Source organism: Hemiscyllium ocellatum, chromosome Y (genome assembly GCF_020745735.1).
Source record: "Hemiscyllium ocellatum isolate sHemOce1 chromosome Y, sHemOce1.pat.X.cur, whole genome shotgun sequence".
In the NCBI taxonomy this organism is placed as follows: Eukaryota; Metazoa; Chordata; class Chondrichthyes; order Orectolobiformes; family Hemiscylliidae; genus Hemiscyllium; species Hemiscyllium ocellatum.
In genome coordinates, this window is record NC_083454.1 from 1,943,624 (window position 1) to 2,015,712 (window position 72,089).

Consider the following 72,089-nt stretch of genomic DNA (forward strand, 5'->3'; position numbering starts at 1 on the left):
GACTACAGATAATAGCGATTAAAGATGTTCATAGTTAATTTCGATCTTGCACTTGTTTAACAAAACAAAATGTTTTGTTTAGCTCAGTAATGGTAATGTGATTAAAATAAATCCACACCGAGCTGAAAGCTGCCCCTTAAAATGTGACCCAAAATCTGGGTATAGTAGTATAGTGGGCAGTGTCCGTGCCTCTGAGTCATGGCTCTGGGTTTGATTCCAATTCCTGAAATTGTTTGGTAGTGTTCCTAGCTCTGGACCAGAAGGCGTGGATTCATGTCCTGCCTGTTGCAAAGGTATGTCACAGCATGTCAGGACAGGCTGATGAACAAACACACAGGAGAATAATGTTACAGATTTATGGGTATTGCCGAGTAGTGCTCGTGTCCCTACCTCCGGGCACAAAGGTCTCGGTGTAAATCCCACAGAAGTGTCTCCTAATATATCTGAACAAACTGCTTAAACTGGTTTAGAATTGTGACTTGATGGAGAAAGAACAGGTGTCAGTGTTGAATTTCGGCATTTAGGCCCAGGATTATTGAACGTACAGCCATTCGTGTTGATTGAAGTCACGTTTCGCAGCAGGAAAGGTTTATAAAATCAGAACGGTCATGGATAGGGTTTGTAGTCAAGGTTTTTCCCCAGGTTAGGGGCGTTCAAAACTAGAGGACATTGGTGGGAAAGTGAGAGGGGAAAGGTTTTGATGAGGCCTAAGGGGCACCTTTTCACACAGAGGGTAGTGTGTGTATGGAATGAGCTGCCAGAGGAAGTGGTGGAGGCTGGTACAACTACATCATGTAAAAGGCATCTGAATGCTGACAGAGCTGCCGAGCTTTTCCAGCAATTTCTGTATTTGTTAAAACAAAACATTCATTTTAATTCAGGCATCTGTGTTAGCTGTTTGGATACAGAATTGGCTGGCCAACAGAAGACAGCGAATGGTGGTGGAAGGAAAATATTCTGCCTGGAAGTCTGTGGTGAGTGGTGCTCCACAGGAATCTGTCATTGGGCCTCTACTGTTCGCAATTTTTATTAATGACTTGGATGACGAGATTAAAGGATGGGTCAGCAAGTTTGCAGATGACACGAATGTTGGAGGTGCCGTTGAAGTATAGAGAGCTGTTGTATGCTGTAGCAGGACATTGACAGGATGCAGACATGGGCTGAGAGGTGGCAGATGGAGTTCAATCTGTTTAAATCCGAGGTGGTGCATTTTGGAAGGTCGGAGTAAGGATAGGATTCTTGGCAGTATGAAGGAACAGAGAGATCTTGGTGTGCAGGTACAAAGATCCCTTAAAATGGCCACCCAAGTGGACAGGATTGTTAAGAAAGCATATGGTGTTTTGGCTTTCATAAACAGGGTGATTGAGTTTAAGAACCGTGAGATCTTGTTGCAGCTCTATAAAACTTTAGTTCAACACACTTCGAATACTGTGTCCAGTTCTGGTTGCCCTATTATAGGAAAGATGTGGATGCTTTGGAGAAGGTTCAGAGGAGGTTTACTAGGATGCTGCCTGGATTGGAGGGCTTATCTTATGAAGAGAGGTTGACTGATCTGGGACTTTTTTCATTGGAAAAAAGAAGGAGGACAGGGGACCTATTTGACGTATTCAAGATTATGAGAGGCATAGAGAGAGTTGATAGCCAGAGACTATTTCCCAGGGCAGAAATGGCTAACACGAGGGGTCATAGTTTTAAGCTGGTTGGAGGAAAGTATAGAGAGGATGTCAGAGGCGGGATCTTTACAAAAAGAGTTGTGAGAGCATGGAATGCATTGCCAGCAACAGTTGTGGAAGCAAGGTCATTGGGGACATTTAAGAGACTGCTGGATATGCATATGGGTCACAGAAATGTAAGGGTGCATACATGAGGATCAATGGTCGGCACAACATGGTGGGGCTGAAGGGCCTGTTCTGTGCTGTACTGTTCTATGTTCTATGTATTCTGAATACGTTAAACATTTTTTTAATGATGCAGGGCCTTATAAACATATCTTCAAATCAATCGACACCATTTTCTGCTCAGGGTATGGCTCTGTGTATAACAGCAGCAATGATGCACCGACATGGAACAGGGAATGTGATGGAGACATAGTTTGGATGATGTACAAGGAGACCTCACATGGTCCAGTTTGGGAGAGAATGACATTATTGTGTGATCCAACTCAGAGAGGGAGAAAATGTCATCTGCCCGAGAAGAAACGGCCTATTGCACTCTCTCTCCTTCATTATTCCCCATCACAGTAACATGTACGAGCTAAAACAAAACTCTACTGTTATTGTTACCATTCTTATTTTTATAGAATCCCAGCAGTGTGGAAACAAGCCGTTCGGCTCAACAAGTCCATACCAACTTTCCAAAGTGTAACCTTCCCATGCCATTACAGTTACCACTTGTGCACCTAAAGTAGAAATCGCTGAACACTATGGACTATTTGACCAATCCATTTGAATTATACAGCTTTGGGCTGTGGCAGGAAACGGGAAGACCTATCAGAAGCTCGCGGAGACAAGGGGAGAAGATGCAAACTCCACGCAGATAGTCGCCCCAGGCTGGAATTTAACTCATGCCCCTGATGCTGTGATGTAACAGTGCGAACTACTGAGCCACTGTGCTAACCTGGAACCTACTGACTGCCTAATGCAAAGGGAATTCAGCCAAATCCAACTCTCCCAGGATAAAATCCTATTGCTTACAGTTTGTGTGAGTAGAATATCTTCAGAAGCAGAATAACATTTTGGACAATCTCTCAATTTTTCCTTTTGTCATAAGTTACCCTGATATTTGGGCAAGGTTCTTTCAACATGAAATTGCACAGATGTGTATGTGTGTGTGAGTGTTTGTGTGGGTGCGTGTGTGTGTGTGTGTGTGTGTGTGTGTGTGTGTGTCAGTGTTTTTAGAACGGGAAATATCGAGTCTTTATTTGCAATACCCAAACAGTTTGCCATTCATCATTCCATCATAGTTGGAGTAACATTGCTCTGGATCATAAACGTGCTATTTGAGCAGATTAAAGAAACTAGCCTGACTTGTTCCTAAAACTGACCCTGACCGAGTCTGAGACCCATATCACCGACCTGGTTACATTTAACATTTGTTGTGAGCAATGGAGGAGTGGGACTAGAAAAGGAGACAGTGACCCAAAAAGCTGGGGAACTATGGACCGGTGAACCTGATGTCAGTGGTGGGTAACTTGTTGGAGGGGATTCTGGGGGATAGCATTTACATACATTTGGGAATGTAAGGGCTGATCGGGGTAGACAACATGGCTTTCTGCATGGGAGATCATGTCTCATTAATTTGGATGAGTTTTATGAAGAGGTGAAAAAGAAGATTGATGAAGGCAGTTTGGGAGACATTGTCTATATGGATCTTAGCAAGGTGTTCATAACATTCTGATTGGTAGCCAGATTAGTAAGTTTCAGTCACATATGGTACAGAAGAAGCTCATCACAATTGGCTTGAAGGAAGAGGGGTATTTTACAGACTGGATGTTTGTGAGCAGAAATTATACACTTAATGGTGAGGGCCTGGGGAGTGTTGTGAAACAAATGGACATAGGGCTGCAGGTACATTGTTCCTCGAAAGTGGAGTCGAATGCAGACAGTGCGGTACAGAACACATTTTACACATTTGCCTTAATCAGTCAGAGCATTGTGTACAGGAGTTGTGGTGGAGGGAAATGGGGTGAGCGTGGATGGACACTTACAAGGTGGAGTCGAACCCCTCTGTTAATTAAAACCAAATACCCAGAAAAGCTCGGCTCAGCTCGTAATCTGTTAAAATATGAGTGACACAGATCTCCTACATTCCACTATTTACACAAAGATTAACAAGTTTATTTCTTAACTTTATTAATGAAAACTAAACAACAGCTATTCACACATACAAGCCCCTCTTTTCTTAGCTACTTACTATCTGACTCCAACTCTGTAAAAAGTATGTTGTTCCAACAACCTACATATTAAACATTACAATCTCAAGACCATACAGTCTCTATCTTCCCCACTGTCTTCACTCTTTCAGCTGCTGATCTCCCTGGGTCATTTTTTTATTGCAAAGAGGTTTGCATGAACATGTGTCTTCGATAGAGAGTGTTTGAGATGGTCAGTTAGCACTCCTGCTCTACAGCAGTTGCTCTACTGTTGGATGGCAGTCGCTCTCTCTAGTGTTCAAAATGCTGGGTTTATATACTCTCCATGATATAATAATTCTCATAATTTGATTGCTTTCCAGGTGTCCAAACAATAATATTCAAATTCTGTTGGCTTCTGGTATCCTGAGCGTTATTTAAACTCTTTGGTTATATTTGTATGGCTGTCAAAACAGCAACCAAAACTCAGGAATCCATTTCTCAGCTAATGGTGACATGTGGAACAGTGTGACCTTAAGCTGGCATCTGTGGCTTTTATTTCTACTCAGTAAAACCCGATCTGTTTTAAAGTGTCTATACATGTTTTTGTCTTCATAACATCTCCCCGCTTCAGAAAATAAAATGAACTAGCAGAATGAAAAGATGGCTGCATTTGTTTTCCTCTAACTCTTAATCCCAATTTTATGAAATACCAAAGCGTTAATCTTAGTTATATCATTCATATTAATTCTGCACACCAATACAAGACTGGAATAAGTCAAATCTTATTTACACTTTCTCATTTAAATCCACGAAAACACTTCTGCTATCACATTATAGAAGACACAGGATGTACATTTTGTAAGTTTAAAGTTGGTGAGGTAAGACTCCAATGAAATAGTCTCATATTCTGGTCTTTAAATAGTCCAAAAAATGCGAGAGACTTGCCGTTGTCCACAACCATTTACGACAATTTGTTTGTCATATACACATTAAAATATTGTCAGGCCAGTGTGGAACTTAATCCTTCTTTCAATAATGGAGATTTTCTGTTTTTTTTTTCTGTTGGAATTGACAAGTAGCCAATTAGCCATTCAATTCCATCACCTTTTTTCCGTATCAATACATCTCTGACCCCTATATCCCGAGCATCAAACACAATTTTCAAAGGGTTTCAGAATATTTGGTGCAGCTAAAACTGGTGTAGTGATTAAACCTGCTTTAAAATGCTCAAATACCTCCTGGCATTGTTCTGTCCACCACAATTCTGTGTTCGTCTCCAGTAAATCCATCAGTGTTGCCAAGACGCTGCTGAAGTTTTGAACAAACTTCCGATAGAATCTACTCAGTTCCAAAAACCGAAGCACCTCTTTCTTCGAGGATGGTCGTGGAAATTCCTCAAAGCCCTTCGTTTTTGTGTTCCATGGGGTCAACCTTCCATGTCCAATGTAATGTCCCAAGAACGTCACCTCTGCCTTCGCGAATTCTGTTTTCTTTAAGTTTATTACCAAGTTTGCTTCTTGTAATCGTTCAACATGCTCTGCCAACTGTAACATGTGAGCTTTCAATCACTTGCTGAAGATCACTACATCATACAGATAAACTACACAATTTGTTCATTTGATCACTCCTCTATTCTTGATTATTAAATGTGGCTGTGCATTATTCATCCAGATGAAATACTCGATAAAGTTTTTATCGTCATCTCCAGTATCTTTTTCAGGTAGTTTAACTGACTTCACACTTTTTTTTAATTTGAAAGGGGCCTGGCTTTGAAAGGATTTCTTACCACTGGTGTCGAAACTAATATGTCATCCCCATGGGAAATCGTCAAAGTTTCAGAGTTTTTATCTGCCACTTGCATCACTCTATACTGTGCCCTCTTCAGGTGCTGTTTAACTAATTCACCTACCTCCATCCAATCTCTCCCTCACCTCTGATACATAATCCAAGTGTGAGATCTCCGACTTTGGTCCTGTCAATTTATATTTAATTAATTTCTAAGGACCTCTCACTTCATGTACGAATATTAAATCAAAGCAAGTAAAGTGAGTAGATTTATTTGGGGCATCTCTAATGGCAAACAATTTAATGGGGCACCTTTATCCCAACCATTCGGGTAATCCTGACAGTACGCTGTTAACATGATCCTCAGTGTCTGATGCTAACTTTCCAAGGCTACCTGGGATTCAGGATGTGACGCACTTGCTTTGAAGTGCTGTATGCCTAAGATATCCATGACTTCCTAAAACAGCTGAGCAGTAAAATGAGACCCTTGGTCTGACTAAATCTCTCTGAGCAGTCCACAGCGAGTAAAGAAAGCTACCAATCCCTCCACCTTCATTTTTGCCTTAACACTCCAATAATGGAATTGCCTCTGGAAATCTGGTAGACGCATCCATTATGGTCAGCAAATATTGGTTTCCACTTTTACTTTAGAAAGGGGAGCTACACAACTAATCATAACCCACATGAAGGGTTTTTTCGAATGCAAGAATTGGCAACAAAGGTGCTGGTTTTATTACTGCCTGTGACTTACCTACCATTTGGTATGTATGTCACGTACAACAAAAATGAAACGCGTCCTTGTGCAATCCAGGCCATTAGAAATGCTTCTGTACCTTAGCCTGAGTCTTCTGTACACCTAGGTGACGGCCTGCAGAGAGTTTATGTGCGACCCGTAACACTGTACATTACTGCTAACACAATCTGGTGCACTTCGGCCCATTTCCCTTCTGCAGTAACCTATCGGGGTCTCCATTATAATTTTATGATTCTATGTTTAAGTTAATAAAGTTCAACAATATATTCTGATTCCTTTTCTGTGTGTGTGAATGTGTGTGTATATATCTGTTGTAAGTCCATTAGACTTTCTGGACTAAACACTTCTGCCTGATCCTCTGCTTGTTCAGGTTTTTCCTGCACCGTTACATTAAACAGAGTGTCAGTTCACTGAGCATCAACTCATTTGTCTTTTTACTTCATTTCTTCTTCCTGCTGTAACTTATGACAGTGGGATCTTGTTATGACACAGTCTGGAAAATATCCTGGGTAATTTTCTTTTAACTCACCAATTCCCTCATCTTCCTTTGGCTTCTCCACCACAAGGGGTGCCTCTCCCAACTTGCTTCCTGCTAAATCGTTCCCAAGAACAAACTCTATTCCTAGAACAGATACTCTGTTACTCACTGTCACTGTTACTTCCCTAATCTTGATTTGGCATTCCATCCTGATGTTACATAAGGGAATGCTTAATTTCTGTTCACATTCCACAAGTGATCACGTTCTTGATTATAATGCCAGAAAGAATGAAAAAAACTTTCAACTCTTACTATTAGAGGGTGAAAGAAAGTGAGGGCTGCAGATGCTGGAGATCAGAGTTGAAAAGTGTGGGGCTGGAAAAGCCCATCATGTCGGCAGCATCCGAGGGGCAGGAGCATTGACGTTTCAGGCATACGTCCTTCATCAGGAAAGTGGGGCGTAAGGGAGGGGGAAGGAGCTTGAGAAATAAATGGGAGAGTGGGGGTGGAGCTGGGTGAAAGGGAGCTTGGGAGGCAATTAGTAGATGCAGGTGGGGTGTGATGGTGATAGGGCGGAGAGGAGGGTGACAGGGCACCTATCGGTGGTAGGACAGTTGGAACCCTCAAACTGTACAGCATCAACGTTGACTTCACCAAATTCCAAATCTCCACTCGACCAACCACTCCCAGATCCACCGGTCAACCTAGCACTGCCCTCTTGAACTGACCTAACTGGCCATCTTCCTTTCCACCTATCGACTCCACCCTCCCCTCTGAAAAATCACTATCACTCCCACCTACATCTTCTTATTGCCTTCCCAGTGACCCTCCCAACAGCTCAGGTACTACTCTCATATTTATCTTCCAGCCCCCTTGTCCCCCCACCACGTTCCGGACGATGGGTTTCTGCCTGATATGCGATTGTCCTGCTGTTCGGAAACTGCCTGATCTGTTGTGCTTTTCTGCACCCTCACTTCTCAACTATTAGAGACTGAGCAAAGCCTGTATCTCACAAAATTATAATTTCTTATCCTTGTCCCCATGTTCTTTCTGAGTAAACTTTACCTACAGAGGCGAATTCTTTACAGAGATCAGGCACTGCCTCCGTACCCAGCTCTTGTCTAGGCTGTGCAATGTCCTGCAGCTCCTCGGCTGCACTTGGGGTTTCCTTTACTAGTTTCACTAATGTCACTGGCTTAGCCTCTTCTACCGCATCTTTCTCCAAAGTGTCTTCTTTAACGCCCAGCACGGTGTGTCCCAGCTAACTGCAGTGAAAACAACTTTTTCCACGTGCCCTTCTTAAACCATCGGCACTGTAATATTATGTGTTCCGCTCCCTTACAGTGAGAGCACCTGAGGCCTTTCACCACCTTTCAACCCCCTTGGGCTTCTTTCTTCACCTGTGGTAAACTATTGTGAGCTACTGTTCACTTTGTAATGTGTGATCTTCCCTTCTCCAAATTTCTATCCCCCAAAGGATGAAATTCCTGCCAGAACTAAATTTCATCACATGACACAATGCATATTTACCTGCCATTTCTGCCGCGGTTTTCACTTCTTGAACTTTCTATTCATTTACATGAATTCTTACTATCTCTGGAAGTGAGTCTTTTAACTTCTCCAGCTGATTAATCTTTCTTCAAGCCTCACAAGTCTTATCCATTTTTAAGGCCATAACCCACCTATCAAAATGACTGTGGTTAATTCTTTCAAACTCAATCTAAGTCTGACCTGGTTCCGTCTCTATTTTTCCAAATTTCTGTCTATATGCTTCTAATACCAATTCATAACGAATCAAAATAGCCAATTTGACATCTTGATAATGTCTGGATCCCTCGTCTGACAGCGCTGCACATACCTCACTAGCTGTGCCCACCAGATTAGTCTGAACTAGCAATACCCACAAGTTCACTGGACACATCATCATGTGAGTCATTTTTTTCAAATGAAATTAAAAAAAGATTTTGACATTTTTCTCACCGAAATATGGCAAGTTACTAACCTAGTTGAATACATCCCTACGTTCTCCCTTCATCTCCATCCTGTTAATTTAACTTTCTTACCTAATTCCCAACTTCTGAATTTCAATTTCCCTCTCTCTTTCTTTCTCTTCTCTTTCTCTTTTTTCTCTCTGTTTCCTTCCCTTTACTTATCTTCTAATTCCAGTTGCCACATTTGCAATTTAAGTTTTTATAACTCTACTGCAGTTGCCTATTTCTCTGATACATCAAAGTGCTTGACCAACTCCATTACAATTTCAGCTTCCTTTTTCTCCCTGGTTAAACCCAATTCCAACCTATTTGCTAATTCTAAAAAATGTCCTCCTTCTGTCTTTCTAAATTTCCTTGGAAAATTTGGGAACCTCTTCAGTAATTTTAAAAGCCATTTCCCTCACTTTTCATTTAACCAACCACAAGTAACAAAATTAAACGAATTTTCCCAATGGTTTCATTTGAAGCTCAAAGTCACTAATTGCAATGAGTTGGAATTTGCTGGGACCTGTTGTATCACAGATCTGTTCAAGTCTGTCCAAGTGCCATATCCAACTGTATAACATCAATGTCAAACCCCTCTGTTAATTAAAACCACATACCCATAAAAGCACACCTCACATCATAATCTGTCAAAACGTGAGCGACAGAGAACTCCTAAATTCAACTAATAAACAAAACAATTTATATGTATGCAAGTTAGCTCACTGAGCTTGAAGGTATGTTTTCAGAAGTTTCATCACCATGGCCATGTTTCTTAAAGTGGGAGATGTCATTTCCGGTTATTTTAACAATAGAATGTAGACAGAATCTAAATTGATGAGTTTATTGATGGACTTCTGGTTAGAATGCCATTCCTCTAAGAAGGTCCTTGTGTGTCTTAGTATGTGTGTGTGCTTTGTCCCAGTCAAAGTGGTGCCCTTCTTTGTCTGTATGTATGGAACATAGTGATAGTGTGTCATGTCTTTTGGTGACTACTTGGTGTTCATGTATCCTCGTAACATGACAACAGGACAGTTTCAATGGTGGAAAAAAGATTGAATATATACTGTTTAATCAATGTGTGTGTGTGCAGATAAGTCACAAATGATGTATAAAATTGATAAAATATTAAAACATTATTTGATCCTCTCAACGTTCCCTCTTTTTCTGGCATTCCCAACTCTAATTTCTCATTCTTACCAGGATGTGTGCTCCAAATTCTTGATTCTGGTGTCCCAACTTATTTCAATATGTTGGCCTGCTAGGTTCTTTCCAAAGCTAGTGTCAGTCACATTATTGGAGATAAATATTCTGGCGTCAGACTCAGCATTTGAATATATGACTCTGTTGTACGTACACTGTACAAAGGACCACAGCACACAGGCATTGCCAAAATATTCGGGGATGTTCATCTACTTCTTTCGAGAATGTGGTTTTCTCATTTTCCATATCTCCATATCTGTATACTCTCTCTCTCATTCTTCCTTTGTAGTTGGTTTAGAATTCCACCAATTATTCTTCGTGTCCCATCTCTCAAAGCTCCTTCTTTTAGTTTACATCTCTTCAAGATGTAATGTAGTTATAATTGAGCAATGTAACTACAAAGGCATGGGGGAGGAGCTGGCCAGAGTTAATTGGAAGGGGGGCTGAGCAGGAAAGACCAGGGAGCAGCAATGGGAGGAGGTTCTGGGGATAATTTGGAAGACAATACAAGAAATGCAACCCCAAGAACATGAAACATACTCATGGGAGGACAAGGCAGCCATGAGTGATAAGGCATCAAATCAAAAGAGAAAATATACAATGTGGTGAAGATGATTGGGAATCCAGAGAATTCATTGGCTCTGAAATTACATAACTCTGGTATCACTGACACTACAGAGATCTTAATCACGGTCAGGGAGAGAAACAGAGGAAAAATAATCACTTTAAACACAGAAGATTGTATTTCTCAAGAAAAAAGATTCAGGTGAATTAAACATTTGAATTAAGATAAGTTAAGTACTTTTGCGGAATGTGTCAGATTGGAGGCAAGACCCGGGAGACAGACCCTCAGCAGAATGAGAGTTTGAAAATTGAAGTATTTCCACATCAGAAACCAGGTTAGGTCACTGAGTGCAGGGCTGATGGGTGAATGGGTCTCAGTGAGAATTGGGGAACAGACAGCAGAATTGCATTGCAGATATTGCAGCTGGAAACTGCGTATTCATGTAGTGCTGTAGACCACAGCCGCGGGAGAAGCAGAACAGCATCCAACCACAACCTGTAACTTTTTGCCAGGATAACACCTCAGTCTGTCATTACCGAGTGCGGGTGAACATGTCAGAGTCAGAATCACATGAACTTTAACCTGATGCTAACACATTAAAGCTACCAGACTTGACCAACAGATCTGAACAAAGCCCTGCAGTCCTGCCACATTCAGTTATAAATGGTGATGGACGATTAAACAAATAGCTGGAGGAGAGAGGGCTCCACAAACATCCCCATCCTAAATAATGGAACAGCCCTGCACATCAGTGTAAAAGAGAAGGATGTTTTATCTGCACCAACTTCTGCCAGAAGTGTTGAGTGGATGATAATCAACACCCTCGCCATGATGCCCACAAAATCACAGATGCCAGTCCTCAACTAATGTAATTCGCTGCACGTGACATGAAGAAACAGCTGTACACAGTAGATATGACACAGGCAATGGGCCAGGACACCATTCCTGCAATAGGACTGAAGACGTGTGCTGCACAACAAGCCGTGTCCCTGGAGTAGCTTTTTCGTTCCAGCTCCAACTCTGACATCTCCCTGGCAATGTGAAAAATTACTCAGCTAAGTCCTGTTCCCTAAAACGGGAATAATTACAATCTGATCATTTACCACCCCCTCAGTCCCATCACGACAGTCAAGTTGGTGGGAGTTCTTTTTGACAGAGCTGTCAAGCAGCACAGAAATACCCTGCTCAGTGTTGTCTCTGACAGGTCCCCATGTGGAGATGGTGCTGTTATGGAAATGTCACTGGATTACTAATCCAAACCAGGCTAATGCGCTGGCAGCAGGTGGAAGTTAAAGACAATTAATAAAATATCGAGATCTAAATTCTGGGGTCAGTAACAGTGACTTGGAAGCCAATATCGATTGTAAACAGAATTTCCTTCTCCAATGTACTTTTAGGAAGTGAATCTCCTGTGATTTCCTGGACTGGCCTAAAACTGACTCCAAAGACCCTGACATGTGACAAACATTTCAATGGTCTCTGAAACGGCCAATCAAGGCACTCACTTGTATCAAACTGCTCCGAGGACAGAAAAGATGAAACCGGACAGAACATCCGGCCTCAGCCTCAGTGTCGGAAAAGGGAATGGGAACACAGTCCTGTCGACCCTGCAGAGACCTCCTTCTTAACATCTGAGAACTTGTGATAACATTTACCGAGCTTTCCCACAGACTGCACAGAAACAGCGGGAAAGGAGTACGTCATACAACACATTGAGCCTCCCCCATTCTAGTTCATGGAAAAAAATCTCCTCAATGCAATTACCCCACATGATATACATATCCGTTAATGTGAGTAACCTTGGGAAGTTATAAAATAGGAAATGCAGTTTTACGTTTGGTCCATTGAGTTTTCTAACCATTTCCATGTAATGATGGCTGGCCCTTTATTTCCACACCGTACTCCTGCTCTCCCACCATCCTTTTACTGTCTCTAAATTCTTATTTATAATCAGTGTCTTGGTTTCCAGGTGCGAGCCAATTCCTCATGTTCACCAGTCAGTCAGTGCAGACATTTATTCTCATCTCATTGCAGAGTGACCTGCCTTACCTAATACTGTGGTTCCTTGTTTTAGTGATCCCAGCCAGGGGAATATCATCCCTGCTTTTAATCTGTCTCACCCTGTCAGAGTTTTGTGTATTTCACTGCGATCTCCATTCATTTTCCTAAATCCCGTTGAATACTGGCCCAGACACCACAAACTCGGTTCCCACAACAAGCCTGTCATCCCAGAGATCAGTCTGGTCATCCTTCACTGCACAGCCTCAATGTCAGGTTTATCCTTTATTAAGAGAGGAGCCCAAAACTGCACATAATGCTGCACAATGTTCGAATTGATGTCTCACCAGGGCCCTGTTCAGCTGCAGTAAGATACCCTTACTCCGAGACTCAAATCCCCCTGAAGTGCAGGTCAACACAACATTTATCTTCCTCACTGCTTTCTGTTTCTGCAATATTGCTTTCAGCAATTGGTGTACAAGGAGATGCAGATCCTTTTCCGTGTTATAGCTCTCCACTTGCTGGTTGTATATACACTGGTCAGCGTGCCAATGCCATTCCGAGTATTGACATCTGGTTACAGAACTCACTGCGCTGCAGGGACTTAGAGGTTTATGCAGAAGGAAACAACAAAAAGGAGCATAAGTCCCTTTCTAGATCAACATGTTTCAACCAATCCATTTCAAATTGTAGACTTCCATTTTATCGTTTCCACCAAAAAGCACATTGTCACCTCTATCCACATTGTTCTCCATCTGTCACGTATTTACCCATTCACTCTACTTGTCTTTGTCTTCTTGGTGCATTTTTACAACCTCCTCACCCACTCACAATCCCACATCCGTTAGTTCTGTCAGCAGGCTGGAATATATTGTTTCTGATTCCAGCAACCAAATGTTTAAAGGACATTGTGAACAGCTGGGCCCCATGCTCCGATCTCTGTGACACCTCAGCAACCGTCCTCTGTTAATTTCTATTTCTGTATTTCTTCAATCTGGGTGTCACTGGCTGGACCAGCATTTATTGCCTGTCCCTAGTTGCCCTTGAGAAGGTGGTGGTGAGCTGCCTTGTTGAACACTGCAGTCCACCTGCTGTGGTTGACCTCCAATTCCATTAGGGAGAGAATCCCAGGATTCTGAACCAGCGACTGTGAAGGAGCTGTGATATATTTCCAAGTCAGGATGGTGAATGGCTTGGAGGGGAACTTAAAGATGATGATTTTTCCATACATCTGCATCCCTTGTCCTTCTATATAGACGTGGTCGTGAGTTGGAAAGATGGTCTCTGAGGATCTTTGGTGAATCATTTCATTGCAGCATGTAGATAATAAAGCACTGCTGCTACTGCTGCGCGTTGATGGTGGAGCATTGTAAATGAATGGACAGTCAAACTGGTTGCTTTGTCCTGGATGGTATAACGCTTCTGGAGTGTTGTTGGGGCTGCACTCATCCAGGCAAACTGGGAGTCTCCTATTGCACTTCTGACTTAGATGATGGAGAGACTTTTGGAAGTCAGGATGTGAGTTACTCGCCGCAGCATTCCTAGCTTCTGACCTACTCTTGTAGTTACTGTGTTTATTTGGCGAGTACAGTGAGTTTCTGAGCAATGATTACCCACCAGGAATTTGATACTGGGGGATTCAGTGATAGTAACACTATTGAATGCCAAGTGGAAGGTTAGATTGTATTTTATTGGTGATGGTCATTGTCTGGCATTTGTGTGGCCTGGATATTACTTGCCACTTGTCAGCCTGGATACTGTCCATATCTTGTCGCATTTGAACATGGACTCTTTCAGTATCCGAGGGACCACAAATTTTGCAGAATATTGTACAATCATTGGTGAACATCCCCACTTCTGACCTTAAAATGGAGGGAAGGTCATTGATGAAGCAGACCTGAAGAAGTTTTTCGGCCGAGGCCACTGCCCGAGGGACTCCTACAGACTTGGAGCTGAGTTGACTGACCTTCATCAACTTTGACCATCTTCCTACGTGTCAGGTATGATTCTAACCAGCGGGAAGTTTGCCCCGATACGCATTGATTCTAGTGTTGCTAAAGCCCCGTGATGCCACACTTGATCGAAGGCCGCCTTGATTTAAACGGCTGTCACTCTAACCCCATCTCTGGAATTCAACTCTTTTGTCCATGTTTGAACCAAGGTAATGAGGTAAGGAGCTGGGTGGAGCCCAAACTGGACGTCATTGACAGGGTATTGCTGAGCAAGTGCTGCGGAAAAGCACTGACACCTTCCCCCACTCTACTGATGATCGAGAGTAGACTGATGGGGTGGTAATTGGCCGGAATAGATTTATTCTGCTTTTTATATACAGGAGATACTTGGGGTAATTTTCACGTAATCGGGGAAAGCCATTGTTGTAACTGTATTGAAACAGTTTGGCTGGGGGAGTGGCAAGGTATGGAGCACAAGTTTTTGGTACTATTGCCAGAATGTTGTCAGGGTATGTACCCTATAGAGTATGCCGTATCTGCAAACATTTCGGGATATCGCGTGGACTGAATCGAATTAGTTGATGACTGGTAACTGAAATGCTGAGGACCACTGGAGGGGGCTGAGATGGATCATCCACTCAGCACTTCAGACTGAAGATTGTTACGAGTGCATCAGCCTTATCTTATATACTGAAGTACTGGGCTCTTCCATAGTGGACGTAGGGGTTATTTGTGGAATCTTTTTCTCCAGTGAATTGTTTAATTGTCCCCAACGTTTCTCGACAAGGTGTGGAAGGACTGCAGAACTTGGATCTGATCCTTTGCTTGTGGGATCACTTAGCTCTGTTTATCACTTACTGCTTATGCTGTTTGGCGCACAAGTTGTCCTGTGTGGTGGCTTCAACATGCTGACACCTCATTTTCAGGTATGCCCAGTGCTGCTCCTGCCAACCTGCACATTCCATTGAACCAACGTTGATCCTCTGGATTGATGGTAATTGTTGTGAGGGGGATATGCCAGGCCATGAGGTTGTGTGGGTGTACAATTCTGCTCCTATAGATGAACCACAGCACCTTATGGACACCCAGACTTGAGCTGCTAGATCTGTTTGAAGTCTGTCCTATTTAGTACCGTGATAGCACCACCCAAAATGGTGGAGGTTATTCTCAATGTGCAGGAGTGACTTTGTCTCCACAATGACTATGCGGTGGCCATTCTTACCGATACTGTCATGGACAGATACTTCTGCAACTGGCAGATTAGTAAGGATGTGGTCAGTATGTATTTTCCTCTTGATGGTTAGTTCACCACTTGCCAGTCCAGCAGTTATATCCTTTAGTACCAGGCCAGCTCGATCAGTAATGCTGTGGCTGAGATACTCTTGGAGGTGGACATTGAAATCCTGTACCCAGAGTACATCTTGCGTCCGTGTGACCCTGAGTGCTTCCTCCAAGTGTTGGTCAGCATGGAGGAGTAATGACTTATCAGTTGAAAGAGGCTGGTACATGGTAATCAGCAGGAGGTTTCCTTTCCCATGTGTAAACTAATGCCATGAGACTTCATGGGATACGGAGTCATTGTTGAGGACTCCAAGAGCAATTCCATTCCAACTGTATCCCAATGTGCTGCCACTTCTGCTGTATCCGTCCTGCTGATGGGACAGGAGATTTCCGGGGAAGGTCATGGGGAGTATGGGACATAGTCTGAAATGGATCATCCACTTAGTATTTCTGACTGAGGATTGTTACGAATGAATCAGTCTTATCTTATACACTAAAGTGCTGGGCTCTTACATCATGGAGGAAGGGGTTATTTGTGGAATCTATTCCTCCGGTGAATTGTGTAATTGACCCCAACGTTTCTTGACTAGATGTGGAAGGACTTATACCTTACAGAATCATACCTTACAGACAATGTCAGGCTGTTCCTTGACGAGTCTGGTTATTTCTATTCATTGTTTCCTGCCAGATGTCCCATTCTAGCAACATGCCCATATATTAGACCCAATCCACTCAGATTTGATTTTGCAAACTGGGCTTGGAATCAAAATGTTTAACATGTATTGCTTCTCTTTCATTTATCTCCCATTCTGTTTCTCAACCATAATCCCCATTTCATAAATCTATGTTAGTGTTGTATATGACCATTACTTTAAACCCCAATAATTTCTCCTAAACAATTTCCTTACTATGTTCTATGTTCCATGTACTCTATCATTTTCCCACACCAGACTTGGTTTTCCTTGTACTGTTAGAAAGTTCTGTGAAGACAGAACTGAAGTCGTGGCTTCATATTTCTGCCATTTCCCTGTTCCCTATTCTCCATTGTCTGATTTCAAACTGTAAGGAAACTGTACATGTTACTCATATTTTTCACATTGACATGATTTATCAAGTTATTAAAGTTCACTCCTATAACCCTTGTGAATATACTCTTCAGAAACCCATCAATTCCTGTCTTAAACTGCTCAATAATTGACCTTCCACACCATACACTCACAGGAGCATAGACTCTGTGCCAACAGAAGTACAGCACGATCTATATTAGTCCCACTTTCTGCAGCAGGCCCATAACCTGGAATGTAATGTCACTTCCAAGTACTTGTCCAAGTACGTTTTAACGATTGCGAGGTTATCTGTGATAATTTCCCTCTCAGGAAGTAATCCCAGAACACAACATCCTCGAGCTAAATCGTCTCTGAATCTCCAACTTTTCACTTTAAAAGTGTGCTCATTTTTTCTCGACCCACTGACTAAATGGAACAGCTGCTGTCTATCCACAGTGTCCATATCGCTCATAATCTTATCCTTCTGAATCATGATCCCCTCAGTTTTCTCTACTCCAAAGTAAACAACCCAATCTTATCCAGCCCCTCTCCATAGCTAATATGCTTCATCCTAGGGAACGCCCTGGTGAATCACTTCTGCACCCTCTCCAGTACAATCACATCCTTCCTGGAATGTGGCTCCCTGAGCTACATACTGTACTCCATTTTGGCCGAACCAAAGCCCTGTATTACTCGTATAATCTACGCCCTGATTAGGAAACAAAACACCCAAGGTCCAATTCTTAACTATTCCATGTCCCTGTCCAGCCACATTCTGGGATGTGTGGAGAAGCACACTCTGAGGTTCTCAGTGTGCTGCCATTCATTGAGTCCACGCCTGCCTGGTTCCTTCTCCCAAAGAGCATCACCTCATATTTATCAGGGTTACATTCAATCTTCCATTGATCTGCCCATCTGACCATTCCAACTGCATCTTCCTGTAACTTAAGGCCTTCCTCCTCACTGCTAATCACTCAGCCAATCGTTATGTCAAGCATACACTTACTTATCACACCTTCCCCACTCTCCACCTAGCCCCCTCCACATTCATATATATATATATATATATATATATGAATTACACAAACAATAAGGAATACACCTCTGATCCCTGTGGTACACCAGGGGACACTGGACTCCAGTTACACGAACAGCCCTCTCCCACCACCCTCTGTCTCCTGCTACTAAGGCAGTTTTCGTTGTAAATTGTCAAGCTTTGCTTCATATTGTGAGATTTTACTTTATTTCTCAGTCTCCCAGGTGGAAATTCGTCAAAGGCCTTCCTAAAAAAAACAAAACAATCAACCTCCTCAAACTAATTCAATCAAACCCATGAGATGTGACTTCCTTCTGATAAAGTCATGATAATTATCCCTGATCAAACCTTGCGACTCTGATTGGAGTTCGATTTTTTCCTTCCTTTTTTTCTCCAGTAGTTTCCTTAAGAGTGATCTAACACTCGCTCGTTTATAATTCCCTGGTCTATTTCTCCAACCCTTCCTGTGAAGTGGAATTGTATTAGCAGTTATCCAGTTCTCTGGCACCTCCCCTATGGTCAGATTCTAATTAAAATATTCAGTCCGCAATGCAATCAATGTGTCTATTGCTGCTTCCTCTGAAATACATGTATGAAGTACATCTGGTCTGTCAGATTTATAAATACTCAACCCAGCTTTCTTTTCAAAGATGACCCCAACACTGATAAGAATGATCTCAGATTTTATTTACACAATTCCTCTGGTCACTTGGTATTTCTGGAAGATTTTCTGGACATTCTTCCATGAAGGTAGACACAAGTAACTGTTTCCTTTCCCTGCAATTTCTCTGCTCTCTGCAATAACTTATCCTGAACGCACAACAACTGCACCACATTTAATCTTATTTTTTTCATACATTAATAGATGCTTTTTAGCAGTCTTTATGTGTTTCTTTCGTTTGCACGCTTTTTCTCTTTTTGTTTTTCTTCTCAGTTTCTTGGTCATCCTTTGCTGGGTCCTACATTTCTGAGAGTCCACTGGCTTTCTGCAACACCTGGCATTTTTCTAAGCTGCCTCCTTTCATGAAATAGGTAGATGAAGGTGTGGATGAAAGTGATAGTCGGGGGGGGGGGGGAACCAGATTGATAGGAAGGAAGGTGGACATATAGCACCAATCAAAAGGGCGGTGCTGACTTGGAAGTTTGGAGTGGGATAAGGTGGGATTAGGGGAAATGGGGAAATCCACTATGATCTCCCGTGGTTGGATGGTCCCAAGGCAGAAGAGGAGGCTTTCTTCCTCCAGGCCTCTGTTGGCTCTGGTTTGGTGATCGAGCAGGTCTAGGACCCTCATGTCCTTGGCAGATTGGGAAGGGGAGTTAAAGTGATCAGCCACAAGGCGATAGAGTTGTTCAATGTGGCTTTCCCATAGATGTTCCCTGAAATGATCCACAAGTTGACCTCCTGCCTCGCCAATGTAGAGAAGACCACATTGGGTTTAATGGATGCAGTAGATGAGGTGTTGTGTCTCCCTTTATCACCTATCACTTTCAACCCCACCTTCATCTACCTATCGCAATCCCAGCTACCTCCCCACTGCCGCACCCTCTTCTCATTTATCTCTCAGCACCCTCGGCCCATAAGCTTCATTCCTGATAAAAGGCTTATGCCCAAAATATCGATTTATCTGCTCTTTGTATGCTGCCTAACTAAGAGTTTTCAGCACCACACTCTTCGACTCTGATCTCCAGCATCTGTAGTCCCCACTTCCACCTCACAACTTCATGGCTTGCAAGACTCAGATTTATAACGGTTACTTCAAATACAACAAAAACTGTCGTGTACTCAAACAGCATAAAAGAAAACCAATACATTGTGGTCACTATTCCCAAAATTTCCTTTCCGGCAAAATTTTCAATTAGCTCTTCTGATCACTCAACACCAATTCCTAAATCACCTCATCTCGAGCTCAGTGCTCAACATAATGTTTATGTAAACCATCTCACACGTGGTCATGAAATCCATTTTCCCAGCATTAGCATTCAATTGGGTTAACACAGTTTAGATATAATTTAAACATATATCATTACTGCAGTACCCATAAATGTGTATATCTCATTTCCTGTTTTATAACATGTCCTGCGTTTGTATGGCAGCTTTCACTTTGCTATATAACTCCCATCAATGTTTGCTCCTCCTTGCTGTTTTTGCGCTCCACCCTACTGGAATCTGAGCGATGTGGGCTCTGGGGAGATTAATGGTAGAGATCATCTCGCCACATCATTGATGATCTTCTCAAACTTTAATTTCTCCAAATCTCCCGTTATGCTGATGGAATAGAGAAGGACAATGATCTTCCAACAATGCTCAGAGAGCTGAGACTGCTCTAACCTGGGTGGGAGCCTTACAGCAGACTGGGAAAGTGTTGCTGCTGCTGTACAGGAAGATCACATCTGGAGTAGTGTGTACAGATTTCGCCTCTTCTATGAAGAAAGGGTGTTGTTATATTGGAAGCAGCTCAGAGATGGTTTCCTCAACTGATTCCTGCAATGAAGGTGCTGACTTATAACGAAAGGATGATCAGGTTGACACAGTAGCCATTGGAGTTTATAAAAATTAAAGAAGATCTTATTTTAACATAGAGGACAGAAGGAGTTAACAAGTGAAGTGAATTACACAGATAATGGAGGAATCCGTTCCGTTCTCCAGCCTGTTACACAGGAACAACAGGAGGATATTCAGGTCTTCGACCCTGTTACACCAAAACAGGACGAGGCCATTCAGCCCCTGGAGCCTGACATACATTTACAGAAGGAGGCAAATCAGCCCCTCGTGCCTATAACAGTAGGCCATGTTGCACCAGTATCCAGTTAAACAGCAACACGATCAGTCCATTCAGCCTCCTCAAGTCTGTAACATAGGAACTGGAAGAGGCCACACAGTGACTGGAGATTGTTACACTGGGATAACAGGAGGTCATTCAGACCCACCGAGTCTATTGCAAGGGAATTGGATAAGGATAAAAACTATCTGAGACTTCTTTCATGAGAAAGGAAGACGTAATTTAGACACGTGTCTGCTGTATGGGAACAAGAGAAGAACAATCAATCCCTCGGTCCCATCTCCGGGATACATGAGGAGGCCGTTCAGTATTTCCAACTGTTATGGAGAAGTATGATAAGACCCATCAGCTCCTCAAAATGTTACCCAGCAACAGGAAGATTCCATAATCTCCCAATCTTCGAAAGCATCAACAGGAGGAGGGCATTCTGGCCTTGGAGATGGCAACATGGGAACACCAGAAAGATGTCAGCCCATCGAGTTTGTACACCAGCAGAATGATGAGTCCATACAGCCACACATGGCTCTACTCAGCAATTGGAGCAGATCTCTTAAAAACGTTTGCCCATTAAATAGGAATTCAAAGAAAACATAAAGGCTGAGTAAAGGGAAGAACTTATAATAATGTTATACATTAGGGACTGAAGTGTAACAATAAACTATGGTAATTTAAGGCAAATTTTAGAGTCCATTGTTCAGGACATTTGCCATGTTAAACCACAATCCATCAGAGTCAACATGGCTTTACGAAGCTAAACCATGTCTGAATTGTTTGATTAATTTGAAGATGTCACAAACAAGGTGGATCGTGGGAATCCTGGAGATGGAACATATATGGTCTTCCTGAAGGCATCGGATATCTCACTTCTCCAAAGAGTAAGTGGTAAGATCAGAAAACATGGGTTTAGAAGTAATTTATTAGCTTGCATGAAGGATTGGTTAACAAACAAAATGGAGTCAGATGGAATAAATGTGTCATTTTCTTCTGGGAAATGCAATTTGTGGGGTGCCATTGATTTCAGTACTCATGCCTCATACATTTGCTATCGATGGTGGTACTGCACTCGGTTCATGGGATAGAAAATGCGATGCTACATTTTCAGATGACACTAACATTGGTAGGAAATTACTTCGGAATGATGATGCAAGTGATTTAAAACTATATGGATAGGTTGGATGAATGGGTCAACATTTGGCAAGGAAAATTAAAGTGAATAAATATGGTGCTATTCAAGTTGGCCAGTATTAATGGAGAGACAAATTATTATCCAAATGGAGAGAAAGTTCAAAGTGCTTAGGTGCAGAGGGATCTGGGTGTCAGCTTGCATATCACAGAAATCCTGTTTGTGGGTACTGCAAGTAATGAGAAATGCAAGCATAATTTCAGTGTTTATTTATTAAAGGATAGAGTAGAAAGGTAGGGAGTGTTGGAGTAGCTATGCAAGACATTAGTGAGGCTGCAACTGGAGTAGAGTTTGTGTGTCCTGCAGAATGAGGCATTTCCACTGGAGGCAGTTCAGAAGAACTTCATTAGATTGATTCCATATTTGAAGTGTTTGTCTTATGAAGAGAAATTGAGCACTTTAGGCTTATACTTTCGAGTTTATAAGAAAGAAAGGAGATCTCACTGAGGTCTGTAAAATGCTAAAAGTAATTGAATGCGTCGATGTGGAGCAGATTTTTTTCATGTGCCATAATCTACAAAAAGAGACTAGAGTTTTAGGATGGAGAGATGGCAGGAAAGTGGAAAAGAGGCCACATTGACATCAGCTTCATCGAGCGGTTGGATTCCACATAAATTCTCCTTGTTCTTATTCAACTCTTCGACTGTGTTGCCCAGGAATGGGGGAGGACTGTGTATCATACAAGAGCAGGCATCAGGATAAATAAGTCTCAATCAGTTAGACAGAACGTAACCAGTAGGGTCACGCAGTGACCAGCGCTGGGTTCTCAACTATTTACTGTCTATATTAATGATCAGGAGGATGGAACAGATATATACATGCTGAGTTTGGTGATGTCGCTGTGGTAGGCAAGAGATTAAATTACCAAGAAAAGGTGGAGAGTCTGCAAATAGATTCAGAGAGGTAAAGGCAATAGATCAGTGGGCAGCACGGTGGCACAGTGGTTAGCACTGCTGCCTCACAGCGCCAGGGACCTGGGTTCAATTCCCGCCTCAGGTGACTGACTGTGTGGAGTTTGCACATTCTCCCCGTGTCTGCGTGGGTTTCCTCCGGGTGCTCCGGTTTCCTCCCACAGTCCAAAGATGTGCGGGTCAGGTGAATTGGCCATGCTAAAAAATTGCCTGTAGTGTTAGGTAAGGGGTATATGTAGGGGTATGGGTGGGTTGCGCTTCGGCGGGTCGGTGTGGACTTGTTGGGCCGAAGGGCCTGTTTCCACACTGTAAGTCTAATCTAATCTAATCTAATCTAATCATAGTTTGGCAGGTGGAATTTAACATGATATAACCTGTCATTTCATTTACAGGAATAATGGAAGGCAGTATGTTACTGAAATGGATAGGGATTACGGGACTTAATGATACTGTGTACTGGGGGGTTCACTCAGATCCGTTCAGACATGGGAGGTTTTGCTACATCCCTGATCGTCTGCTCCCAGACACTCCAAGTGACCCTATTGCTCTCCGTAAACATGGAATACTTTGATGTGGTTGATTGGTGGTGGGGATGGTGTTTTGAAACGTGCATCAAGGGGACGGCCTGTATCCAAGATAAATTCATTTCTTTCCACGTCGAGACCCGATGACAATGGGAATGGCTGACTGCTTCTGAATGAAGAGGTCTTGACTGCTGCCAGGATATGGTATTCACCAACATGATGTACTGTGCATGGGTACACTGTAACATTAATAGAGAGAGAGCTCCTTCAGTTCCTCTACCTCTCCCCATTGACATGGATATCCTGCAGATGCCATGTACACCATCGGGAATCCCACTATACTGGATACACCCGGCAGCTCCCTGCTGAGGGAGAAACAATGCTTTTCATCCACCATATATATCCGCCATCCCGGAATGTTTAACACTGATGTTGAGATACTGGGAAATGATGGATATGTCACCTAGTCCTGCCTGGAAAGTTCAGAATCATAGAAGCTGAATGAAACAGCGACTCGAACAGCGACTTGCAGCACAGTCCTCCGCCTGGTGTGAAGCTGCAGGTCGTATTGAAGGAGGTCTGTGACCAGCTCCTTGTTCAATCAGGGTGCCCTCGCACTTTGATCCTAGGTTAGGTGGAGCTTGGGAAGCTCTTCCTGGAAAACCAGGGGTGGATAGAGCAGATCCCTTTCCCCAGATACACTCACTCAGTGCTTTCAGAGCTTCCCTTCTCTGCAGCCTCTGCTCCGTTTGTTGATCATGTTACAGACCCAGATGCTGTAACTACAGTTCCCATGCACCATCCCGTGTTGGGTCAGCAAAACCTTAGGTCTCCCTGAATGTCTGAGGCAGCTCACAGCGCATCCTCCTGCAGCAAATCATTCCCCAACTCCTCCACCAACTTTTCAATAACAGGGGTCAATCAGAAACTCCTCGGCTACAAGTGTTGCGGACCAGACCAGATCCCCACAAAATATTTTCAGAAGGCCGCTTAGACCCAAAGCTTCCTTATTTTGAATATAGATGGGAAGTGTGCCTTACAGATATGTTGTCACTGGTCAAACCACTCGACATTAACAAAATATAATATAATCTATTCAAATGATTTAGTTAAAATCCAATCAAAGAAAAGAACATTTTAGGACAGCTTACATTGGAACACTTACACAACAATAGATATCGCACCTTCTTGGTATACACTGCTTGACACAAAGATATATTCAAATACAGATTCTTACATGCAATTTTCCGATCCAGGAGAAATCAACATGAACAAGAGATCTCAACGAGAAAAGCAGCTAGAGATCATGTATTGACACTCCCAACCTTTCTGGGATCCCCAACAGCTTCTGAATGCTGCAGCTAAAAACCAAACGAGTAGACCTGGTCTGTGAGAGCTGGCCACTGCCCTTCCATTACCACCATTTAATGAAACCTAAAGGCCTCTTCAGTTATTTACTTAAACTGTGTTGAGACAGCAGTTCTGTACCTCTGCCTATAGAACCTCTCTTCAAAAACAACCTAAGAGAAAATAACCTCTTTACAGTGATAGTATACTCACAACTCACCTTTAATAAAATGATCCATCACTATACAAAGACGGATTAATTTTAGACCTCCTAATCGTCCTCTATTTGTAGACAAAAATGCATATATAAAAGTAAAAACCATGACTGCAGATGCTGGAAACCAGATTCTGGTTTACTGGTGCTGGAAGAGCACAGCAGTTCAGGCAGCATCAGAGGAGCAGTAAAGTCGACGTTTCGGGCAAAAAACTCTTCATCAGGAATACAGGCAGAGAGCCTGGAGGGTAGAGAGATAAGTGAGAGGATGGTGAGAGTGGGGAGAAAGAAGCATGGAGTACAATAAGTGAGTGGGGGAGGGTAAGAAGGTCGGGGGAAGGGTGGAGTGGATAGGTGGAAAAGAAGATAGACAGGTAAGACAAGTCATGGGGACAGTGCTGAGCTGGAAGTTTGGAACTGAGGTGAGGTGGGGGAAGGGGAAATGTGGAAACTGTTGGAGTCCACATTGATGCCCTGCGTTGAAGTGTTCCGAGGTGGAAGATGAAGTGTTCTTTCGCCAGGCGTCTGGTGGTGAGGGAGCGGCGGTGATGGAGGACCAGGGCCTCCATGTCCTCGGCAGAGTGGGAGGGGGAGGTGAAATGTTGGGTCACAGGCAGTGTGGTTGATCGGTGCGGGTGTCCCGGAGATGTTCCCTAAAGTGCTCTGCCAGGAGACGTCCAAATTCCCCAATGTAGAAGAGACCGCATGTCGAAGGCTCCTTTAGGGTCTTGGATGGAGGTGAGGGAGGAGATGCGGGCGCAAATTTTGCAATTCCTGCAGTGGCAGGGGAAGGTGCCAGGATGGGAGGGTGGGATGTAGCCGGGCGTGGACCTCACTAGGTAGTCACGGAGGGAACGGTCTTTGCGGATGGCAGAAAGGGGTGGGGAGGGAAATATATCCCTGGTGGTTGGCTCCGTTGGAAGATGGCTGAAATATCGGCGGATAATTTGGTTTATGCGAAGGTTGCTAGGTTGGCAGGTGATCACCAGGAGCCTTCTGTTCTTGTTACGGTTGGAGGGGTGAGGCCTGAGGGCAGAGGTGCGGGATGTGGACGAGATGCGTTGGAGGTCATCTTTAACCACGTGGAAGGGAAATTGCGGTCTCTAAAGAAGGAGGTCATCTGATGTGTTCTGTGGTGGAACTGGTCCTCCTGGGAGCAGATACGGCGGAGGCAGAGGAATTGGGAATACCGGATGCAGTTTTGCAAGAGGTAGGATGGGAAGAGGTGTAATCCAGGTAGCTTGGGGGTCAGTGGGTTTGTATAAAATGTCGGTGTCAAGTCGGTCATCGTTAATGGAGATGGAGAGGTCCACGAAGGGAAGGGAGGTGTCAGAGACGGTCCAGGTAAATTTAAGGTCAGGGTGGAATATGTCGGTGAAGTTGATGAACTGCTCAACCTCCTCGTGGGAGCACGAGGTGGCACCAATGCAGTCATCAATGTAGCGGAGGAAGAGGTGCATATATATATAATATTACATTGACTCCGAGCATACAAATGTTTACAACTAGATTCGATTTCAGTCATTTTACTCTGGCCACAGAGTGCCTTTGACTTTCTTCATCCAAGTCTTCACAACGTGTCAAAACTTAGGTTTCCTCGACCAGTCACTTGTATAATTTCAAATTGAATGACAGCAATAATAAGCTCAATTGAAATAAACTGGCATTCATCTCCCTAAACTTCTCCAAAAAACTTTAAGGGGTCACAATCAGTGATGAAGATTTGTCTCAGGCATGTTATTCGCAATTTAAATGCTGAAATGTTGTAACGACAACGCCAAACTGAAGGCCTCCTTCCCCATTGTGGAATAAATCTTTTGATGTTTTCACTGGACACTCCAATCACACGTTACATAATGGAGCACTTCTCATCTCTCCAATACTTCCTCGGAATGACATAGCTCCTCATGTCTCAGCACAAAAGAATTACATACTTCTGTACCTCTTAATGCTCTAACCTCTTTACCTGCTACTCCTGGCCTATGCCAGTAAACGTTACTATCACAGGGATATGTTTTAACAAGATCTCGCACATTCTTCTCAATCCCTCACAGAAACCAAGCTTTGATTTCTGAACTCAATCATCATCATCATCATCAGCCATTACAGTTTCTCAGCTTGCCATTGTAACTCTGCTCTTCCACTCAAGTTCTCACGACTGCAGGAAGGAATTGTTGAAATTGTCCAAAATAAGAATCTCTCTAAGAGTGTCATAACTTTGTTCTGTTTTTAATACTCTTGCCCACCTTTCAAAATTAATTTGTTAGATTCTTTCAAACTCAATGTGCGTTTCACCACAGACGCTATTTTAGATGCCTGAAACACTATCTGTCGGCTTCTGTGACAAGCTCATATGCACTTCAGATGGCTTTCTTTACCTCCTCCTCCTCCCCAGATACCTCCTCCAAGAGGGATGCAAATACCTATCAGCTTTGTTTGAATCACTAAGTCCACATGGTCACTGGGCACTGCATTTGTTTAGCCACTTTCTCAAATGAAACAAAAAAGGCTCCTCCATCATTCTCATCTAATTTAGATAATGTCTGGATGTATTTAAACAGATCCCCATCAAGCCTTTGGCTAATATAAGGTTGCTCATCCTCACTATTCTCTTCATCCAGCCTACCATCTACTTTCATCATCGCCTTCTATGTCCACTTTCCTCTCTAATTACTAACCTTTGAAGTTAAATCTCTCTGCTTTTCTTCTTTCTTTTTCTCTTTCTTCTTCATTTTCTGTTCGTTTATTACTAAGCTTCATCATAATTCAAACTGCTTCAATTCCTTCTCATGTTCACGGTGCCTCATTTGAAATTGAATTCTCGCCATTTCCAAAGAGTTTGATGGCGGTTCCACCAAATGTAATTGCTGACCTATAGCTGTACGATCTCTCATTTTCTCACAGACAAACACAACCCCAACTCCAGCTTGTCTGACAATTCCTACAGCTTTGCCTTCATTACCTTTTGTAAAACCCCCAACTTCACTTCTTCCACACCCAGAGAACTCTGCGTGACTGAAAGAATGTTTATACGCAAAACACTGTTTAAACTAACCGAATTCAACATCCGCAACAAAAGACCCTAACAGCTACCATACACGACCTTTGAACCCAATAGCCTCCTGGTGCGTACTCTCCAGCGTCTGCAAGAGCTTATTCTGGATTCGCTGGTTTCCTCTCACAATCCAAAAGTGTGCATGTCAGGTGAATTGGCCATACTAAATTGTTTGCAGTTTTCAGGGATGTGTGGGTTAGAGGTAAATGTGTAATAATAAGGTCGAGGAATGAGTCTGGGGAGGTTGCTCCTCGGCGGTACGGTATGGACTTGTTGGGTCGAATGGCTTGTTTGCAGACTGTAGGGATTGTAATTATAAACCCAATTTGGTAGTATCGATGTAGAAACAGACCAATGTCTCCAGTTTGCTATAGACCAACCAGACTGTCTCAAACTATTTTAAGAAGGTAGCTTGGACATCAACTTTTTCTTATTTTAAAGGTAGATTTGAAGTGGGTGTTCCAGATGTGATGCTACTCGTCAAACCACTCACCATTAAGTAATGCACAATATATTTAAACACTCTAATGAAATCTATACAAAATGAATAGGATTTTAGAATAACTTAACTATTGAAAACCTTAACCAAATAATGGATGCAGTATCTTCTACAAATTAACTGTTCCAATACACTAACATCACCTAAACACACTCCATGGTAAAAAGGAGCATTCAGACATACAGTTCCCCAATCCAGGAGGAAACAGCATCAAGTGAAGCTTCAGAGAGAATAGCAGTTAGGGATAATTTACTAAAGTTTCCAACCCTTCTGGGACCCAAGCACCTGGTGACTTACAACTATAAGGAAAAAACTAGAAAGCCTGGTCTATGTGAGCTGGCAATTGTTACTACTATTTATTAAACCCCCTTAAAGTCTCGTAAGTTATTTACTTGAAACATGTTCAGTAGGCAGTTTAGCCTTTAAGACTTCTTGTTAAAAAAAAAGAAAATAACCTTTTTTTAAAAAAAAATGTGACAGTATTGTCACACAATTTAGATGCCTGGTCCTTTACTCAATGGGCTTCCTCGTGTTACTGATCGCAAGGTCACCTGATAGGGACAAATGCAGGTACAGATTGGCGTGGTTGAATGTGAAACTCAGTGTTTGAGAAGGAACGCACATTGAGGAAACTGTTTTAAATGCTGACAACTGGCAGGCTTTTATTTAAGCAATAGAGAGAGAAAACGAGAGAATTTTCATGGACAGATGAGGTAAAGTGTTTGAAAATGTTAAAATAAAGGCATTGCCATAACAATAGCAATATATATCCGGGTTCACATGAATGACAGATGGATGGGAGGTTGGTGTGTGTTCGAATCAGATTTGCTGCAACAGGTTTGAAGCCAGGAGCGTCAGTAGCAGATTATTAACTTCATTAAGACTGTATTTTATAACTCAAAGTTCAAACACGAGATGGAATAAGCCAATGAGATACATTGTGGAGTGGTGAGTATTTCAACTTAGAAATGGACAGGGCATGGTGTCAGGAATCAGCTCATGGTCAAAGGGATCACCCACAGTTGTGACTCGTCTGCTTCAGCCGCAGGTATTAGCCAGGGATGGGATGGAAACACTGGAAGGAAGCGGCGTTTGTAACCAGAACAGTAGGCAGTGACCTCCATGCTCTTAATATTTAAATAACAAAGGCAAAGATACAGTATATTGCGGATATCCGCTGAAACTGAGTAGGTCATCACAGAGACCCATGAGTAACATTGCCAGAGCAGAGGGAGGCAGTAATTGAACACCTTCATTGATGTAGTTAGTAGTGGTCTGTAGAGTAAATATCTGGATTCAGAGTTTCAACAGAAACAATAATAGCAGATAGAAATGTAGAATATATGAAAGAACAGTAATACAGCCATAACTAGTTTATAGAAAAAAAATGGACAGTGACACTTACTAGGAATACCAATGATAGCCAGGAAGGGATAATAAAAATATTGAATAATGAGAAGAGCGTAATAGATCTTCATTGATAATGACCACCAATAATATGCAGAAAGCCGCCAAACATAATCGGATAAACTCCTGTCTATTGTTGTAATATTCCAGTCTAATGTTTTCAGATTCTGATCCATTGTTGGAACATTACAGTCTCAGATTCTGATCTCTCCTCCCCCTCTGTCTTGATCTGCTGATCCCTGTCAGTGCTGTCGGTGATGCTCCCGCTCAAGTTATGGAATAACACATTGAACGGCGTCCAATTATTATTAAAAGTTGGAAACCCATTCAGATAATTAGTATCCATCGCGACTGACATTAATCATTAAATAGGATCAATTAACCAGTGCCATGCATCACTTTTCATATCACTATAAAAGGGAACATTTACTGGTTTTGAATGGAATGGATGAGGTTGCTGAGAGATGAACCATAAATCTTTCAATTCTTATTTCTTTTTCATTGCATGGGATTATATGTGTTCCACTCGGTTTATGAAAGAAAGCAGTTATAAAATAACAGATCGGCTACATAAAAAAGAACATCGGATGGGCAAGATACCTACAGTATGATACTTATTGACCAGTGTGAGGCTACGACTGGTTTTAATGCCCTGTTTTCAAATCCTTTCATAACCTTGAGACAGAGAACTGAGACTGCTGCTCAATAACAGGCCGAAGCAATTCTGTCTCTATGGGCCTCTTACAGAGGGATAAGAGAAGGCCATTCAGCCAATATTAGCCTGTTGCTACTTGAAAAGGTGGAACTCTAGAATATTAGCACATTTTGCCAACAAATCATTCAAAATGAAAGTATTTGTCGCTGCAGCCTTATGAGGTGTCAGTGAGAGTGCACCTGGAGTTCATTGTTTCTGTAACTGAGAAGGGATGGACCTCCATCAGATACAGTTTATTGGCTTCTCTTAATGTCATTTAATGTCTTGTGGCTATTATACAAGGACAGGAGGATCCCATGCAGTCTCTCGAGCCTGTTACAGAGGAGCAGAAAGTGTTTATTTAACATTTCAAGTCTGTTACGCATAACTATTACGTTTAACCTAGTAATGGAATAGGAAAGACCTGATGTAAACAATAAAGTCCTAACTTTGAACAAGGCTAATTTTGAAAGTGTTAGTCGAGCCCTGTGAAAGGCTAATTGGAAAACTCGATTTGCAGGTAAAGCGATGGTTGGCAAATGCAAGGCGATCAAAACTTGGTTTCAGAGAGTCCAGAGCCAACGTGTTCCCATTAGTTAGATGGGCAAGGCTGGTGGGTGCAGGGAGTGCTGTATGGGTAGACATATTGATGCGCTGATCAAGGTAAGAAAGGAGGTAAATGTCAGGTTAGCAGAACTGAAATCAAGTGGATCCCCAAAGGATAAGGGCAGTAGGTGTGTACTCAATGGGGAAATCGGGCTAGAAATAAGTGAATACGAGTTGGCTTTAGAAATAAGGTTAAAGAGGTATTGAAGAAATTCTACAAATCTTTTCATAGCAAAAGATTAACTAGGGAGGAAAAGGGCACCTTAAAGATCAGTAAGGCTACCTATATGTGCAACCACAAGAGCTGGGAGGGATATGAAACGAGTATTTCTCCTCAGTATTTAATATAGAGGGAGTTACAAGAGCGAAAGAATGAGGAAATGTGTAGTGATATCTTGAAAAGTGTATATATTACAAGGACGTGTTGGACATTTTAAAACACATAACGATGAACAAATCCTTGGCACCTGATCAGTTGCATCTCAGACATTTGTGGGAAGCTGGGAAAGAGATGTCTCTGCATTTTGCTGATATATTTGTATCATTGATTTCCAAAGGGGAGGTGCCAAAATACTAGAGGGCTGCTAATGTAGTGTCACCGTTTAAGAAAGGACGGAAAAAAACAGGTAACTATAGATCGGTGAGCCTGACGTCAATGGTGACTAAATTGTTGGAGGAGATTTTGAGAGAAAGGATGCATACGCATTTGGAAAGACAAGGACTGAAGAGGGTTTTGTACATTGGAGATCACGTCTCACTGACTCGGTGGAATTTTTTGAGGAAGTGATGAAGGTGATTGATGAAGGCAGGACAGTGGATGTTGTCTTTATGGAATTCAGTAAGAAAACCAAAATGTTCTGTAGACTGGTTAGCAAGGTTAGACTGCCTGGGATCCAGGGAGAGTTCGCCATTTAGATCCAACATTTTCTGGAATATTGGAGACAGGGCATGACACTGGATATTTTTTCAATGACCTTTGAGATATGTGACCAGTGGTGTGCCGCGAAGATCAACAGTGAGTCCACTGCCTTTTGTCACTTATACAAATCATTTGCATTTGAGAATATGAAGTATGGTCGGTAAGCTTGTAGATAATAACAAATTTGGTGGTGTAGTCGACAGTGAAAAATGATAATTCCGAACGAAAGGGAAAGTTGATTAGGTGAGCCGAGGGATGTTGGATGGAGTAAAATTTAGATAAATATGAGGTGTTGCATTTTGGCAAGGCAAATCAGGGCAAGATATATAGGTAGGGTTCTGTCGAAAGTTGCCACTCAAAGAGAACTCAATTCAAATTATCGAATCCCTACAGTGAGGAAACAGGCTATTGAGCCCATCGAGGCCACACCGACCCTCTAAACAGTATCCTACTGGAGAAACCCCTACTCTGTCCCTCTGAGACTGTATTTCCCAAGGCTAATCCACATCGCCTACAAATCCCTGGGTACTTGTGGCAATTTAACATAGCCAATCTACACTTGCCGGTATATCTTTGTACTATGGCAGGAAAATGTAGCACCCAGAAGAAACGCACGCAGACACGGGGAGAATGTGCAAACTCCATACAGGCAGTCATTCAAGGATGGAGGTAAACCCAGATCGCTGTGCTGTGAGGTAGCAATGCTAGTCACTGAGCTATTGTGTCACCTTATGGTGCAGGTTCTCAGTTCCATGAAAGTGCCGTCACAGGTAGACAGTGTAATGAAGAAGGCACTTGGTGATCTTCCCTTTATTGGTGCGTGCTTCGAGTCTATGTGTGTGCAAGACATGTTGCCCCTGTCCAGGACATGGGTTTGGCCACTTTTGTAATATTGCCTTTAATTCTGGTCTCCCTGCTGTCGGAAAGATATTTTCAAAGGGGTGCAGAAGAGATTTAAAAGAATGTTGCAGATGTTGGAGGGTTCGAGCTACAGGAAGAGTTTGAATAGTCTGGTGTATTTTCAAGTGTTAAGGCTGAGGGGTGACCTTAAAGAGGTTTATAAAATCATGAGGGGCATAGATAAGGTAAACAGTCAATGTCTTTACCCCAGGATAGGCAAGTCAAAAATTACAGGATAAAGGTTTAAAGTGACAGGGAAAAGATTTCTAAAGGGAAATGAGGCACAACACTTTCAAAGAGAGACTGCTGTGTTTATGGACTAAAAACTCAAAAGATGTTGTGCAGGCAGGTACAGTTACACCATTTAAAAAGCGTTGGAATGGGTACGTGCATGGGAAGGGTTTAGAGGGATATGGACAAAGTGCTGGCAAGGGGGATAAGATTAATTTAGGATATTTGGTCAGAATGGACGACTGGATGGAAGGGTCTTTTTCCGTGGTGTACATCACTTAGACACTGTTGCCTCTTGAGTGTCTCACACAGGTACAGGAAGAGGCTATTCAGGTTCTGAATTCTGTCAGTCAGCTTGTTTGCTCAATTACTGACAAAAATCCATCATTCAGATTTTGATGATGATTTACAGAAAGAGAAGAAAGGCGTTTAGTGAAGAGAAGCTGTAAGGAATGAGAAGAGGCCATTCAGTCCCTCAACTCCACTCCACAGGAGCAGCAGGTGAGCACAGAGAGATTAGAGCCCGTTAGTCAGTAGCAAGAGGAGGACATCTACTTTCACAAACTTGGGATCAGGAGGCATCACTCAGTAGCTCAAGACTGGGAAACAGGAACAGGAGGGAGTCACTCAACTGCTCCAGACTGGGACACAGGAACAGGAGGCATCACGCAGTTGCTCAAGACTGGGACACATGAACAGGAGGCAGTCACTCAACTGCACGAGACTGGGACACAGGGACAGGAAGCAGTCACTCAACTGCTCGAGACTGGGATACAGTAACAGGGACAGGAGGCAGTCACTCAACTGCTCGAGACTGGGACAGAGGGACAGGAGGCAGTCACTCAATGCTCGAGACTGGGACACAGTGACAGGAGGGAGTCACTCAACTGCTCGAGACTGGGATACAGTAACAGGGACAGGAGGCAGTCACTCAACTCCTCGAGACTGGGACACAGGAACAGGAGGTAGTCACTCAACTGCTCGAGACTGGGACACAGGAACAGGAGGCAGTCACTCAACTCCTCGAGACTGGGACACAGGGACAGGAGGGAGTCACACAACTGCTCGAGACTGGGACACAGGAACAGGAGACAGTCACTCAATTGCTCGAGACTGGGACACAGGAACAGGAGACAGTCACGCAACTGCTCGAGACTGGGAGACAGGAACAGGTGGCAGTCATTCAACTGTTCGAGACTGGGACACAGGGACAGGAGGCAGACACTCAACTGTTCGAGACTGGGACACAGGGACAGGAGGCAGTCACTCTACTGCCCGAGACTGGGTCACTGGACAGGAGGCAGTCACTCAACTCCTCGAGACTGGGAGACAGGAACAGGAGGGAGTCAATCAACTGCTCGAGACTGGGACATAGGAACAGGAGGCTGTCACTCAATTCCGCGAGACTGGGACACAGGAACAGGAGGTAGTCATTCAACTGCTCGAGACAGTCACTCAACTGCTCGAGACTGGGACACAGTAACAGGAGGTAGTCACTCAACTGCTCGAGACTGGGACACAGGAACAGGAGACAGTCACTCAACTGCTCGAGACTGGGACACAGTAACAGGAGGTAGTCATTCAACTGCTCGAGACTGGGACACAGGAACAGGAGGGAGTCACTCAACTGCTCGAGACTGGGACACAGGAACAGGAAGCGGTCACTCATCTGCTCGAGACTGGGTCACTGGGACAGGAGGCAGTCACTCAACTCCTCGATACTGGGAGACAGGAACAGGAGGGAGTCAATCAACTGCTCGAGACTGGGACATAGGAACAGGAGGCTGTCACTCAATTCCGCGAGACTGGGACACAGGGACAGGAGGGAGTCACACAACTGCTCGAGACTGGGACACAGGAACAGGAGACAGTCACTCAACTGCTCGAGACTGGGACACAGGAACAGGAGGCAGTCACTCAATGCTCGAGACTGGGACACAGTGACAGGAGGGAGTCACTCAACTGCTCGAGACTGGGACACAGTAACAGGAGGTAGTCATTCAACTACTCGAGACTGGGACACAGGAACAGGAGACAGTCACTCAATGCTCGAGACTGGGACACGGTGACAGGAGTCAGTCACTCAACTGCTCGAGACTGGGACACAGTAACAGGAGTCAGTCACTCAACTGCTCGAGACTGGGACACAGGAACAGGAGGGAGACATTCAACTGCTCGAGAATGGGAGACAGGAACAGGTGGGAGTCATTCAACTGTTCGAGACTGGGACACAGGGACAGGAGGCAGTCACTCAACTCCTCGAGACTGGGACACAGGAACAGGAGGGAGTCACTCAACTGCTCGAGACTGGGACACAGGAACAAGAGGGAGTCACTCAACTCCTCGAGACTGGGACACAGGGACAGGAGGGAGTCACACAACTGCTCGAGACTGGGACACAGGAACAGGAGACAGTCACTCAATTGCTCGAGACTGGGACACAGGAACAGGAGGTAGTCACGCAACTGCTCGAGACTGGGAGACAGGAACAGGTGGGAGTCATTCAACTGTTCGAGACTGGGACACAGGGACAGGAGGCAGTCACTCAACTGCTCGAGACTGGGACACAGAAACAGGATGCAGTCACTCAGCTGCTCGAGACTGGGACACGGTGACAGGAGGCAGTCACTCTACTGCCCGAGACTGGGACACAGGAACAGGAGGGAGTCATTCAACTCCTCGAGACTGGGAGACAGGAACAGGAGGGAGTTAATCAACTGCTCGAGACTGGGACATAGGAACAGGAGGCAGTCACTCAATTCCGCGAGACTGGGACACAGGGACAGGAGGGAGTCACACAACTGCTCGAGACTGGGACACAGGAACAGGAGACAGTCACTCAATTCCGCGAGACTGGGACACAGGGACAGGAGGGAGTCACACAACTGCTCGAGACTGGGACACAGGAACAGGAGACAGTCACTCAACTGCTCGAGACTGGGACACAGGAACAGGAGGGAGTCACTCAACTGCTCCAGACTGGGACACAGGAACAGAAGAGTGTCACTCAACTGTTCGAGACTGGGACACAGGAACAGGAGGGAGTCACTCAACTGCTAGAGACTGGGACTCAGGGACATGAGGGAGTAACTCAACTGCTCGAGACTGGGACTCAGGGACAGGAGGCAGTCACTCAACCGCTCGAGACTTGGACACAGGAACAGGAGGCAGTCACTCAACTGCTCGAGAGTGGGACATAGGAACAGGAGGGAGTCACAGGAGCTGTGCAGACAGCACTCGCTCATTCATTTATAACCACAGACTGTTGCATTGTTCGGTGACACTGTTAGATCCCTGCCCAGTGCGGAGCAACTTGCAGCCTATACTGGCAGTGACATGATGTATCCATTTACAGCTTTATATCTCCAATGCATCTTGACAAGGGGTGCTGTGGGTGTGAAAGTCACTGGGAGGGAGAGATGTAAATTGAAACAGTTTCAATACCAATAGTTCCAATTCAGGCACATACTACTCCAGTATTTAAAGATTAAATAACTGAGATAATGTCCAGTGAGGTTTTGTGGATGGTGCAAAGAAGTAAGAGGGGGATGGTGATGTTTTAGTGGTTGCACTATAAGCCTCCAAATAATTAATGGGAATTAGAGAAACAAATATTCAGGGAGACTGAGGAGACTTGCAGGAGCAATAGGTTTGTCATAATAGGTGTTTTAATTATACTAACATAGACTGGGACTTCCAGAGGTTTAAGGATTAAGATGGAAATAAGTTAGTGAAGTGTGTTCAGGAAACTTTCCATAAGCAGCATATAGAGGGTCCTACTCGGGAGGGGACATACTCGACTTACTGATGGCACATAGGGCAGGATAGGTGACGGAGGTAAAGTGGGGAGCATTTACCACTTAAAATAGTTATGGGAGGGATAGGTTTTAAATTGGGGCGTGGTGAATTTTGCTAGAGGTAGACAGGGAATTGCAAAGGTTAATTGGAGAAGCTTGTTTCCAGGCAAAAGGATTTCTGGTAAGTGGGAAGCCTTTAAAAGTGAGATAGCTTGAGTTCAAGGTCTATATATTCTTGTGAGTATGAAGGGAAAGTGAGGCAGGAAGAGAGAACCATGGATGACCAAGAAATAATCAGGCTCTGGCTAGCAATAAAGAGGGTTCAGGTTCAGGTTGCTGGAATCAGTGGAATCTATGGAGAGACACGGGGATACAGGAGTTTACTGAAGACGGAAATCAGGAGGACGAAAAGGGTCAACACATAGCCTTGGCTGAGAAAATTAGGGTGAATCCAACGATGTGCTTTCAGTATCGTAAAGAAAAAGAACGACTAGAGAGAAAATAGGAAGTCTTAAAATCCAAAGTGGTCATTCATGTGTAAAACCACAACAGATGGGTGAGGTCCTCAATTTCCCCTCTGTGTTTACCACGAAGAAAGACATGAAGATCTTTGATCTTTGGGGGTGGGGGGTGGGGGGGGTTAGTTTTCATATCTTGGTACCGTTAATATCACAGTAGACGTGTTGTTGGACATATTAGAATGCATAAAGTCAGAGAAATCTCTTGGTCCTGACCAGAACTATCCAAGAACACTGCAAGAGGCGGGAGAAGACAGGTCAGGGGCTAGGGTCCCGGAAGATTTGGCAGGAACAAATGTTGTGCCCTTATTCAAGAAGGGCTGCATAGAAAAACGTGGGAAGTATGCATCAGTGAGCTTCACATCTGTTTTCGGTAAACCACTTGAGAAGGTTCTGAGTGATAAGAGGTGCATGCATTTGGAAAGACAGAGTTTGACTTGGAACAGTCAGCATGGCTTTGTGCATGGCGGATCATGCCGTATAAATTTTGTTTGAGATTTTTGAGGAAGTGACCAGAAAGGTTGACGGGGGCAGGGTGGTGGACATAGTGTATATGGATTTCAGTAAGGCCTCTGATAAGGTTCACATGGTAGGCCGCTCGAGAAGGTTAGATTGCATGAACATCAAGGTGAACTGGCAAATTGGCGACACTGTTGCCTTGGCGTTAGGAAGCATATGGCTATGGTGGAGGTATGCTTGTCGGACTGGAGTCCTGTGGCAATTGGAGTGCCTCAAGGATCGGTGCTGGGCCCATTGCTATTTGTTATCTATATCAATGATCTGGACGATGGTGCACAACGAAAGGTTAGTAAGTTTGCAGATGACACTAAAATAGGACTGATCCAATGAGGAACATTACCAGAAATTGCAGCAATACCTTGATCGGAAGCAGGAGTGGGCTGAGAAATAGCATATTGAGTGTAACATAGATAAGGGTGACGTCTTGCATTTTGGAAAGTCAAATCCAGGTAGGAGTTTAATGATGAATGAGAGGGCCTTAAGGAGTGTAGTGGAATAAAGGACATTAGAGATCAGGTGCACGGTTGTCTGAAATTTGAAACACAGATACACAGGTCAGTGAAGAAGGCTGTTGGCACACTGGCCTATATCAGGGCATGGAGTATAGAAGTTGGGACGTTATGTTGCAATTATGCAGGATATTGGTAAGGCTGCAGTTGGAGTATGGTGTTCAGTTTTGTCCACCTTGCTCGAGAAAGGATATTATTGAACAAGAAAGAGTGTAGAAGAAATTTCAGAGATGTTTCCTGGGCTAAAAGGTTTAAGTTATGTGGAGAAATTGGACAGGTTAGAACTTATTTCTTTACAGCCTAGGAAACTGAAGGGGGTTCTTATCGAAGTGTATATAGTTTGCGAGAAGATTTGTAGCTCGGGTGTTCATTGTTATGGTTCTGTTCACCGAGCTGAGAATTTGTGTTGCAGACATTTCAGCGGACAGCTGGAACTGACAACCAGGAGTGGCAGATACTACTGTACATGCCGGAGGAAACATCACAGAAGTGCATCACAGGAGGCTCCCAAGCACTGAGGATGTCACCTAGACATGGTCTCTCTAATGAGAGTTCTTTGGGAATCTATTCTATCAATGTTACCATTTTATTTTTTTTAAAAAAGTAATTTTATTGAAAATAGATTTTTAATATTATAATAATCCATTAACAACACAGCTCAAATAACTAAACAAAATTACACGCATGTACAAGTACATACAAAACAAGTTAAAAACACTAAATGGACAGAAGAAAAACAAAAATAAACAATAGTCAGGGTAAATATAGGATGGTAGGGGAATGGGTATGGGTGGGTCGAAGTCGATTTGTTGGGCCCAAGGGCTTGTTTCCACACTGTAAGGATTCTATTAATTCTAAATAATGAATAAATAGTACAGCTCAGCATAACAAAAAGGTAGCTCTCGTTCTTCAAGAGCATTAACTGATACGCATTTTTACGTTCATAATTGTTACTCGCTTGATATTAGATCCATTAGACAATATCATCATGGCTGTATAAAAGCCCTTCTTAATGTGACAGATAAACCTGCATCGTGGTAATCCAAAAAATGCTGCCATGTCTTATATAAATCTCTTTTTTTTGATGCACCATACTGGTGAGAAAGTCCAAAGGGATATTCTCCATGAAGAACTTATGACGACCCAACAGACCCGGGGTTTTCAGACAGTCAACACAACAGAACATATTTCCTCGCACAGAAAGTAAGGTTTTTTTTTCCTTATTTGAATCTGTGTAAGGAACCCTGAACAGGCCCAGGAAAAGAAAAACCAATCCCTCTCCAATTCAGTCCCCAACACCTACTCTATCAGAGCTACCACAGTGCTCCAATATGTCTGAAGCCTGCAGCAGGACAACAAACAATAGTAAGAGTACCTGTAGTCATTCTGCATTTACGATATGCTGAAGATAGTCCCATTTTGCATTTTGAGAGTCAATCTGTGGTCAGATAGACCCTATGAAGAATTTTCAACTGCATGGAATGGGTCCTATTACAGATCAAAATCCTTCAAGCATTTTCACAAATATCCTCCCATCTCTCCGAGGTGTTCTGAACCCCCAACGCTCTCTCTCGCAGGCATCACAAAGCTGCACAGTCTCATCTGAGGGGACACACACCAACTAATGATAAAGAGTACTGACAGAGAGTGAATTATAAGCAATAAGCACCCACTTCTCTCTATCGCATCTGTGAGAGTCTGTTAAAGGTATATTTTTTAAAAATCAAATCTCTTAACTGGAAAAAAACACAGAAGATGTCTTCAGTAGGTAGGCCATACTTACGAGTTATTTGATCAAATGATGTCATTCTTTCTCCCTCAAATAACACGTGGTGGCTCAGTAGTTAGCACTGCGGCCTCACAGCACGAGGATCAACAGATATGCAGGTTAGATGAATTGGCTATTGATAAATCAACCTTAGTGTTCAGGGGTATGTAGGTTGGAGCATTAGTCATGGTAAATATAGGATGGTAGGATAATGGGTCTGGGTGGGTCGAAGTCGACTTGTTGGGCCAAGGGCTTCTTTCCACACTGTAGGGATTCTATTAATTCTAAATCACTCAAGCAAGTTACCCCCCGGCTTCCCACAGTTTAAACATGAAATCCATTATCCCCCGTTGACAACTCGTTATACCAATTGTAGGGCTAAGAAACATGCTTTTGGCTGTATTGCCCTCGATCTGACGTATTGTCATTCATGTTTTGACAGTATTGATAATTATTGGGTTATGAGAATACTCCACAATGTCATTTTTTCTAAGAAAAACAGACTAATAAGGGTTTACTTTCTCTGAGAGGATTCAATATCTAACCATATGATGGTGAGACCTCAGTGGCTCAGACACTAACATAGGATAATGAAGAGCTTAATTGATAGATTTTAATCTGGGAATCTATTCCCCACACTCTGTGGGGTAGTTGCAATTTGGTTAGCTTGATAAAGAGTCGCTTATGATGCCAAATAAAAAAGCTAAACCAGCCATTATATCTCCTAAATATCTGTCTGGGAAAGATCAAAGGAAGCATTCACACGGGGAATAGCAAATAAGGAAGGACATTCATTTGAAGAACAGCTATCCGACCTAGCCAGGATGTTGGAAGTGCATCCCATCTTTGAAGGTCATGTTTAATTTTGCCAAACAAATGGACATAGTTCACATTAAATAAATGATCAAAGATGGATGTAATGAATATACTGAAATAGGGAAACCACCCCCGTGACCATTTAAATGGAAACCAGGATTTGCCTTCAACATCAGGTATTTCCCTGAGACCTCCCATAGGGATGGCCACAAACTTTGTAAAATTAATCTTATAGTCTGAAAAGGCGATAAACGAATTAATGTATTGCACCACGTGAGCTGCTGAAACTGTGGGATTTGACAAAAACATACGTCTGCATACAACATAATCTTATGTTACTTCTATCTTACTTCTAGTGCAGGAATGTTGGGATAATATTCCCAATTGTGTAGGATGCCACCGAATCTAAGATTGTTGTAGTGATGGGGAAGAGATCAATCCTCGTGTGCCATTTCTGCGGGTGAAAGGAGAAAATAAAATCCCTACTTGTGAGGTATATCTCCAGACATCCACCAGCTCCAGTTCTGCAGACAAATCCACTAATTGCTTACATCATAACGAGGGAATCGGGGGACATTTGGACACTCTGTCCACCGTGGGTCCATAAGACAGTTGAAATCTCCTTCTACAATTATGTGCCACGATACAAGATAACTTAGTTTGGAAAATGCATCTACCAGGATTTTAAGATTGTGCACCGTGGTCGGGGGTGGGGGGGGGTTCAATAAACATTCGAAATACTGCATTACGTCCCATGGTTCAAGACTTTGGGGATGATGATCCTCCCGTGAGTGTCTCATGCAATCTACTAATTTAAATGAAAGATTCTTCTTCACCACGATGGCTTCTCCCCTACTCCTTGTATTAAAAGACGAGAAAAAAACCCGATCAAACCACCCTGCTTTAACGTCAAATGTTCCTCGCCATCAAGGTGCATCTCCTGCAATTGGACAACATTCACCCTCTCTTTTTGAAGACTAGAAAGTACATTTTTCCTCTTGACTGGCAGATGGCTCCCCTTAATGTTACAGGTACAACATTTAAGCACATAATTATCCATAACTCATTGTAGCAATATTTCAACTCTCGAGTTTCACATCGAATTACACATCACTGATGATTAATGAAAAAAAGACTCATTGAGCCTAAAACTGTACAACTTAAAACTACTACAACTAAAAAGCTGTCAAAACTTTCCAAAGCTAAACACATTAAAAAAAGAATGAAATAAAATTCAAAATGCCAATCACACTCAATTGGCAATTTATCGCCTACAGGGGACGCTTACATATCTCAAACCTTTATCTTGTGCCCGCTGCCAATATGGAATCCTGGGCAATTAACAACAAACATCGGGCTTGAATTGCCCTTCGGTTGGCACTTAGACATCACAACTACCTTTGTAACACCCTCCAGCTTGAGCTGCACCCCAGGCACAAGCAAAGAAAGAGAAAAAGAGTAGTAATAGAACAATACGGCACAGAACAGGCCCTTCGGCCCACGATGTTGTGCCGAACTTGTATCCTAGATTAAGCACCCATCCATGTACCTATCAAAATGCCGGTTAAAGGTCGCCAATGATTCTGACTCTACCACTCCCCAGGCAGCGCATTCCATGCCCCCAACACTCTCTGGGTAAAGAACCCACCCCTGACATCTCCCCTATACCTTCCACCCTTCACCTTAAATTGATGTCCCTTTGTAACACTCTGTTGTACCCGGGAAAAAGTTTCTGACTGTCTACTCTATCTATTCCTCTGATCATCTTATAAACCTCTATCAAGTCACCCCTCATCCATCGCCGTTCCAACGAAAAACGGCCGAGAACTCTCAACCTATCCTCGTACGACCTATTCTCCATTCCAGGCAACATTCTGGTAAATCTTCTCTCTACCCTCTCCAAAGCTTCCACATATTTCCTAAAGTGAGGCGACCAGAACTGCGCACAGTACTCCAAATGTGGCCTAACCAAAGTCCTGTACAGCTGCAACATCACTCCACGACTCTTGAATTCAATCCCTCTGCTAATGAACGCTCAGACACCATAGGCCTTCTTACGAGCTCTATCCATCTGAGTGGCAACTTTCAAGGATCTATGTACATAGACCCCAAGATTCCTCTGTTCCTCCACCTCACTAAGAACTCTACCGTTAACCCTGTATTCCACATTCTTATTTGTTCTTCCAAAATGGACAACCTCACACTTGGCAGGGTTGAACTCCATCTGCCACTCCTCAGCCCAGCTCTGCATCATATCTAAGTCCCTTTGCAAACGACGACAGCCCTCCTCACTATCCACAACCCCACCAATCTTCGTGTCATCTGCAAATTTACTGACCCACCCTTCGACTCCCTCATCCAAGTCATTAATAAAAATTAGAAATGAATACTAATGAAGCAGTTAAAAATGAGTAGTCAACCCAGTCCCGGCTATAATTTAATACTGGTTAATACCAGAAAAATCCAACAAAATTTCTTTAGGAGAAACATGATTATCTAAATATCGTTTTCGCCTTCTCGGGACAGTCACACGAGTTCGTGGATCCATTGAAATCCATACAGAACACCGCTGGGTATCGTAAGAAATACTGAATCCCGAGTTCCCTTACTCTTCTCTTGATCTCATCAAAAGATTTTCTTTCCTGAATCACCGCCGCTAAAATGTTCTGAAAAAACGTAATCCTGGAGCTCTCGTGAATTAAACCCATCGGATCTTTCCCCAGGTTCTGAAAGCTTCCATCAGTCTTTGTTTGTCCCCATAACTAAGTAATCGAACAAGGAAAGGATGAAAGCGTTGGTCTGAGTCTGACTACCGCGCCATAACCCGATGAACTGTCTCACTCTTCACCCGTCCCTCCTCAGTTTCGAAGTGAAGGGATCGCTGCAGCCAGTTCTTGAAAAAAACTCACCAGCTGACCACCTTCTGTCCACTCCAGCAAACTGACGATGTGAATATTCTTCATTCTACCCCTGTTCTCGAGGTCGTCATCTTGTTCAGTTTAGGTGCAGACCTGTTTTTCAAGGGCGAGGATCCTCTCCCGAGAGGAATCGATCACAGTCTCTGTCTTTGCAGTTCAGCCCTTGGAATCGTCTGTTCTGTTTTCAAGGCAGTCAAGTTGCTGCTCATGTTTTTGGAGCACGGCTGAGTGGCTGTAGACACGGCTGAACTGTTCATCAATCATGGCTTCAATCTTTTCGTGTAACTTGGTGAACTCAGTGACCAAGGCCTGGTGAGTAACTGAGTCCATGGAACGAGCAGAATGGGTTGCAGCTACAGCCTCAGGTATGCTCGATGCTTCTGACGGGTGCACCACTTGTTGGGACTTACTCGATTCTTTCCCCATGTTTTGTCATTGCCCTTTGACAAATCGGGATTAGTCAAGATTTCATTGCTATTTTAGTGTTGAATTTTAAGTAAATGGCTGGGATGGGGTGGATTAGAGGACCACTTTGCCCGTGTGTTGATGCAGAGCCCAGCAAAGCAGACCTGGATCCCCGCCGTCTAGTATTCCCCTTTAACATTTTATCGATATTGTCATTTCATTTTGCATTATATTCATGGAGGTTCTGAAGCCGTGTCATTTGATACCACTGTCTACACTTCCCCCCACTCTGCACATTGCTGCCCATTCCTTGATAATTCTTGACTCTGTTGTTATTTATGAACCTTCTATCTGTGCCTCAAAAATACTCAGTAACTCTGCCTCCAATGCCCTGTGGGGAAGAGTGTTCCAAAGACGCACAGTACTTTGACAAAACTTTTACAGACACAATGATCTGAGTGTGAGATTTTTTTTGTGTCTCCTTATCTGAGAAAGGATAAATTACATTGGAAGCAGTTCAGAGATATTTCATTTCACGTATTTCTGGGGTGAAGGGCTTATATTATGAAGGCTTTAACAGTTTACTGTTGGAATGAGAATGGAATATACAAAACCTTGACAAGAGTGGATTAAGTATGTACCCACTGGGTGTTTGTATCGTCCAAATTTGTTGTCATTGTCATAGAACCTCTACAGTGTGGAGGCAGGACATTCCATCCATTAAGTCCACACTTACCAACCAAACATCATCCCACCTGGATGTGCCCCCAATCTTATCCATATAACCCTGCATTTCCCATTACTAACCCGTCTAACCTACACATCCCTGGGCACTATGGGCAAGCCACTTTAAACTGCACATACTTTGACTGTGGCAGGAAACCCACACAGGCGTGAGGAGAATGTTCAACCTCCACATAGAGGGTCGCCCTAGGTTGGAATTTTACCCAGCTCCTTGGTGATGTGAGGCAGCAGTGCTACCCACAGATCCAACATACTCCTCCGTTAGTTCTGTTAGTAACTTGTGGCTGATTAAAGAAATCTGCCTGACTTATTCTTATCACTGAACCTGACCCAGTCTGAGACTTTTATCATCGGCCATATCACCAACCTGGTTACATTTAAATTTGTTGTGAGCAGTGGAAGAGTGGGACTAGAAAAGGAAAGAGTGACACCAAAGGGAGTTTGTGCAAGGGAGATCATGACTCACAATTTTGTTGGAGTTCTTTGATAAAGTGACCAGCAACGTTGAGGAGGTTCTGGTGGTATACATAGTCGAGATGGATTCCAGTAAGGCTTTCAATAATCTTCCACATGATATGATACTCTGGAAGGTTAGATCGCATGGAATTGAGGGGAAGTTGGCAAATTAGTTACAACATTGCCTTGATGATAGGAAGCAGAGATTAATACTGGAAACATGCTGGTCAGACTGGAGGCCTGTGACTAGTGGAATGCCTCAGGGGTTAATGCTGGGACCATGACATATTACATATATCTATGATTTACACGAGAATGTACAGGCATGATTTGTAAGTTTGAAGACGGCACTAAAGCAGACGGAATCATGGAGAGTGAGGAAGGTTATCAGAAATTTCAGTAATTATAGCAGTACTTTGATCAGCTGGAGAAGTGGGCTGAGAAATGGCAAATGGATTTTAATATAGATCAGTGTAACTTCTTGCGCTTTAGAAAGTCAACTCAAGGTTGGAGTTTCATGGTGAATGGTTGGGTCCTAAGGGCTGTAGCGAAACAGAGGGACCTTGGAATTCAGGTGCATGATTCTCTGAAAGTTGGTTCAGAGGTAGACAGTGAAGAAAGCTTTTGGCACACTGGCCTTAATCGGTTTATATGACTGAGTATCGAAATTAAGGAGTTATGTTGCAGTTATCCAGGATGCTGGTGAGGCCATATTGGAAGAGTTATGTTCAGTTTTGTTCACTTTGCTATAGGAAGGATGTTACTATACTGGAAAGAGTGTGGAAAAAAAATACAAGGATGTTGCCAAGATCTCAATGGTCTGAGTTATGGAAAGAGGTTGGACAAGCTAGGACTTATTACTTTTGTGTGCATGAGACTGAGGGAGGATCATATTGAAGTTTATAAGATCATGTCAGGCATGGATAGAGTGAATGCACCCAGTCTTTTTTTCCCAGGGTTGGGCAATTACAGACTAGAGAGCATCAGTGTAGGGTCAGGGGGAAAAATAAAAGGGAACCTGAGGAACAACTTTTTAACACAGGGGCTGGTATGCATATGGAATGAGAAGTGGTTGAGGCAGATACATTAACAACACTTAAAAGGCATTTGAACAAACACATGGATGGTAAAAGATTAGAAAGATACCGGAAATGACAGGGAAATGGGGTTCGCTTGGATGGGCATTTTGGTCAGAATGGACCAATTTGGGCTGATGGGCCTGTCTCCGTGCTGTCACACTCTATGACTCTAACAACTATTGCTTGTCTCACACTGAATGTTATATTGTACGTTGTAAATTTACTGAAGATATCTTGACACCATAGCCTCCAGTCTTCCATGATGTTTGTCGAGAATATTCAAGCATTCTATACTGTATGCAGACACTTTGTAAAATACTCCTTATAAATGCCATTATTCCTTAAAAGCTGCTTCAGATCAAGGTTAATAATTCGTCCTTCTGACCACACAAAATCACATCCGAAATAACCTGCTCTCTAGTTTGCTTCACAACATACTCTTCAACCCACCTCATATACACTGATGGAACTTATTTTTCACAGCTTCAGCTGTCACTTAGTTAACGGAGTTTAGATACAACTTGAGACCATCCAATAAGACTGCGATATCCACAATACTTGCCTGTCTAATTTCCAGAACATATGATGCTCAGATTTTCTGCTACCGTTTTGGTTTCGATATATAACACACCAATATTTGCTTCTCCTTATACCTGTAAACTCTAACTAAACTGATTGTGTGGAACCTGAGGGACAGGTCCGTGTCGTTATTAGTGATAGATCTGGACAAAACGTTGAGGGAGGCTCACCTCGACGCTGAGATGATCTGAAGAAGTGTCCCACAATACTGGACAAGCAACAATATCCTCCTCACTCTGTTAGAATAAGACTTACCGTATACTCTCTGCTCCCTCACACTCACTGTATGTCTGTTATAGCACCTAACCCCGAACAAGGTTCATGCTCTGTCTCCAAATAAGGCTCAGGCATCTCCACTCTCACTATTGAATTCAGAAACTAAACATACTATATGGATTCAAAACTTTCGACAGACTCATTCCAGACACCTAACATCTCCCCCCACCTACACCAGCACAAACAGCAGGGTCACCCATTCCCTCTCTCCCTCCATCTCTTTCTCCCATTCCAAGAGAAATAGCCTGGAATAGGATTGAATGGGCCAGGCCGCGTAATGGAGTGCCCGATATCCGTTCCCTCACTCCCCTCCCACCGCCATGTGGGGAGGACTCTTACACAGCTGGAGAGGACCAGGACGCCTCGTGTGGAGTATCCGAAACATCGAAGTCCTACTGACCAATTAAGGAGCAATGTTCAGTGAAAGACAATTCTCAGTTTAAACCCACTGGCAGTTCCAACCACAGCCCTTTCACTTAAAAAAACCCCACAGATACCTCACTGCACAGAGACGCAGACACAGAAATACACAGACGAACACACACAATACTTACAAGGAGATAGGTATACATTCACGTATACACAGTCACATACAAATCGACATAAATACAGATAGAAACACAGGCTGAAACACAGACAGATGTAGACACGCAAACACACAGATAACAAGCACATGAACACACACACGCACACGGGCAAACAAACACATACAGACACACACAGACACATGCACAGACACTCGCATACAAATACACAGAGGCACAGAAACTAATGTCATTAAGACACAAATCGGTATGTTTCTGATTTGTAAGGAGATCAAGGATTCTAGTGAGAAGGCAGAAGAATGAGGTCGAGGTAGATATAAGAAATTATTGAACGACTCGATCGGCTGACTAGCCTCAATCTGCTCATTTCCTTAATGCTCCTGCCGTATTGTGTTATCAGGCATTCTCTTCCTGAGACAGCAGCAGAGGCTGGGTGCGATACGTATTTGAATGAAAAGTGTCAGTGGGAATGTGGGATAGATTTGGAGTTCGGAATGGATTATGTTCCTAATTATTCCTAATTATTCTGTTCTTATATCTGAAAAGAGATGTTGATTGATATTCAGTTAACACGGCTTTAAAATAACAGTCCCACAATGAAATAAGGATGTCTCTTTCGCTTTAGTGTTGCGCTACCTGTGGTGTCCTCATCCTCAGGGAGCAGTGAAGACTCGGTTATTGAAGATATTCAAGGCTGAGCTCGACTCATCTTTACTGGACAGAAGAGTCAGGGTTTATTGCGAACAGACAGGAAATGTTTGGTCAGACACACTCGGATCAGCCATGAACATTCTGAATGGTGCAGCTGAATGTGCAACTTCTGCCCCTATCCCATGTGTTGTTCCCTCAATCCACCCTCGAGGTTGTAACAGATATATACTCCTTTCCCTATCCCATGTGTTTTCCCATAATCCACCCTCGAGGCTGTGACAGGGTTGGGGACCACTCCATTCAGTCAGACAGGATCATTACAATGACAAAGGAGGAGACCATTCCGCCTCTAAAGAATTACACAGGAATATAGAATGAAGTAATACAGCTCGTTCAGTACACTACACAATCCAGGAGGAGACCATTCAACCCACCTGAGCCGCTACACAGGAACAGGAAATAGAGAGTAGAGATAAATGTTTATTTTCAGGCTGCAAAGCTGTAACTGATGGAGTGCCTCAGGGATCACTGTGGGATCATCAATGATCAACAATCTGTATCAAAGATCTGGAGGAAGGGAAGGGAATGGTTTAGAGCTCAATTAGCTCATACACCAAGCTGGTCATTCAATGTGTCGTCAAATGGAGGTCCTAAGTCTGCAATGTGATACAGGCAGGGAAGGTTAGTGAACAAACCTTCAGCAACATAAGGTAAGTTGCCTATCTTGGCATGAAAGATCAAACAATGGTAAACAATTTAAATGGAGAGAGATTGCTGAACTCTGTGATACAGGAGTTTTCCATGTTGTTGCGACATGAATGATATGAAGTCAGTCTGCAGATGCAGCAAGTGATTTGGAAGGTAAGTGGAATGATGCTGTTTTTGGCAAAAGGTATCAGGTTTAATTGGAGGAATGGTTTACTGCATCTGTACAGGGCATTGCTGAGACCACACCCGATGTACTGTGTGCAGGATTGATCCCCTGAACTAAAATTAAAAGGTATACTTATTTTCGAAGATTTTCAAAGAGGTTTCCCTTTACTCATTCCTAGAATGCTGGCCTTTTCTTATGGGGGATTATCCGTTTTGATCTTAGCTGAGAAGTAGTATTGAACCATCCATGACTTTCTGAAAAGTGTATCAGCTGGATGCATGTTATCTCCTGTCAGGGAGACTGAAGCTAGAGAATAAACTTAGAAAAAGATACATTGATATTAACACACATACTATGAAGACACCCACCAATATTTATAAATTACAAAGACACATGTAAGTATGTCTTCAAATTATAAAGTGGGGACATTTTTGTGATTGGAAGGAATTGTGTACAAGAGCAATGACGCTCCTGCATATAATCCATAATCAGGTTTTCCAGAGAATGTTCCAGGAGATGGCACATGGTCCAGTTTGGTGTTCAGTTGACAAAATTGTATGTTGCAGCATCTTGACCACTTCTGAAGGATTCATGGTGAGGATTCATTGGAATATCTCCACTGCCTGAAATGAAGGGAATTCAGCCAAATTCCACTGTTCCAAAAAGAAATCCCACTGCAAGTAGCTTGTGTGAGCAGAATAACTTCAGAGGCAGAATGATATTTGGGCCACTCTATCATTTTACCATTTGTTTTGAGTTCAAATTTCTGTGTCTCACATTTTTCTAGAAAATGACCTACTCTGAGACCTAAATCATTGGCCACAGCATTCAACTGGCTGCAATAAGATAGGTGTAAGCCGTGGAGGCGTGGGACTGGGAAAAGACATAGTAACCCTCCAACATTTGTTGGAACACAAATAAGAAATTCTCAAAAGGCTGTTCAGGTGGTAATTCCCTTCCCCAGAGGATTGTGGTGCCTGGATGTTTGCATTTCTTCAAAGTTGTTTTTTGTTATGTAGTAAAATGGTATACAGACAGAAACATGCTGCTGTGAACAAAAGCACATGGAGCGGTGTCAAAGTATCCAATAGCCCACTCCTGCTGCTCAGTCGTCTATTGCTATGTTCTATTCAACCTCTCACAGCTCCTAAAAGGAACAGATGGAGGCCACTTGCTCTAAATACCTGGTCAACAGGAACACAGCATCTCATCAGTCCCTCAAGACTGTTACACATGGTTTGGTGTCGGTTGGAAAATGATATTTGGTTCGAAAGATGCCTCTGATCACCTATGCAGAGTGTTTCCTCTCTGCAAATTGTGGTTCATTTGCTGGTGATATTATAGACCCAGATTCACCGTGAATACAGTCCCCATACCTCAACCAGAAATGGCTCACAAAATACTTTACTCTCACTGATTGCAACGTTCAATAAAAGAACATTCAGGAAAATTACAGCCATTAACTTTGCAGTTACTGAATATGAGGACAAAAGGAACAGGATCAGGTAATTCGGATGATCAAGCCATTGCATAACATCATGGCTGATCTACTGTTGACAGTAACTCCTCTCTAATTCCCAATTCTTCACACCTTAGCTCTCCGACAGCTGAAAAATCCATCTACCTCCTCTTTAAATGCTTTCAGTGATATAACTCCACTAGCTCTCTAGCCCAGATAATTCCTGACAGTGATTACCTTCGGTGAGAGGAAAGCCCTCCCTACACATACGCTGTCACATATTGATATGGACAAAAGGTGATCACAAGGGCTCAGGAAAGAGCGAATGGCTTTGATACCAAGGCAGTATTTGACTGAGGATGGCATCGGGACCACCTACTTATTTGATCTGAATATGGATCAGGTGAAACCTTCCCACTGGAAGGGGTTTTTCAGAACACAAAGATGTTTGGGGTCAGTTGCCAACAATCCTCTCAGTCCCGGGACATCTCTGCAGGAGATCCACAGGTTAGCCCCTCAGTACAAACATCTTCAGCTGGTCCATCAATGTATTTTCCTGTCATAAGATTGGAAGTGGGTATGATGACTGAAGATCACAGAATGTTCAGAACATTTTGTCCCCCATCAGCTCCTGAACCATTCTGTGTCCATGTGCAGCAAGACCCGGACAGCATTCCGGTTTGTGCTTATCAAGTGTTGGTAACATTTATGTAACAGCACGGCCAGACACTGCACATTTCCACAGTTAAAAGAGGAGCACATTCAGCATCTCAAGCTGGTTGCACACAGGTATGAGATAGCATTCCGGAACAGGAAGAGTGACAGCACATTGGTTCTGTCACTCTTCTGTTACACAGGAAGAAGTGTGGTCTGTTCAGTGAATCGAGCTGTTAGACAGTAACAGGCAGAGCTCAATCAGACACTTAAACCTGTTCCATGAGACCAGGAGGAGGCTATTCATCCCCATGAGACAGTTATACAGGAACAAGGGGAGATCATTGATATTCCAACATGACAAACCAATGAAACCGAGACTGCACTGATAGAGGACTCCATGATGTTAATCATGGTTCCATTGTTTGTAGAACGTGTGCTGCTTTAACATAGTTTGCTGGCAATGAAGAGGGGAGTTAAATGATTTGTGCCAAGTCTCAAGGAGGCATCTTCTATCGCCGAGAAGACACACCCATCGTCTCCATGGAGGTCAGAATCTGGTGGGAATATTTAACTGTTTTAGGATGGAGATGTTGAGGCTGCGGTAGGGATTGCGGATAACGAGACTTTCCGTGCAGGACCATACACCAAATGCACTGTATTAATGTGGGGAGAGATTATTCAAACACTGGCCCTCTGTCTCTCTCTCATGTGACATGGGAATTGGATGTGGAGTGAAGGGAATATTCTCAGAGGCTCTCAAACTATCGACAATCATGTAACCCGAGTAAAAAAGAAGCCATGGAATATTTCACTGTATCAATGTCTATTTAGAACATCGTGAATGATTGTCCTTCCCCCTCAAGTTTCAATGCAATCGCCTCTCATTCTCTCACAACGCCAGAGATAAATCTTCACTGTCTCCTCACGGTACCATAATCCCAGGGATTAGTCTGGTGAAACTCCATTGCACACTCTCTGTGGCAAGGCGATCATTCCTTATAAAGGAGAGAAAGTCTGTCAACAACATCCCAAATACTGCCTCAGCAACACTCTCAGCGATGGTGACAATAACTCATTTTCCTCTTTGACATCTCCATTTCTTTCCTGTGGCATAAATACATTTTCCTTCTCTCTACACTGCTGGTAAGAGTTAACACTTTTATAACGAAGATATAGTTGCTGCTGTCAGGATTAGGGATAACATGACGTTCATGGCAGGATCACACACCAATTGAACTGTATTAATGTCGCAAGAGTTTATTCAAAAACCAGAGCCTCTCTCTCTCAGTCTCTCTCTCTCTCTCTCTCTCTCTCTCTATCTCTCTCTCGTCTCTTTCTCTGTCTGTCACAGTTGAAATAAGGAGTGGGAGTGATTGGGTGGGACGTTCTCAGAGGCTGTTAAACTATCGAGAATCATGCAATCTGAGTGAAAAAAAGCCATGGAACTTAGCACTGTATTACTGTCTGTTTAGAACGTCCTGTGTGATTGTCCATACTCTTGAAGGTTCAATGCAATCACCTCTTATTCTCTCAGTGAGCTTCACTCACTGCTCATGGAGCCATCATCCCAGAGATTAGTCTGGTGAAACTTGAGAGAAAGTTTATCCACAGTACCCCAAACACTGCCTCAACAACACTCTCAGCGATTGTCAAAAACATCTTTTCTCTCACTTAGACATCGCCATTTCTTTCCTGTTTCACAAAAAGCCAGTCGTTCTATATACCCTATGACTGACATGGAATTTATAAGTCCCTTACATCTGTACGTCAGCATCAATAAAGCCAGCACCACAGATACCTATGGAGATTTGCATCACTCTCAGCGAGAATTTCAATGAGATTGAATACACCTAAAATAGCTGATTATCACGTACCTGAATGGAAATAAGATGGAGCAATACAGAAAACAGGCAGAAAAAGGGAGCTATCTTTACCTTTATTTTTCTCTCACAGGATGTATGAAGCCCTGGCCAGGGCAGCATGTTATGCAGATCTTGAACTGAGTGGCTGGTTCAGCTATTCCACAGTACCATAGAGAGTAAAACGCATAGCAATGGATTTGTAGTGTCACAACAGAGGTTAAATCTTACTGCTTAATTAAAACCAGAAACAGAGAAAAGATTTATCCCATGCAGTAATCTGTGATAATTCTAGACTCCAAATTTATTTAAAGTAAAAATTAACAACTTTATTTCTTAAAGTATAACAGAGAATAATAAACGAACAACTATTTACAACTTCTTCCTTTAACCTGTGTTTGACCTTCCCCCTCCACAATACTAGTCCGATAAGACTCCTAACTAAGATTTACAAAACAAAACTTCTTTTCTCAAAACCAGGAAGCTTTCGGTTTTTCTCCATATTCCTGTCTTCTTTTCTTCTAGGGGACTCTGCCTCAGTCACCAGTTACTAGTCAATGTAGGTACATATAGGAGAACTATTTTTCAGGCAGTCTTTGCATGCTTGTACCTTGGCAGTTCTCCTCTCAACTGTCCAGTTTTCCATGGTCTTGTACCGCCAAACTATTGGATAATATCATTGGCTGTTACGATTGTCAATATAATAAATTAAAACTTGATTGGAGGTGGCTATTTTGGGGTCTAATTTAAAATTTGTTACAGTTGAATTTATTTCGAGACAATGAGCTTCGGGTTGTTCGACCAAATGTTACATTATATCTATTTTTCAGAACTCTTGGTGCTGTCAGGTAGTTATTGTTGGCTTTTCATTCTCTCAAAGGTACAGTACTCCCACGTGTTCATCACAGAAGTCACACGGAAACCTGACAAGGGAAGCATGACACATGCGCAGAGAACGAGTTAAACATTCTCAATAGCAATTATTTAGTGACGGACATGTGATTCAAGGAACGTGAAACTGTTGCATCCGGATTGAACAAAGGCACAAATAGTTTATTCAGATATTGCACTGAGACTGAGGACGAGACTGGGATATGATGATGGTGGTATTGGACAGGATTGGTGAGTGGGGAGGACATGGAGATGTAAAGTTGTGATGGACAAAATGGTTTATGGAGTTTGAGAAGAGTCTGATTCCTTCTCGCATATCAGTGAATAATGTATAAATCGTAGTTTGATAGTTATAATATATAAGGAAATACATTTTTGTTTGGAACTGAAGATATTGACTTGCAAATTTACATATCATGAGCAGAAATTCAGTTCAACCCGATTTAGTAGACAAATAATACGACTTACCAGGAACACCAAATATCGCGAAGACGGGACATTAACTACCTTGAATAATCCAAAGGATATTCTGGATCCGATATGCTAATGATATCCAAGGCTGACAAAGCTAGTAAAGACCCCCGGATAAACTCCTGTCAATTGTTGGAACATTCCAGTCTAATGTTCTCAGATACCAATCTATTGTTGGAACATTCCAGTCTAATATTGTCAGATTCTGATCCATTATTGGAACATTCCAAACCATGGTCCTCAGGTATGAACAATTATTGTAACGTGCTTGTCTAATGTTCTCAGATTCTGATCTTTGCGCCCCCTCTCTCTCAAGCTGCTGATCCCTGTTAGTAATGAAAGTGATGCTCCTACTCACACTATGGGATAGCACATTGAATAGAGCCCATTTATCTTTCAACAATGGAAACTTTCCACTGGGATAATTAGGATTCACGGAGAATGTCATTAATCACAGTTCCTGAACAAATAGCTCAATTTAACCTCTTTGACTTCAATATTGATTTTATTAAAATTCAGAAGAACGTTCAAAATTTACTCATTTAGCTTGGGATATGTGGGGGTGGCTGAGAAAAGAATATTGGAGATGGTAGATTGATTGCGTGTAATCATTCAATCTGCCTTGGATATGGGAGTAATGTTAAAGGATTATCAGAACATAAACAAGTTTCTCCATTTATAAATGGAAACATACAGTCTGTAACTACTGATCAGTGATTATAATGCCAGTAAAACATTGAGAGACCTTTTCTAGTCCATAATCTGACAGGCAAATGTGCCTACAACAACATGAGTTCCAACAGGCAAATGGCATGGATACGTTAACAGAGAATATGATGTGACACACAATTCAGATGGTTAGCCAAGGATCAGAGAGGGCAGATGAGTGTCATGCTGTTAATGTTGTCGACGTCAATCAACTGTGATTAAGTACCATGCACTGGTTTTCAATTTCAATGTGATTATGTTCTTGGGGACATGGCTGCAGAGACTGGAGGGAGAGAACATGATATTTCCCAGTCATCAGGATTGGGATGTTACTCTTTATAAATCTTAAGAAAATCAAATTCCAGGATACATCTCCAATGAGGAATGAGGAGAGCCAATATTAACCATACGACCAGAAGGCATTGGTGCAGAAATTTGGTCATTCAGCCCATTGAGCCTGCTCCGCCATTCAATGATGGCTGTTAAGCTTCTCAACACCACTCTTCTGCTTTCTATCTGGAACCATTCATATCCTTTACAATGAATAACCTATCTGTCTTACTCTTAAATATACTCAATTACCTGGCCTCGACAGCACTCTATAGCAGTGAATTCCATAGATTTACCATTCTCTGGCTGAAGAGGTTCGTCTTTATCTGTGTTTGAAAAGCTATTCTCTTTACTCTGTTCCCTGAGTCCTAGTCTCCCCTCCATTGGAAATATCTTCCCAAACTCCACCCTGTCCAGGTCATTCAATATTCTGTAAGTTTCAATTAGACCCCTAACATCCTTCTGAACTCTATCAAATATAGACCCAGAGCCCACAGATGTTCTTCATACATTAAGCTTTTCTTTCCTGGGAACACTTTCATGGATCTTATTGAATAATGTTCCAGGGCCAGTACCTCCTTCCTGAGATATGGGACCCAAAACTGTGTACAATAATCCAACAGTAGCCTGGCCAAAATCCTATAGAGCCTCAGAAGTACATCCCTGCATTTATATTCAAGCCTTCTTGAAATAAATGGAATCATTTTGTTGCCTTCCCAACTGCTGACAACCTGCAGGTTTACCTTTCAAGATCCTTGGACTAGCAACGCACCCCCCCTCCCCTGGAGTCCTCTGAAGTTGCTCACTGTGTAGAAAATAGTCCATGCCTTCATTTTTCCTGGCAAATCGCATGACCTCACACTTGCCCACGTTATATTCCACCTGCCACTTCTTTGCTCACTCCCCTAATCTGTGCAAATCCTTCAGCAGGAGAAAGTGAGGACCACAGATGTTGGAGAACAGAGTCAAAAAGTGTGGTGCTAGAAAAGCATAGCCAGTCAGGCGGACTCTGAGAAACAGGATATTCGACGTTTCAGTCATAAAGCCTTTATCAGAAATGAAGTGGGTGGGCGGAAAGGGGTTGAGAGATGAATGGGAGGGGGTGGGAGGAAGGTAGCTTCGAAGGTGATGGCTAAATGGAGGTGAGTGGTGAGAGTGGAAGGTGGAGTGGATAGATGGGAAGGAAGATAGACGGTTATGACAGTTCAACATGCAGTGTTCAGTTGGAGGGTTAGATCTGGGATAAGGTGGAAGGGGAATAGATGAGGAAACTGGTGACATTGCGCTGGATGCCGTGTGTTTGAAGGGTTCCAAGGTGGAAGACGACTCATTCTTCCTCCAGATGAATTGTGGCTTGAATGTGACATTGGAAGAAGCCAAGAGCTTGCATGTCGCTTGAAGAGTGGTAGGGGAGGCGAAGTATTCAGCCACAGGGAAGTGGGATTGTTGGCTGTGTGATGGAGAGTGTTCCCTGAACCGTTCTTCAAGTTGATGTCCTGTCTCCCCAGTGTAGATGAGGCCAGGAGCAATGGACAGAGTAGATGATGTGTTTGGATGCGCAGGATATTCGCTGCCTGATGTAGAAGGATCCTTTGGGGCCTTGGATGGTGGTGAGGAGGAAGTTGCTGGCACAGGATTCATACCTCTTGCAATGGCTAGGGAAGGTCCTGGGAGTGGAAGTTGGCTTGTTGGGGTGTGGGAGGTGGGACGCGTGAACCAATCGAGGGAGTCATGAAGGGAATGGTCTCTGCAGAATGCTGATCGGGGTGGGGAGGGAAGTATATCTCTGCTGATGTGGTCTGACTGTCGGTGGCAGAAATGGCGGAGGATGATGCGTTGTATCCTGAGGTTGGTGGTCTGGAACTCGAGCATCAGAAATGTTGCGAGAAGGTGCTGCTGCACCCTCCTGTAGCCGAACCACCTCTTCAATGCTACCTATCCCTCTATTCCATCTTTGCACTGTTTGAAAGCTTACTCAGAATTCCCTCAGTTCCTTCATGTAGACCATTAATACACAAAGCGAATTTTGTGGTCCCAACACTGAGTCTTGAGGAATACGACTTGTCACTGGATGCCATTCTGAGAAGGACACTTTTATTCCCATTCTCTGCTTTCAGACAGACAGCCATGCATCTATCCAAGCTAACACCCTGCCTGTAACACCTGGGACCCTAATCTTTCTCAATAGCCTCCTGCGTGGCACCTTATCAAAGGATTTTAGAGAAGCAGGTGGGTAACATCTGCTTGTTCTCCTTGGTCAAATCTGCTCCTTACTCCCTCAAAGTATTCCAGCAGGTTTGTCAGGCATGACCTCCCATTGATGAAACAATGCTGACTTGCACTATTTTGCTAAATACTTCCAAATATTCAGAAATCCCATCCTTCACGATGGATTCCAGGATGTTACCCACAAACAAGGTTAGGCTAATCAGTCTGTAATTTTCCATCTTCTGCCTACGTCCCTTATTAAATGGAGTGTCACGTTTGCAATTTTCCAGCCATTCCTGATTTCAGTAATTCCTAAAAGATTACCACTTTCACTTTCACTACTTCTTCAGCTATCTCCCTTACAATGCTGGGGTGTAGTCCATATGGTTCAGGTGATTTATCCAAATTCAGGCCATTCAGTTTTCTAGCATGTTTTCCTTGGTGATGACCACCATACACAGCTCTGCCCTGTCACTCTCTTCAATTTTTGGGAAATTACTCGTGATTCCGCCATGACCATTGATGCAAAGTTCCTCATTCGCTGCTTTGTTTTCCACTTCTGTCTCTCCAGCATCCTTTTGCAGTGGTCCATATTCACTTTTGCCTCTCTTTTGCACTTTATATATTTAAAGAAACTCTGACAGTCGCTGTTGTATTACAGGTTAGCTTACCTCCATATCTAATCTTCTCTGTCCTTTGTTTTCCCTCTGTTAGTCTTTGTAGGTTTCCCCATTCTCTAGTTTCCCACTGCTCCTCACCACATTATCCACTTGCTCTTTTGCTTGTATGCAATCCCTGAATTCCGTCGTCAGCCCTGGCTGTCTCATCCTCCCTGTACGATGCCTCTATTCTACGGCAAGAATCCCTGCTGTGACTCCTGAATTAATCTTGGAATCTGCTGCCATTGCTGTTCCCGTCTTTCATGCTTGACACTTCTTCCAGTCAATTCCACGCTTCTTCCTTATGCCTCTGTAGCTTACTTTATTCAGCTGAAATACTGTTACCTCTGATTCTATCCTCTCTATCATATTGCAGAAGAAATTCAACCATGTTCTGATCATTGCTTCTGAAGTTTACCTTCACCCTAATCTCCATCACGAATCCTGCGTCATTAAATCCAGTATCATCTGTTCCCGAGTGGGCTCCAACAGAAGTTGCTCCAAAAAGGCATCTCATAAACATTCCTAAAATTCCTTTTTGCGCGAACCACTACCAATCTGATGTTACCAGTTTCCCGTATCCTGAAATCACCCATGATTACTGTACTTTGCCTTTCCTACACATCTTTTCTATCTCCTGGCGTAACTTGTGCCCCAGGTCCTGACGACTCTTTGGAGCACTGTACAAGACTTCAACTGTGGTTGTCCTACCTTGTGGTTCCTCCATTCTACCCACGCAGATTCTACACCATCTGACCTTACGTTCTTTCTTATTATTAAGTTAATGTCATTTCTTACTAATAATGTAAATCCACTCCCTCTGCCCATCTGCCTCTCTTTTCGATAGGATAAATATCCTTAAATATTCAGATACCCTTGCAGCCACATCTCTGTGTTGCCCATGGCTTCATACATGCCGATTTAATTCTGTGCCACAAGCTGATTAACCTTATTCCTTATACAGCATGCATTCAGTTGTACCCCCTTCAGTCCTGCATGAACCGTCCCTCTTCTCATTGTCATTCATTTGTGCAGTGCGCCTGAAGTTTGATATGTTAAACATTTCCAGGTGCTCTATCCTATTTGTGTCTGTGCTGGAGATTTTAATAACCTTTCCTGAGTTCTGTACTCTTACCTCCCTGTTTTAATTCGGCTTTTCTCGGCGGAGCATCTCACTCTCTCGGCGGAGCAGGTAACGGCTGTCTGCTGGTGTTTCTTTTAAGTCGCTGTATAGTCCAGTTATTGTTTTTTTAACGGCTAAAACTTAAAGTTTTTTAAGTGCCTCGTGGACCCGGAAGCTGGTGTCGCGCTAGCTTACCTGGGAAGGTTTCTTTTTCTTATAAAAGCGCGCAGCTGAGGAACCCGAGGCCCTACAGGGGTAGACACTCCTCTAACCTAATAATTAAACCCGTTGTGGTAAGCAGGTAGGAGCTGCATTTTGCTTGTTTGTTTCTTTAGATCGAGTTTTTAAAGTTTACCTTTTAGAGGGATGGTAGCGAAGGCAGTGCAATGTTCCTCTTGCAACATGTATGAGGTGAGGGAAGCCATGAGCGTCCCTGCTGATTACACTTGCAGGTAATGCACCCATCTCCAGCTCCTCCAAGACCGTGTTAGGGAACTGGAGCTGGAGTTGGATGAACTGCGGATTATTCGGGAGGCAGAGGTGGTCATAGATCAGAGCTTTAGGGAAGTAGTTACTCCGAAAGTTATAGAGGGATGGGTGACAGTGAGGGGGAGTGGGAGGAAGCAGACAGTGCACGGACCCCCTGTCGTCATTCCCCTCAAGAACAAGTGTACCGTTTTGGATACTTGTGGGGGGGGATGACTTACCAGGGGTAAGCAACGAGTTTCAGGCCTCTGGCACGGAGCCTGTCCCCGTTGCTCAGAAGGGAAGGGTGGAGAACGGTAGAGCGATAGTTATTGGGGACTCTGTAGTGAGGGGCACAGATAGGCGGTTTTGCGGGGGTGACAGAGACTCACGAATGTTATGTTACCTCCCAGGTGCAAGGGTACGTGATGTCTCTGATCGTGTTTTCCGGGTCTTTAAGGGGGACGGGGAGCAGCCCCAGGTCTTGGTCCACGTTGGCACCAACGATATAGGTAGGAAACGGGGTGGGGATGTTAGGCAGGCTTTCAGGGAGCTAGGTTGGAAGCTCAGAGCTAGAAAGAACAGAGTTGTTGTCTCTGGTTTGTTACCCGTGCCACGTGATAGAGAGTCGAGAAATAGGGAGACAGAACAGTTAAATGCGTGGCTACAGGGATGGTGCAGGAGAGAGGGATTCCGGTTTCTGGACAATTGGGGTTCTTTCTGGGGAAGGTGGGACCTCTATAAACAGGATGATCTACATCTGAACCTGAGGGGCACCAGTATCATTGTGGGGAGGTTTGCTAGTTCTCTTTGGGAGGGTTTAAACTAACTCTGCAGGGGCATGGGAACCTGGACTGTAGCTTTAGGGGACAGGACCTTGAGTGTACGGAGGTTAGGAACATGGCATTGATCTCGAAGTAGGGTGCCTGTAAACAGGAAGGTGTCTTGAAGTGTGTATACTTCAATGCCAGAAGTATAAGAAATAAGGTAGGTGAACTTGCAGCGTGGGTTGGCACCTGGGACTGCGATGTTGTGGCCATTACAGAGATATGGGTAGAACAGGGACAGGAATGGCTGTTGCAGGTTCCAGAGTTTAAATGTTTTAGTAGGACAGAGATGGGGGTAAAAGAGGCGGAGGTGTGGCATTTCTTGTCAAGGATAGTATTACAGCGGTGGAAAGGACGTTGGAGGAAGACTTGCCATCTGAGGTAGTTTGGGCTGAGGTTAGAAATAGGAAAGGTGAGGTCACCCTGTTAGGAGTTTTCTACAGGCCTCCTAATAGTCCGAGAGAAGTAGAGGAAAGTATTGCGAGGATGATTCAGGAGAAGAGTGAAAGTAGCAGGGTGGTTGTTATGGGGGACTTTAACTTCCCAGATATTGACTGGGAAAGCGATAGCTCGAGTTCGTTAGATGGGTCGGTGTTTGTCCAATGCGTGCAGGAGGGTTTCCTGACACAATATGTAGACAGGCCAACAAGAGGTGAGGCTATACTGGATTTGGTTCTAGGTAATGAACCAGGCCAGGTGTTCGACTTGGAGGTAGGTGAGCACTTCGGGGACAGTGACCACGACTCGTTGACTTTTACTGTAGTGATGGAGAGGGATAAGTGTGCACTGCAGGGCAAGAGTTATAGCTGGGGGCAGGGAAATTATAATTCGGTGAGGCATGACTTAGGTTGCGTGGATTTGAAAAATAGGCTTCAAGGGAAGAACACAAATGATATGTGGAGATTGTTCAAGGAACAGCTAATAGGTGTCCTTGATAAGTATGTACCAGTCAGGCAGGGAGTAAAGGGTCATGTGAGGGAGCCGTGGTTTAATAAGGAACTGGAATCCCTTGTGAAAGGGAAGAGGGTGGCCTATGTAAAGATGAGGCGTGAAGGTTCAGTTGGGGCGATTGAGAGTTATAAGGCAGCCAGGAAGGATCTAAAGAGAGAGCTAAGAGCAACGAGAAGGGGACATGAAAAGTCCTAAGTTGGTAGGATTAGGGAAAACCCAAAGGCTTTCTATAGGTATGTCAGGAATAAAAAGATGATTGGGGTTGGTATCGGTCCAGTCAAGGATAGTAGTGGGAAGTTTTGCGTGGAGGCGGAGGAGATTGGAGAGACACTAAATCAATACTTTTCGTCAGTATTCACTCAGGAACAGGAGACTGTTGATGAGGGGAATATTGAGTCACAAGTGATTAGAATGGATGGCCTTGAGGTACGTACGGAAGAGGTCTGGGGAATACTGGAAAGGATGAAAATAGATAAATCCCCTGGGCATGATGGCATTTATCCTAGGATCCTCTGGGAAGCTAGGGAGGAGATAGCGGAGCCATTGGCCTTGATTTTTATGTCGTCGTTGTCTATGGGAATAGTGCCAGAAGACTGGAGGATAGCGAATGTGGTCCCCTTGTTCAAGAAGGCGAGTAGGGATAGCCTCAGTAACTATAGGCCAGTGAGTCTCACTTCTGTTGTGGGCAAAGTCTTAGAGAGAATTGTAAGGGATAGGATTTATGAACATCTGGATAGGAATAATGTGATCAAGGATAGTCAGCATGGTTTTATGAAGGGCAGGTTGTGCCTCACAAACCTTATGGCGTTACCCTGGGCGAGGATAAAGCAGTAGACGTGGTGTATATGGATTTTAGCAAGGCGTTCGATAAGGTACCCCATGGCAGGCTAATGCAAAAACTACGGAGGTATGGCATTGAGGGTGCATTAAAGGTTTGGATTAGGAATTGGCTGGCTGGAAGGAGACAGAGAATAGTAGTTGATTGTATAGGTTCATCTTGGAGTGCAGTTACTAGCGGTGTTCCACAAGGATCTGTTTTGGGATCATTGCTGTTTTGTCATTTTTATAAATGACCTGGAAGATGGGCTTGAAGGCTGGGTGAGCAAGTTTGCCTATGACACGAAAGTCGGTGGAGTTGTGGACAGTGAAGAAGGATGTGTCAGGTTACAGCGGAATATAGATAAGTTGCAGAGCTGGTCAGAAAGGTGGCAAATGGAGTTCAATGTAGCTAAGTGTGAAGTAATTCACTTTGGTAGGAGTAACAAGATGATGGATTATTGGGCTAATGGTGGGCTCCTTGGTAGTGTGGATGAGCAGAGGGATCTTGGTGTCCATGTACATAGATCTCTGAAAGTTGCCACCCAGGTAAATATTGCTGTGAAGAAGGCATATGGTGTACTGGGCTTTATTGGTAGAGAAATTGAGTTCCGGAGTCCTGAGGTCATGTTGCAGTTCTATAAGACTCTGGTGCGGCCTCATCTGGAGTATTGTGTGCAATTTTGGTCGCCATATTGTAGGAAGGATGTGGAGGCATTGGAATGAATGCAGAGGAGGTTTACCAGGATGTTGCCTGGCATGGTAGGAAGATCGTATGAGGAAAGGCTGAGGCACTTGGGGCTGTTCTCATTGGAGAAAAGAAGGTTTGGGGAGATTTGATAGAGGTGTAAAAGATGATGAGGGGTTTAGATAGGGTTGACAGTGAGAACCTTTTTCCGCTAATGGAGTCAGCTGTTACTAGGGGACACAGCTTTAAATTAAGGGGTGGAAGGTATAGGACAGATGTTAGGGGTAGATTCTTTACTCAGCGGATTGTGAGTTCATGGAGTGACCTGCCAGTAGCAGTGGTGGACTTTCCCTCTTTATGGTCATTTAAGCTGGCATTGGATAAGCGTATGGAGGTTATTGGGCGAGTGTAGGTTAGGTAGGCTTTGGTTGGTGCAACATCGAGGGCCGAAGGGCCTATATTGCGCTGTATTTTTCTATGTTCTCTGTTCTATGTTCTAACTGCACCCCCACCCCGCACACACACACACACACTCCTAATCAGTTTAAAGCTCTGTCTACAGCCTTAGTTAGGATTCACTCGGATTCTGGTCCCAGCACAGTTCAGATGACAACTGTCCCATCGGATCAGGTCCTTTTCCCTCCGTAATAAAATGTGTTCATTCAACACAATATACAAGGATAAAAAAACTTTTCCGTACATACCAAAATATGAAAACTACAAAAAAGATAATATTGTTAAAATACACTTACTATGTGGACCTCTATAATTTATAATGATAATTACAAAACCATGGGAGTAGTGTGCAAACTTTAGCAATCATTATTTGACCCACAGCTGAGATCCTGATTTCCCCTCTGCCAGTGATTCCCTTCACTGAGATTCTACCCTGCCTTTCACGCAGTGTCTAGATGGGCTACAATCTCCTGTTGGCTCAGAATATATAAATAAATTTACCTTCTCCCTGGAACCAATCTATTGGTCTATTGGATTGTGTTTCGCTGCCAGCTACTCAGCTCTGGGATGTTATTGGCGATAAATGATCTGGGATGACAGCCAGTATCAGCATGGTGCTCACAGGGGATGGCACCAGACAAAGGGCTGACAGTCTGTGAAAGTTTCTAAGAAAGGTTTCTGTGTATTTCTCCTCATGCTGTCTCCTGATCTAACATCACATTCGTCTGACACCCCTTGCTCTCACTCACTCTGTCGCTCCTTTTTTCACTCTGTTTATCTCACTTCTCTGTCTTTCTCTCTGTTTATTTCTCTCTCTCCCTCTCAGTCTAGCTCCGATCATTACCTCTATTTTCAAGTTGTCAAGTTGGAGAGCTCATGGATGCATGGTGGGCTGAATGGCCTCATCCTGTCTTGTATTAATTCTGAAGTTCTCTGATCCACAGTAACAAGTTTTGGTGCTTAGAGCGACAAGCTGGTCCAGACAATTAACCATTATCTCTTCCTGTTTTCTGACAGCGACATCGAAATATCTGTTCAAACAAACAGATTCCTCATATTAAAATCAGAACACTTCAGACTGCCAGGCAATTGTGTTCAGTGCTCACTGTTTTGTTTTGTTGGTATTAGCTGTAATGGGATTAATCCTCCTCAGTCACTGTACCTGTGGACCTACTGCTGTGGTTCCACACACCCTCCCCCACCACCGCCACACACTCGTTTAAACCCTCGTAAAGGACAATAGCAAACCTGCCTGCCAGGAGACAGATTGCTGTCAGTTCAGGTCTGTCCCGTCCATCTTGTGTATATCCTACCAACCCAGGAATCCCAATGATCCACATATCGGAGATTGTTATTGGTTCATGTGCACCCCTTCCTTTTTGCGTGTATCCCATTGACCTGCGAATCCCAATAATCCACTATATCATAAAATTTCGGCCAGTTCAGGTTCATCCCGTCCTTTTCATGTATATCCTCCGGACTCGGGAATCCCAATGATCCACATGTCGGAAGTGCTGCCTCCCCGACCAGCTCTTTGATCGCGTATATAACTTGGCTACTTACAATTCCTAACCTCACTCGCACATGAATATTCCACTGTCTCCAAAATTCAAATATCCTGTCAGCACGACTCCAGCAAGGCCTTTTCTTTAAACTGGTAGACTTGATAAAAAAATACTTAAGTATGACATTAGGAAAGGGAGACCACTGAATCAGACCAATGACCACCGGATCTGATATCGATCCCCGCTGCCAAACCTGATTGACAAGGCATACATATGGGCCATCTATTTGCAGATGGATGATGATAAACAGAAGATTAGAAAATGTCAAAGCAGATGGATATAATTCAGCCTGTTTACTCAGCTTTGCTTTTCAATTGGGTTTTAGTTATTCTGTTCCTTTCAATGACAGGGTTTTTACCCAGAATCCCCAGCGGGTCAGAAACTTCCCTTTGTCGTTGTGTGCACAGTCCTGCGAAGGGCGTATCCAGTGCCAGGCGATGGGGTGTGGTGGGTCCATGGTTGGCACAAGGAAAGGCCGCATGTAGTGACGATGGACTGAGTGAACTGAGAGAGATGGAATGGGCATCCAGGGACACTGCACTCAGACAAATGGCCAGGCAAGATTCCTAAACACTCAGAGGAATCCGCGAACCACGGCTGCTTTTACAAAAACCTGTCACATTTGCTGCATTTGTCCATCGAACAAAAGGAAAAATACTGTAGATGGTAGAAATCTGAAGAAAACACGAAGACGTACTGTGTAGAGAGAAAAGAGATAATGCACCCAATGCAGACACCAGAAGAATGTACAAAGCCAAACAGAACGTGTCCAGAGATTAGAAATGAACCCAAGTCCCTAGTACTGTGAGGCAGCATTGCTGTGTCACCATGCTGCTCAAAGTTGGATAATTGGGGATAGTATAGTTAAAAGCATAGATACTGTTCTCCGTGATCAGGATTAAGCGTTCTGAAGGTTGAGTTGCATAGATGGTGCTCGGGTTTGGGATATATCATCTGGATTGCAGAACTTGGAGCGGGAGGGGAATGATCCAGTGTTCAGTGTCCGTGTAGGTACCAACAGCTGGACAAACAATTGACACTGAGAAGAGCGACGGGTAATACAGGACTGAACTATTATATCAGAAAGCATGTAGTATAAGGAATAAGGTAAATGAGCTTGTGACTCATCCATAAATTGGCAGGTACGACATAGTGGGCATTAGAGTGACATCGCTGCAAGAGGATCAGGATTGGGACCTGAATATTCAAGGATATTCATCCTGTCGAAAAGGTAGGCAGGTGGGCAGAGAGGTAGAGTTGACTAAGCATTAAGAATGCAATTGAATCAATAATCAATATTAAGAAATGTAATAAGATCAGATGGTGTAGAATCTGTGTCGGTAAAATTGCGGAATCAAAAAGGTGAAAAAAATGCAGTTGGAGTAATATACAGGGAGCTGGAGTGTAAGATACACCAGGAGCTATAAAGATCTGCAGGAAAGGCAAAGTTACAGTGATCATGTGGGATCTTATTTTACAGATTGACTGGGAATTCACATTGATCGTGGTTGGCAGGACAAGGAATTTGTGGAATGTCTATGAGATGGCTTTTTGGAGCAGCTTGTGCAGGCAGACTAGGTGAGGGGAGATAAGGTGACAGTGATCATCATATGATTGAATTTAGTCTGCAGTTGCAGACAGAGAAGTTAGAATCAGAAGTAACGGTATTACAGCTGAATAAAGGCAATTGCACTGACATGAGTGAGGAGCTGGATAGAATTGACTGGAAGACGGGCCCAGCAGGAAAGACAGTGCAACAGCAATGGCAAGAGATTTTTGGAGTAATTCAGGATCCAGCAGTGATTTATCCTGACGAAAAAGAGGCTTGCATAGGGAGTATGGGACAACCATCGCTGACGAGGGAAGTCAGGTATAGCATAAAAGCTAAAAGGAAATGATATAATGTGGCAAAGTGCAGTGGGAAACCTGAGGATTGTAAAGCTGACAAAGACAAAGCAGAGGGCAAACAACATAAAAGAAGAGGGGAGATTATTACATATGGGGGTAAGCTAGCCAATAATGTGAAGGAATACTGTAACAGTTTCTTTCTGTGAACATTGGACTGCTCGAAGATGATACTGGAGAGATGGTAGTGGTGAACAAGAAAATGGCCAAGGAACTGAAGAATTACTTTCCATCAGCTTTCATGGTTGAAGGCACGAGTAATACCGTAAACATTCAAGAGATTGAGGAGCCAGATCTGAATATGATGGCCCTCACCATGGAAAACATGCCAAAAAAAAATGTAATGGACTGAAGGTGGTTAAATATCCTTGACCAGATGGACTACATCCCAGTGTTGTAAGGAAGATAGCGAAAGAGGGAGTGGAGACAATCGTGGTTATCTTTGAGCAATCACTAGAGTAAGGCACAATCCCAGAGCACTGGAAACCCACTAACGTGACACCCCTTTTTAACAAGGGAGTAAGGAAAAAGATTTTTAAAAAACACCTTGAATGGTTTAACCTCTGTCGTGGGTTAGATCTTGGAATCCATTGTGAAGGATGAGATTTCTGAATACTTGAAATTATTTGGTAAAACAGGGCAAGGTCTGCATGATTTCATCAAGGGAAGTTAATGTCTGACAAATCTATTGGAATTCTTTGAAGAGGAAATGAGCAGGCTCTACCAAGCACAGCCAATGGATGTTATCCACCTGGAATTCAAGAAGGCCCTTGACAAGGTGTCACACAGGAGATTACTGAGTATGATAAGGGTCCGTGGTGTTAGAGGCAAGGTAGTGGCATGGATAGAAGCTTATCTGTCTGGCAGAAAGCAGAGAATGGGGATAAAAGAGTACTTCTCAGGATGGCAGGCGGTGACAAGTGGTGATCCAGAATGCTCAGTGTTGGAATCATCGCTTTTTACTTGTTACATTAACAATCTAGATGAGGGAATTGCGGGCACTCTGGTTAGGTTTGCAGATGATACAAAGATAGGGAGATGGTCAGGTCTATTGAGGAAGTGGAGAGGCTGAACGAGGATTTGGACAGGTAAAGAGATCGTCACATGTATTCCAACATTGGAAAGTGTGAGGCCATGCACTTTAGCACGAAGAATAGAGGCGTGGTCTATTTTCCAAATGGCGAGAAAATTCAGAAATCTGAAGTGCAAAGGGACTTGGGAGTTCTAGTGCAGGGTTCTCTCAAAGGTCAGCTTGCAAGTTGCGGCAGTAGTTAGGAGGGCAATTGCAATTATGATTGGGAGTATTTACTACGAAAAGAATTGAATATTAGAACTGACTGCATACGGCTCTGGTCAGACTACGTTTGGAATATTGTGCTCATTTTTGAGCTCCATACCTCAGGAAGGATGTACTGGTCCTGTTCAGAAGATTTTCACGAGAATGGTCATCGGAATGAAAAGCTTTTTGCATGGGGAATGTTTGAATACTCTGGGTCTATACTTGATAAAGTTTGAAAGGATGAGAGGGAATATAATTGAAATAGACAGGATACTGAATGACCTGGAGAGAGTGGATGCTGATAAGATGTTTCCATTGGATTAGAATCCGAGGGCACAGCCTTAGATGAAAGGGAACACCGTTTAGAACAGTGAGAAGGAGACAGTTATTGAACCATAGAAGGTGAATCTTTGAAATTTATTGCCAGAAGGCTGAGGAGACAGGTCATTGAGTATGTTTGAGAGGGAGATAGATAGTTTTTCATTATCCAGGGGATGAAGGGTTATGGGGAGAAGGTCGGAGAATGGGTTTGAGAAACCTATCAACGATGATTGAATGATGGAGAAGACGGGATGGGCTAACTGCCCTAATTTATGCTCCAACATCTTACAGTCTTGTGGTCCAAACATTAAGGAAGGACCTTGCATCTCTGAGAAGATAGGTTCATGTCATTCATGAATGTCAGTAGCCGGTGGGAATAGTTAACTGCTTTAGCCTGAAGGTACTGTGGCTGCCGTCAGGGTGGAGGATAATATGACATTCAGTGCAAGATCACACACCAACTGCACTGTATTCATGTGGGGAAAGTTTATTCAAAACTTGGATCTCCCAGTCTCTCTCAATGGGGAGTAGGGGTTGGGGTGGGCGTGTGACGTCCGCCCAGGCACTTACACTATCCCGAATCATTCATCCTCAGTGAAATAGCAGTCATGGAATTTATCACCTTCTCATTGTCTGTTTAGAATATAAGGAGTGATTGTCCATCCTTCTCAGGGTTCAACCTCTTATTCCCTCACAGCGCTACAGATCAACCTTTATTCATTCCTCATGGTATCATCATCCCAGAAATTAATCTAGGGAAACTCCTATTCACTCTCTCTGTGGTAAGGAGATCACTCCTTATAATGGAAAGAAAATCTGCCCACAATGCCACAATTACTGCCTCAACAACACTCTCATGTTTGATCGCAATAATTCCTTTCCCTCACTTAGCTGGCTCCATTTCTTTCGTGTGACACAGGAAGCAATCCATTTACAATGCACTGTCACTGATGTAGAATTTAAAAACATCCTCACATCTGTAGGTCAGCATCAAGAAAGCTAGGACCAGAGGTGCCCATGGAGATGGACATCACTCTTGGAAGAGACTCAATCACAAAGAGTACATCTAAAACAGTGAATGGCTACCTACCTGAATGGAAATGAGCCGTTGGAATATGGGATGCTGGCAGAGGAAGGGAGCTACCTTTCCTTTTGTTCTGCCCTCACCGGATGTGTGCAGCCATGGTCAGGCCAGCATGTTATGCCGATCTTGAACTGAGTGGCTGTTTCAGCTGTTCCACAGGACAATAAATAGTAAAACAAATTGTCATGGGTTTGCAGTTAAACAGAGACTTGACCAGGGAAGGATGACCCTCTGCCTTCTCAAATGGGCATAGGGCAAGTCGATATCAACAGATTATTATTCTGTGGTTCTAGAATACGAGCCAATGACGTGACCCACCATACACTGTCTGCCCATCTTTCAGATTTTGTGCAGAGAACAAGTTAAACATCTCAAGTGCAATTATTTTGAAATGGGCACGTGGTTAGAATGGGACTTGAAACAGATGTATCTGGAATTAACAAAGGAACAACCGATGGTTTATTTAGGAATTGAACTGAGGCTGAGGAGGAGACTGGGACTTCTTAATGGTGGTACAGGACAGGATTGGTATGTGAGGAGGATATGGAGATGTACACTTTGCAGGAGAAAATGAATCAAACAGGTTTCGAACAGTGTATTTTACACTCGCGTATTGGTGAGTAATTTGTGAATAATAGTTTGATAGTTATAATTTCTAAGGAATGGAATCTTTGATTGGAGCTGCAAACGTTGGCTTGCACCTTTCCAAAATCTACATTTCATGAGCATCGATTAAGTTCAGACCATTTCACTAAACAGACAGAGTGACTTACCAGAAACACCAACTATAGCAAGGATAGGATAGTAACCAGCTTGAATAACCATCAGTACATCTTCAATCCGCCATGCTAATGATATCCAAGGCTGGGAAAGCCAGTAAAGACCATCAGATAAACTCCTATCCATTATTGGAACATTCAAGTCTAATGTTCTCAGATTCTCATCTCTCCTGCTCTTCTCTCTGAAGCTGCTAATCCCTATTACTGCAGTTGGCCATGCTACCGCTCATACTATGGGAGACAACACTGAAAGCATTCCCTTATTGATAGAAGCGAGGAACTCTCTATGGACACATACCATCCATGGAGACTGACATCATTACAATTGCTGAACAAATATCTCCAGTTAACCCCTTTGAATCCAATGCTACTTTACTAAAATTCAAAATAACGTTGAACATTTATGCATTCTGGGTGTGATATGCGAGTGTGACTGAAGGAAGGTATGTTGAAGATGGCAGATTGATCGTGTGTAATCATTCAGTCAGCCTTCGATATGGAAGTAATGCAAAAAGTTTAACGGAACATAAACATGCTTCTCTGTTCATAAGTACAGAAATAAATCCCATAACTACTGATCAGTAATTGCAAAATCAACAAAACATTGAAAAAACATCTATATCCATGCTCTGATAGCAAAATGTGCCAAAAGAACGTGGGTAACAACAAACAAACGTCATGGATACATTAACAGAGAATTGCACATGACAAACACAGTTCAGATTGTTATTCCAGGATCAGGGAGGGCAGGTGGGATCATCTGTTGATGTTTTCAATATTAAGGAACTGTCATGAAATGTCATTGAATGGACTTCAATTACATTGTGATTATGGTATTGGGGAAAGGACAGAAGACGGAGAGGACTGGGGGACATGGCTGTTTAGATTGGGTGGAGGGACAGTGATGTTTCCCATTTACCAAAATTGGAATGTTGCTCTT